Source organism: Coregonus lavaretus (assembly GCF_964263955.1).
Source record: "Coregonus lavaretus genome assembly, chromosome: 4".
Classification (NCBI taxonomy): Eukaryota; Metazoa; Chordata; class Actinopteri; order Salmoniformes; family Salmonidae; genus Coregonus; species Coregonus lavaretus.
This window is the reverse complement of record NC_139991.1, coordinates 17643973-17715029: the sequence shown is the minus strand read 5'-3', so window position 1 is coordinate 17715029 and position 71057 is coordinate 17643973. Positions and strand designations below refer to the sequence as shown.

Below are 71057 nucleotides of genomic sequence, written 5' to 3'. Positions count from 1 at the left end.
ATGAGATGCTGGAGGAAGCTTTGAAAATGTCAGCAGCCTACAGAGTAATATGAGAAGAATGCAATTGCTGAATTTAGGTAGACATAACTTTCAAATGTAGTAACAGGTCCATGTAGAATAAACAACCCTTTACATAATACCATAGAAGCAGTGTTCTGCTAGTATGATAATGTGAACTTTTCATCTTTCATTGTCATTCCCAGCCGATACAGACACTGTGCCTATCAGCATTTTGTCTGGTGGTAATGGGGCTACCTTGGCAAACATGTCAGAGTGGTCATACCTTCCTGTGTGGTGTCCTGTATACAACAGGAGTTCCCTGATCCTGGTGCAGAATACACAGGGTTTCTCCCTCCCCATATTGACTGATACCATTCAATTAAATAATAACAAAATACAATACAAGTAAAAGTTGTTTCTAGTAAAATTTTAATGCAGAGTGCAAGGTCTCTCTCCATTCAGATACATCAGTATCAGTATCTGTCAGTCTCCATGTGCTGGCTCCATACATATACACACATAGTCACTGTTCTATTACCAATGGCAGTTACGATAGGTAATATCTGACACACAAACAGGTACTATGTTGAAGTTTGAACAAGTCAAACTAAACCTAGCTAAATCTGCTCTCCCCATCGACGACCGTTGGTGAGCAGGCAAGAGGTGAGGCTGTAGGTGAGGTCTTTGCCATAGCCCCATTAACGGGCATAGCAGCGTAGATCAGCTCCTCGCCCCTAATCAAAGATACTAGTCGGTCATACACAAACACACAGAGCACTGATACATTATCAATGGTGGTTATGATTAGCCTGGTGGAACCAACCTGATCACTGTGTTCACCTTTCTATTTCACGTCAGATATCATAAAATGTGAAGTGAAATAGAATGGTGAACACAGTGATCAGGCTGGTTCCACCAGGCTAAGATATGCCCTGGACATTGTATGCATCTAAGAAGTAGAAAATAAGCAACAAATAATGTCGTTTTACATAAATTATGTTTCACAATTGGGTTATCAAATGTATCAAAGTAATGAAGTGGGTTACCTTCTGTATTTGTACAAATGATTAGCCTGTGAAAGCTGTTGCCGCTGACAGGTGAAGGTTTCTGGCCGGATACTTGCCAACACGTGGCTGACTGTTCTATTCACAGGAACGCTCACACCAAGGGAATGTCTGCATGATGCTGATAAGGGCCCCCTTGCCCGTCTTCTCTATGCTGGGATGGCCTGTGACAGGGTAATATAATAGACAGCCAAGTGGTAAATTGCATTTTGTTCTAAATAAATGACAAAGCTTTTTACTAATGCACTTAACAACCAAAAATACTCTCCTATTTGTATCTACTTCGCTAGGGAATTAGCCTACTATTTTATCAAGCCGGATATTTTGGAATACAACTTTTCACACTTTTCACATAGCACACATTACCTGTTGTTGTTGATGAAGCCATCTGCTTCCTCAGGGCAGTAACATGGGTCACTATCAGAGGCCTCATGATGGCGTGTCCATAGGAGTCAAGAGAGACTGGCAACAACGGAGGAGGTGTCACAAGGGTACTTGTGTCGCATCACACACTTATATTCTGTGGTTTTGCCTTACATGCTTGAAAATAGCAAGTGAACAGTGAATTAAAATATTTTTGGGGGTCGCTAAACCATTACAATCACATTGCTGGAGATGTTATGATACCCACCTTTGCGCCTTCTGGTAGGTCCTGGCATCCGTTCATGACCAGGGGGTCAGTCTGGCACCCAATTGTGCATTTTGTCTAACAGAAAAACAGGGTCAACAATTGTGATCATCCCTCAATTATAAACATAGCTTGAGAAATAACATAATCTCATTTGGAAACTAATACTTAACAGATGTAGACTGACTGACTCCAGATTGGATTAGATCCAGGCTGTTGACGCCATTACACTATGCAACCAACTCTGAAATGTTTTGCTATGGCCCTGGATTTCTTTGAGTTTGTTGCTGTTAGTTCGTACACTGTTGTAGTCAGACATGAGTTAGCTAGTACCACCAAAGCTGCATCCAATATCTATTTGTGCCCTAGACACTAATTTAGAGTGCATGGAAATACGATTACCTAGCTAAAGTAGCCAAATAATGAATAGGAAACAACTTTGCCATATTATGATGTCGTCAAATTTACTTTAGAGAGATGGCAATGTTGCCATTACTGTTACTAGCGAAGTTCGTCAAAAACAGCTAGCAATGCTAATGTTAGTTAGCTAAAATAAGGTGGTCCCCTCGATCTTAGTTAGCTGGCTAAAGTTGTACTGCATCTAAAGTCAATCTGGCAACATCACAATCATGACTAAAGGTTTGCCTACTAATTAAATTATTTGCCTTCTTTTGAAATGTTATCTTGTCTACATGCCAAATCTGAGTTTAGGTAGGCTAAAGTTAGCCAGCGATGAAAGTTATGATTATCAATATACATAACCAGACACACAACCAGCAGTCTATGGTCTAGCTACCGGTATACTCACCACCACTGGGGACCAACGAACTCCAACCACCTATTCCGCGTGATAGGGTCCTTCGGCAGGGCATGCAAACCATAGTTGTTGGCTGTGCATCCTGCTGGAGGCATGCATTGCATTGCATGGTCAATCCACCTTTCAGTCTCAAACGGCCGTGATCCTTTGAACATGTATGTTGGGGGGCGATGAAACAATGGAAGTGGGAAGCGAAGTGGGCAAAGGGAAGCGAAGTGGCAGAGGGCCGATTTGCACGTGGAGCTTGGCAAAAGGGGGCATTATTTGTTGACATAATTGTACTCCAAACCCAACCTTCTTTTACTCCGTTTTAGACGAGACTGACTTTATGACCAGAACTATCCTATTTACACTTTGCAGTCACTTTTGAAACTAGAATACATGTTGCTGATTCATATCAATGCCACATAGGCTGTTTTCAAAGGGATTAGTTGGTTTTTAGGGGCAGTTGCTCTTTAACTTTGCTGCCAATGCCATCTACTATACAGTATATCCATGGCAAGGACAGGGTAGCCTACCTGTTTTGGTGGTTGAAGGTCGACCCAGCAGTCTGCGTTGGACATCATGCCCACATCAACCAGCTTGAACCTCATAACGCCCAGGTTGGTGTTCTGGGAGAAGCGGTCACAACTGTGCAGGGAGAGAGCCACTTCGCCCTCCACCTCATACCCCCCTGGCAGGGAGAACACCATGCCTTCCTCCCAGCGGGTGTGGCTGGTCAGGCGTCGCGATGAGGTCTGGGCCTCCCTCTGTCCTGCTGCTGAGGTCAGGACTGCGGCCACATACCCCTCACAGCCCGACCCCACACTCAAATGCTTCGCTACAGAGGAAGACAGAGAGGGGAAGGAGGCAACAGAGAGAGGGGAGCAAACCCTTAGAATAGCAGTCTATTGATGTAGTTTTAATTAAATTTGTACATTTGACATTTTAGTCATTTAGCAGACGTTGTTATCCAGAGCGACTTAAAATTAATGCATTCATCTTAAGATCGCTTGGTGGGACAACCACATATCACAGTCATAGTTAATACATTTTTCCTCAATAAAGTAGCTATCAGAAAAGTCAGTGCTAGTAAGGGGGTGGGGGGGGGGGGGGGAGTAAAGTGGCTGTGGGATTATTTAAGATACTCTTAGAAGAGGTAGGGCTTCAAATGTTTTTGGAAGATGGGCAGGAACTCTGCTGTCCTAGCTTCAGGGGAAGCTGGTTCCACCATTGGGGTGCCAGGACAGAGAAGAGCTTAGACTGGGCTGACCGGAAGATGCCCTCACGTAGGGGTGGGAGGGCCAAGAGACCAGAGGTGGCAGAACGGAGTACTCGGGTTGGGGTGTAGGGTCTGAGCATAGCCTGAAGGTAGGGAGGGGAAGTTCCTCTTGCTGCTCCGTAGGCAAGTACCATGGTCTTGTAGTGGATGCGAGCTTCGACTCGAAGCCAGTGGAGTGTGCGGAGGAGAGAATCTCATTAGCTATTCCCAATTCCTTTTTCTGAAATAAGGATAAATGACAAGGTCTGCGAAATATCTTATTATGTAGAATACACTGATGTTATAACTTTATAGGGTATGCATTTATAAGGAGAGTATGCGTATACCTAGTAGATGTGTTTATGACAAACAATGCAGAAGCACTTTGTAAACCCACACAGCATTTACCCCTTTGCACAATCAGTGCTCGACAACACCAGCATAGGTCTCTCCAACAGTTTCTCCAACAGCAAAGCATACTGTACTCCTTGAATAAAAATAGTAATTAGTGAAGCTAAGGGCTTGGATATAATGAGATATAATTGAGCACACGGCATGTGATAAACAAACCAAAGAGGCAGGACTCACAGACAGCTAGCCTGCAGAGAACCTGTGCCCCTTGTTAGCATATCTCAACAGGCGTATGATGCTGGTGTGAACAGTGTGGCAGCTTGCACCCCTACCCCACCACCAACTCAGTTTGACAGCTTGCACCCCTACCCCACCATCAACTAACACCCACCCACCCACCAGCCTGCCGCAAGGCAAAGTAGATGCATTGCTGACCTTTTCATTGGGTGACGCATCAGCATCTACAGTCGATAAGTGTCCACATATGGGGACCAGCCAGCAGAGTGCCAACACAAAAAAATGTCTGAGCCACTCAACCCCTTATCAAATCACCCACAGTCTTATGAAGGGGGGAGGCCGGAGGATTGCTTTGTCTCACCACAAATGAAATGAATTATTTTGTAGATGGAGGACGTAAAAGAAACAAGGCAGAATACTGAAATAGATGAAGCCAGGTTGACTGTGGCAGTGTTTGTGCGTCATCACTTTGCCACTCTATTAGCTTTCGGAAAATTGCTCCACAAGACACGATGCACTGAGGGGATTGGGTTGTGAGGTCTCCATTTACAATTTCCATCTATTTGTCACTCTTGATTGACTGTTGCCTCACATTTATTTATTATATTTGCAGACAACTGCCAATTAGTTTTTTTCCTTTATCCTTGTTTTCATTTGCAGAAGACATCTGCTTGTTTACCTCTTTTGATAATGTTAATAAATGAGGTTTGACAGAAAGAAATGCACTGTCAAGGAAGTACTTAAATATGTTTAATAGGTAAACTAGGGTCAACATGTTTAGTGATACCTCAACCTTCTTAATTTACATGAAGTTTACATACTTGCAGATGATACTGTTGAGATTGTTGCCTTACCTTCTATCACGGTGATGTGTAGCTCGCTCTGTTCGGTATAATAGGTGAGAGAGAAATGCAGCTTAGGGTGGAGGATGGAGCTGCTTGTTGTCATCCCATTGGTAAGATCCCTGGCACAGGGGGTTTCGTCCTTTGAGTCTGGGAAAGGAGGCTGGGTTAGGGCTGGGCAATTCCACGGCAACGGAATTGCACTGAGACTCAGAGACAAACAAAAATGATTGATTTCAAAGATTAACAAACCATACAACTCTATGCACAATAACTACTTTCAACAATTTACAGTGAACATTTTACTAAAACACATTTACTGGAAGAAATGTGCAGATGCAAAGTTTGGTAACAGAATTTCGGGAAAATCTCCCTGAGTTTTTTTATGTGTCCACGTTTTCCAAAAACTCTGTTAAATGTGCGCTCCTAATTAAGATTCAACGATGTCTGCAGAAAGAATGGGGTGTCAGCTATGACATGACACATTGACTTTGAAAATAAATGAATATATATTGGTTATTGAACTACAGTAAGTGAAGTAGATTTACACCCGGTAACGGAATTGTGTTAACAGAATTTATTCATGAGTCCCTGATCTGTACTACACAGAAATGCATAATTATGGATATGAATGTCATTCTCTTCCTGGTGATGTATCCTAAATAGGTACACACAGGTATAAATATGCAATATCCTCCTTTGCATATTTGGGTATTATTCTACACACTGGCTATTATTTTATTGAGCCCTGAATTGGTAGAGCATGGCGCTTGTAACGCCAGGGTAGTGGGTTCGATACCCGGGACCACCCATACGTAAAAGTGTATGCACACATGACTGTAAGTCGCTTTGGAAAAAAGCGTCTGCTAAATGGCATTTATATTATTATATTATAAACAAGACCACATTTGGTTGGTCCAGACCGGACCAAATCTGAACCAATCATAGACGTCTATGTTTCACAAGTTTGGACATCTTACATTTGTTATTTGTTTTTTTGTTTGTTATTTTTTTGAGAAATAATTAACACACAATAGTCAAGTGTGTGTGCTAATTGCTTTTCAAATAATAAATCCACCTATCCATGTATAGCCAAGTATAGCCAAACTGGCTGTTACTGTAAGGCAATTGCATTCAGGTGTAAGAAAGCACCAAGAATAGCAGTAGGAAGCTCTTAGCCCTCTGGGACCAGTCCTATCCATCATGCATTAGGTTCCATTGACTGGACACATCAATAACACTGAGTGGATGAGTGTAGGGACTAGGGAGGGAAGGAGGGAGAGTGGGGCAAAGCCTTTGATCACAATTCTCTGGCAGGAGGAGACGTGAGTTAAGTAACACAAACACAATTATCTAGACTGAGTGAGTGGTAACTCTAATACAATAGTAGGAAGTGATTAACTACAGTAATTACCAATAACATTTGTTACTGCCAATGAACTGCCAAGACATTTTTTTCCGATTTACAGATAAAAAGTCGTTGTAATATAGGTCCAAAAATCCATTTAAATTCCAAGTAAAATTTTACCTGAACATTTTTGAATCTAAACAACTGAAGAGTATTACACATTGTATAATGAAGGCACAGTAGCTACGAAAAGAAGAGGAAATGATAAAGGGATTTATTTGGTTTAAATCAGGGTGTTTGTTCTTGCTTGGGGTTTACCTTGTCTGAGGATCGTGAACGTGTCAGAGCTGTCCGTTGCTTGGTTACCAGCATCAGGCTCAGTCGAGGGTCCCTCGGGAGAGGGCTCGCCCCCCTTCTCTGAGGCATGATCAGGGTAGCTGATGACCTCAGATGAGGTCACAGACGGTTTGGGCTTGTATATTTTGGGAAATTTCAACAATGTCCTTGGTTGGATGGGCTCTGTTGATTTTTCCACACTGAACTAGAGGAGGAGGAAGATATGGTTCAAGACAGGCTAATAAAACTGTAATATGATACAAGGTGTGGTGAGAAATCACAGCTAGTTTGTAGACTGCTTTCATTAAGATATAGTGTTGGTGGTGCAGTTCAAAGACAGCAAGCCTGCTGTATGCAGAGGGGTTCATTACGGCCATAACAGTCCATTATCACTGCAGTCTGACAATTCACAGGAAAACATGGAACACCAATTTACAGTGAATGCACCTCTCTGACAGTCAGCTAAGTGTGGGCTATTCAGATGGGTGAGTTATGGTTACACTGATAAGAATTTCCATCCATTCTCCTGGGCTTGCATCATTCCTCTCCCAATCAAACTCTAAAACTGGTAACTGGTAGCTATTATATTAAAGTATAGAACTGTATTTATGCTTGTGGAATAAATTGCACATTGTTAAGTTCCATTACATAATGGGATATAAACATTTCAGAGGAGGACTAAAGAGTAAGGTTGTTATCTCTCCAACCAGCAAGTGTTCTTTCACCTCCTTAGCAGCACATTTGAAGTACTGCAAAAAGCAAGCTGACTGGAACATGGTGTCCCCCTGGAGCATGCATCATGTGTGAGGGCTTGTGTAAGCTGAGGAAAGGAAGGCTGTGTGCAGCCTGGTCTCATAGACTAGACGTAACATAGTCAATGTAAATCTGGGACGCTCAAATTAGTATGATATGTTATGTTTGGTATGGTTACATAAGACAAAAGGTTAGGAGATAGGTTAAAGGGTTATCGCAAACGTCTAGTAACCCAAAGGTTGCGTGTTTGAATCTCATCACGGATAACTTTAGCATTTTAGCTAATTAGCAACTACTTAGCATGTTAGCTTAACCTTAACCCTTTAACCTAACTCCTAACCCTAACCTTAACCCTGACAACCCTTTAACCTAACTCCTAACCCTAACCTTAACCCTAACCCCTAGCCTAGCTAAAGTTAACCACCTACCTAACATTAGCATTAGCCACCTAGCTAACGTTAGCCACAACAAATTAGAATTCGTAAGATATCATACGTTTTTACAATTTGTAACATATTGTACGAATTACAAATTTGTAAAATATTGTACGAATTGCAAATCATAACATATCATACGAATTGTAATTCGTAACATATCATACGAAATGGATGATGGACATCCACAAATGAATACATACCAAACGAAACTTAACATATCATACTAACTGGAGTGTCCCAAATTTACATTTACTATATTAAGTCTACCCCTGAGTCCAGGTTGTAGCGTGAGCTGCAGGGGTATCCTGCTCCTCCCCAAATTACACTGACACAGATGTGCAGGGAACCTATGCATTCATTATTAGGCTAGTTCTAGCAGTTTCTTTCCGCTCTAAAAGATTCTGAATCACTCATCACCTAGTCCCAAACTCATCGGATGGGTGGGTGCAAACATGTGCATGTCTTTTTTTTATTTTAACACCATTATTTAGCCATCTTCAAATGAGACCCATATGCAGGAGCACTAGACAGCCCATAAGGCCATAGGAATTTCAAATAAACATACTGTAGTTCTTCAAAGTGGTTGCTGAGGTGTTAAGTCTGCTTCAAAGCTGTGGTATCTCACTCTATGACTAATCAGTCAAGGTCAAATGTGGACATACGTACGACACCTTTTGCTTGGCTCAGAGAGAGGATGGGTGGGTTCACTCTAAAGGGGACTGCAACAGACAATCAATCTTTCCCCAAGAAAGGACACGGTTTGTGAGCAGAACTTTGATACAATGCCACAAGTCAAGTCACAGGTTAAGCCTCCTGCAGCCCATAGGAACATGAATACAGTGCTCTACTAACTGTACTCCAGTGCCCATAACAGTAAAAAGACAACAAATTGTCATTAGAGGAGCCAATTGGAGGGCCCTATCTTACCGCAGTCCATTATTGTAATGTAACCCCTATCTGATGTTTTTTTACTGCTGCATTTCCTGTGTTACAATCTATATATCAGTTAAGGGAGATATCAAAGGCTGTCATAAGCAGATATGTGGAATCGTCTTAGCCTACCAACTTCTCTGTTCAAAAATCAAAAGACTAGTTGTTATGTCAGTGTATTAACCAACTGTAGTTAGCTATATTATTTACCAGGATTTCATGCCACACAGAGAAACTGTAGTTACTCAAATCAAACAGACAGGACAAAGCTTTCTGCACTACAATTATAGATCACCTATGAGATAAAAACAGCTCTACACGTGACATGACATTTAGTCAATGTTATCACTCAATAACCATGGCATTCACGCCAGTCCCACGTCACATAAACCTAGTCACACAGATTCCCCAAGCTGGTAATTACCCTCCCAGGAAAGTAAGTTCTCTAAGATCTGAGTCCATGTGCAAGTACTGTAGTAGGGCAGCTCACCTGCTCTGAGGAGTGCAGAACACTGGGTTTAGCCTTCTCTGGGTCTGCATCTTCACCACTTTCCAGCTTGCCTTTCTTACAGGACCTGCAGATCAGTGAGAGCCCAAAGAGAGTGAGGATGCCTGACGCAGTGCCCAGCGTGGCACCAAGGACAGCAGCTGTGGTGAAAATCATGCTGGTCAACAAGGGCAACACAGGAAAAAATAAAGAGGAAGAAGAAAGGAAGCTAAAAATGTCCAAGTTACTCTTCAGGCAGCATTACAAATAAAGATGCTGAGATGCTGATTGGTTAGTCTGCAGCAAATGTCCCTCAAAAATAGGAAGATTTTTCAGGAGACAGGCTGCACTTCATTCGGGTCCCAGCAGTTGGTTGCAAGCACTTTCAGTATGCAGTTCCCTCATCCAGAGACAGAGGGAGAATGTTCCTGTCTGCAGAAGAGAACAGTGTGAGAGAGAGGCAGTCTACTTGCATAGATTCAGTGAGAGGAGGGATGGGGTAAGGACAAAGGGAGAGAAAGGAGTGGGAGGGTACAGGCTGGCTGGCTGGCTGGCTAGCTGGTTAGGACAGAATATGTCTGTTTCATTGATGCTTCCCTTCCCAGTCTCTCTTTTGCTCTTTATCTCTAAGTTTCTCTCTCTTCCTTCCTTCTCTTCCCCACTGCCACTTTCCTGTTGCCGTCAGACACATCCATGTCTGACATCTGAATGACGTCAGAGATAAAAATCCTGCTCCCCAGAATAACCTTTTTTTACGGAAAGTAAAAAAAAACTGGCTGATCTCATTCCTTTCTCTCAATGCACTATCCCAATTATGCTGTTCAGCCAGGAGAATGTGCACCACCACAATATTACTGTTTATTCCTCATGGTTAGGCACAGGATACCTCTCTGAATTGAACATCTCTCTCAATCTGAAATTGCTAGAGTAAGAAGACATTTAATTTAGCCACATGAACAGTAAAAAAAAATATATTCTCGCTGTGGGGGAAAATCTCTCATCAAATTCTATATTTGGTCCACCAACTTTGGCATTAATATCCAGTTTCCATGGAAACAACATAACCCATACTACAAACAGACCCCCCAAAACCTGTGAACATCTTGGGGCAAAGCACTGTTCTTAGCACTGCCGTAACCAAAAGTACAGTACTTGAACATGACAAATGAAAAGGCTCATTTACTAACAACAGTAGCTGACTGCAAGTAGTTTCACTTTTCAAGCTCTTCTGGAAATATGCTGTATAATGAAAGCAATCATCATGGCTGTCTGGATAACTTAATAACACTTCAGTCTTCTTTTACATTCTATCCCCATGTCTAGATGAATCACATCCTGACATTTCCCTCAGGGCACTGGCCGTCTCTCCAAACTGTGTGATGAGGTATGACTTATGATGCCTCAGTTTGGTTTTCCTGACCACTTTCATTCAGATGGCAATACTGGTTCATAACTCTCATTTTTAACACAGCTCATCTATACATTTGAAACAAAAAGATAGCATTCTATAGGTTTAAATGTATCCAGTAATCTACATCCATTGTTACATTATTATCATTTCAGACAGTGAGGGAAGTCCCTTTTAAGACAATACTCATTCATGGATGTGAATTGAACATGCAAGAGCACAATATGTGAATTGAAGGACAACCCAATGTAGAATGTAGGCCTAATCTTTGATGCCACCTTGTGGATGTAAGAGAAAGTAAAAAAATAAAATAAAAAAGGCCTACATTGTAAGCAGTTTAAAGGGGCAATCTGTAGTTGCTACATTCATTTTTGGATGTATAACTTAATGATATGTACCCATTGATTCTTGAAGAATACAATTTATAAATGCCTCATGAGCTTAGTTCAACTGTCGTACCCAATCAGAACCCAAATTATAAGATTGTTTTACTCCAATGTTTGTAAACAAAGTAAATGTAAACAAACACTATATAGCCTCAAAACATGGTAAAAATTATAATTGATATCATGGCTTGTCAGTCCTTGCATCCATAGCTCTGTCTATGGATGCAACTGCTGATTCCTAATTTAACAGGTGGCTTGAACAATCAATCATACATAGCATGAACACTGCACTACCAGCTATAATTATATTTGGTACTATACACAAGGATATAATGTTCCTATCATTTTATGTGCCATATAGGCCTATCAACCATGCTTGGCCAGAAGACCGGTCTCAAATACAGGGAAGCTACTACACAGTATGTTACTACAATCGAGAGTGCACACAATAACCGTAGGTGCACACATGGCCTATAACTGGAAATTCCCTAAATAGGGCATACGGTTGATGAAAATATGTTATGATTATTTATATCAACCACCCACCTGACCATCCTATTAGTTTGAAGTAATCTGTTGTGTAAATATTTACACAAGAAGCTGAGATAGCTGAGAACAACTTGACCACATTTTTTATATAAACTTCTCCCTAGTCCCACTCCCCATGTGCGAACTATTTGATAACAAGAAACCATGCGGAAACGACCTCTGTCACAATAGATGGGGCAGGACTTGAAGCAAAACTCCAGGTTCTAAAATGGCAGCGTCCATGGAGCTAAGCTTGAACAATTTACCCTCCGATCCTTTGCTGTTAATGTTATCATTTCTTGACTTTAGAGATTTGATCAGGTATGTATAAGACACTTCAGATGGATAAATGCCTGTGCAAAAAATGCCATACGAGTTTATGTTGTGTAATAGAGCTATGCTTAGCCACAGACGCTAGCTATAACGTTCTCAAGAAGCTGTTGGCTAGCAAGCTAAGCAAATAATTAACTTTTGTTTACTAGCTAGCTTACTATTGCATGACAGTTTGTTGTCTTTCTTGGTTGTTTTGTCATGGTCTTATTCAATATGACAGTTTCAGGAATAGTTATTGCATAACATTTAACTTTCAATTAGCCGTGGGCTAATTTAGCATCGCTAGTTAGAGTTGGCGTAACAGCTAATGCTGCGTTGATAACCAAGTGGGAAAGTGGTATTTAGTAGTTTGATAACGACTCCACTTTAACGCCCCTCCAACTTGTAATTACTAGTGGGAAACGTGTATATATCATCCATGTTCTCCGACATCTCCCACATGCTGACCTCTGACATCACCTACTAAGAAATGACCTCGATAACAGCATTTACGGCAGTAACATGTATTGTTTATAAAATATAAATAGCTTTATTCATATGGTTTTTTAACACTTATTTGTTTACAAGCATGATAGCGCTACTTTAAGTTGATGGTTGATGCAGCTTGTTGGACATTCATTTACATTTTAGTCATTTAGCAGATGCTAAGAGAGACTTAAAGTTAGTGAGTGCATACATTTTTTTTTCATACTACATCAGACAATCATTGTTTCTCAACGAGTTCAAAGTACTTGAATGCAGCCAACTGGTAAAGTATGAAAAATGTATGCACTGGATAAGAGCGTCTGCTAAATGACTCAAATGTAAAACATGTAAAATGTATATACGTCTCCACAACTAGTAATTACCACCTTCCCACTTGGATATGAACGCAGCATAATGGTTTGTTTTGCTTTCAGATGCCTTGTTGTTGTAGCTAGCTAACGTTACTTATCCGGTATCCCATTCAAATTAGACGGTAAATGTTATTAAACATTATACCGCGTCTATTCACAAAGCTGTCTGCCGCCTGAGGAGATTTTGCAGACGCTCCGACGCTGTCCACAAATGCTCTTTCTAAACACAAGAGCCCAGCACAAGATACAATTTTCGAAAGATTTGGAACTTAAAGGTGCAATATGCAGAAATCGCTCCGCCATTTCCTGGTTGCAAAAATTCTAATAGTTCGCCAAATGTTAGTTTATGTGACAAAACAAGCAATGCGTAGTGTTGAGAATCACTGTGCAATCTAAACCGCTGTGAAATATATTTTCAATAACCAAAAATATTGTGTTTTCATCTGTTTGAACCTGCTGTACAAAACCAAAAGTAAAAGACTCAAAAACGAAATTTAGGATGGGGAAGCATAGAAATAGCACGTATAGAACATATCTACTGTTTCTTATACTTGCTTTAATGACAGCATGTCAGATCTATAACTCACTATTCTATGGAATTTGGTCATAGCCCAAAAAGTAACATATTGCAGCTTTAACTTTTAATATTAACAATAAATACTTTTTCAAATACAAAATATACACTTACTGTATGCAGTTTATGAAAGTTGTACCTGGCTGTATTTTGAGAAACAGAAAATGTGGAATGGAATGGTCCAATGGAAATGTGCGTGCAAGGTGAGAGGGTGTGTTGTAGGGAGGCAGCATGTGAAAAACAGCCGGTTGCAGCTTTGCTAAACTGCGCACCTTTAGTGTATCTTTTGTATTTGAAAGATTATTTCTCGCTAGTATGAAAGTTAAGTTCCAAAAGTTTCCAAAACCTTATCGCAAGTGATGGCGCCGGAGAAGATGGCTGCCATTTTACAGCACTCTAACCAATTGTATTACCTCGACTAACTGGTACCCCCTGTATATGAAATAACATTACATTTGATTTGCATTTAGACAGAGCGTCGGTGTTAAACAGAGTGTAGGGATTATAGTTCATGAGGGAGTCAGCTGTGATCAGTACCATGAGCTGAGAACCCAAGGGTGGACAGGCTGTAAACTGTGTATACCCAAAGAGGAAGAGAGAGGCCCAACTCGGCTGAAAATCTGTCTCCCTCCAGCAGGTGGTGTTTTGTTGTTGTTTCGCCCATCAAGCAAGGAGTTTTTGTATGGCGGTCAATAAGAGAGTGTTGAATTTGGTCAACAAATATATGAATGGCTTATTTGCTACGTGAGGTTTATTTGATTTAATAGAAGTTTCAAAATGCTTATGTTACGGTGTGTACTGGTATAATAAGTAAGACATTTACAGTGAGGGAAAAAAGTATTTGATCCCCTGCTGATTTTGTACGTTTTCCCACTGACAAAGACATGATCAGTCTATAATTTTAATGGTAGATTTATTTGAACTTTGAGAGACAGAATAACAACAACAAAATCCAGAAAAACATATCTCATAAATGTTATAAATTGATTTGCATTTTAATGAGGGAAATAAGTATTTGACCCCTCTGCAAAACATGACTTAGTACTTGGTGGCAAAACCCTTGTTGGCAATCACAGAGGTCAGACGTTTCTTGTAGTTGGCAACCAGGTTTGCACACATCTCAGGAGGGATTTTGTCCCACTCCTCTTTGCAGATCTTCTCTAAGTCATTAAGGTTTCGAGGCTGACGTTTGGCAACTCAAACCTTCAGCTCCCTCCACATATTTTCTATGGGATTAAGGTCTGGAGACTGGCTAGGCCACTCCAGGACCTTAATGTGCTTCTTCTTGAGCCACTCCTTTGTTGCCTTGGCCGTGTGTTTTGGGTCATTGTCATGCTGGAATACCCATCCACGACCCATTTTCAATGCCCTGGCTGAGGGAAGGAGGTTCTCACCCAAGATTTGACAGTACATGGCCCCGTCCATCGTCCTTATGATGCGGTGAAGTTGTCATGTCCCCTTAGCAGAAAAACACCCCCAAAGCATATTGTTTCCACCTCCATGTTTGACGGTGGGGATGGTGTTCTTGGGGTCATAGGCAGCATTCCTCCTCCTCCAAACACGGTGAGTTGAGTTGATGCCAAAGAGCTCGATTTTGGTCTCATCTGACCACAACACTTTCACCCAGTTCTCCTCTGAATCAGTCAGATGTTCATTGGCAAACTTCAGACGGCCTGTATATGTGCTTTCTTGAGCAGGGGGACCTTACGGGCGCTGCAGGATTTCAGTCCTTCACGGCGTAGTGTGTTACCAATTGTTTTCTTGGTGACTATGGTCCCAGCTGCCTTGAGATCATTGACAAGATCCTCCCATGTAGTTCTGGGCTGATTCCTCACCATTCTCATGATCAGGTAGCTTAGTGGTTAAGAGTGTAGTGCCAGTAACCGAAAGGTCGCTGGTTCTAATCCCCGAGCCGACTAGGTGAAAAATCTGTCGATGTGCCCTTGAGCAAGGCACTTAACCCTAATTGCTCTTGTAAGTCGCTCTGGATAAGAGCGTCTGCTAAATGACTAAAATTTAAAAAATTTAATCATTGCAACGCCACGAGGTGAGATCTTGCATGAAGCCCCAGGCCGAAGGAGTTTCTTCCATTTGCGAATAATCGCACCAACTGTTGTCACCTTCTCACCAAGCTGCTTGGCGATGGTCTTGTAGCCCATTCCAGCCTTGTGCAGGTCTACAATCTTGTCCCTGACATCCTTGGAGAGCTCTTTGGTCTTGGCCATGGTGGAGAGTTTGGAATCTGATTGATTGATTGCTTCTGTGGACAGGTGTCTTTTTTATACAGGTAACAAACTGAGATTAGGAGCACTCCCTTTAAGAGTGTGCTCCTAATCTCAGTTTGTTACCTGTATAAAAGACAACTGGGAGCCAAAAATCTTTCTGATTGAGAGGGGGTAAAATACTTATTTCCCTAATTTAAAATTCAAATCAATTTATAACATTTTTGACATGCGTTTTTCTGGATTTTTTTGTTGTTTTTCTGTCTCTTACTGTTTAAATAAACCTACCATTAAAATTATAGACTGATCATTTCTTTGTCAGTGGGCAAACGTACAAAATCAGCAGGAGATCAAATACTTTTTTCCCTCACTGTACATCCCGGCAACTTTGAGATAAAACACTTTATATCGGAGTTGTCTCGAAATGGCTATGCTTATTCATGTTATGAGGCTCGTAGTATAGCATCTCTCTCCATTGAATATAGGCGGAAACAATAGGTGGGAGCAAGACAGCCCGCCGTGCCGCTTTGCAGACATTGTTAGGGCGGAGAGACATGTATCTTGACAGGATATCCATAATCTTTGGTATACCCCTTGTGTTCTTCAGAGCTACTTATTTGCCAGATTATTAGCATCCTAGCTAGCTAATGCTAACCTGGTTCTGTTATTTTATAAGCCTCAAATGATTCTCCCCTGTATGAAGTGTGATTTCAAGAGAAATTGGCTAGCTAAAAGAAATAGCAAGCTAGCTTTGCATTCCTAGCTAGATGTCAGCTGATTGAATTTCTACAGGTATCGCACCATCACGTCCTGATATGCAGAGTCTGGGCAAAACACTGAAATTCATGCAAAGAACCTGCTAACTAGCAATAACTTTTTTTTATTTTCTATCCTTAGTTGCAGTTTTGTGAGTAGACGACTCAACGAGCTTTCCAGTCACAACCCATTATGGAAAGGCCTCTGTCTCAAACATTGGCTCTTAACCGAGTAAGTGTGTTGATAAACAACGAAAAACATGGATTTCATCAGCCTATGGACAGTTCAAAGCCCGTGTATGAGAATCTTGTCTGTAGCAAAGAGTAGAGTTGTAGTTAACTTCCTGTGGATTGTGATGAAGAGTAACAGCAAAACATTCACATAAAAACGTTTCAAACTGAAAAGGATTCAAAATGGCTTGTACCAACATTATTTTGATCTCTTATTTGATGTATTAATCAGGAATGTTTGTACTGATTACTGAATATGTGTTTATTTTGCAAACTGAATAGTACTGAGTAGTTTTATTTAGCAAAATATTTTGTTGTTGTTGAGCAGGTCAGACAAAATCCAGAAGGCTCAAACCTGGAAGGAACTCTTCCGAGAGTTCTATACTGACTTGGGACACTACATTGATCACTATGGCACCCTAAAGAGAGCCTGGGATGACCTGAAGAGATACCTTGACCAGCGGTGCCCCAGGATGATTGCCTCTCTCAAAGGTAAGCCTCCACAAGGAATACACTCTGCCACTTTAAGTGATTTGATAGCTGTGAGATGGTTCAATGGAACCATTAGGCCTTATTATCATAAAATCCTCAACCAATGTGTTGATGGATTTCCAAATGTATTGGATAGAAAATCCATACCTTTTTTATTTATTTGTCATTTATGTTTGCCTAATTCATTTTTATGATTTCCCCTGAGCAGAAGGAGCGAAGGAGGAAGAGCTGGATAGCATTGAGGCCCAGATTGGTTGCAAGCTTTCAAATGACTACCGGTGCTCGTACCGAATACACAATGGGCAGAAGCTGGTCGTTCCTGGGTATGCGAGTACTTGAATCCAAATATTTGTTTGTCTATTTGTTTTTGTGCTACTGAGCTGAATAAGATGAATTTACATGAAAAAATTGACATGAAAAGTATACTTATGGTAAAAATGATCTACCCCTATTTTCTTCCAGGTTAATGGGAAGCATGGCCCTGTCTAACCACTACCGCTCAGAGGACCTGCTGGATATTGAAACGGCAGCAGGTGGCTTTCAGCAGCGCAAGGGCATGAGGCAGTGTTTGCCCCTCACCTTCTGCTTCCACACAGGCCTCAGCCAATACATGGCCCTGGAGGGCACTGAGGGCCGCAGCCACAGCGAGATCTTCTACCACTGCCCGGTCAGTTTCCATATGAGACCCCGGCCCCCTCCCCCATTACAACAGGGAGACAGACTTTTATTCTCACACACAGGATAGGGTTGAAAAGAAGAAGAAAGTGGGTAGCATTGCTTAGTAATGATAAACAACTCCTTAATTTGAGTATTTAGGTTTCATATGTTATTTGGGACAGATGCAACTCATTGCAACTGGGGTAGCCATTTTCTAGTTATGTCACCAAGTCGGTTGCAAACAGCTTCCAGTGTTTACATATCATAAATTGTCTGGGGCAAGGAAAACTCTTTGCCACTGGGGGCAGCCTATTTCTAGCTATGTGATCTCACCACAGGCAGGAGATAATGTTGAATAATGGAAATTAACTAATGGCAGGGGTGGAAAAATTACCCAATTTTCATACTTGAGTAAAAGTAAAGATATCTTAATAGAAAATGACTCAAGTACTTGAGTGAAAGTATAAAAGTATTTGGTTTAAAATATATTTAAGGATCAAAAGTAAAGGTATAAATAATTTCACATTCCTTATATTAAGCAAACAGACGGCACGATTTTCTATTTAAATTTTTTAATTTACGGATAGCCAGGGGCACACTCCAACACTCAGACATCATTTACAAACAAAGCATTTGTGTTTAGTGAGTCTGCCATATCAGAGGCAGTAGGGATGACCAGGGATGTTCTCTTGATAAGTGTGTGAATTTTACCATTTGCCTGTCCTGCTAAATTCGAAATTTAACGAGTACTTTTGGGTGTCAGGGAAAATGTATGGAGTAAAAAGTACATTATTTTATTTAGGAATGTAGTGGAGTAAAAGTAGTCAAAAATATAAATAGTAAAGTACAGATACCCCCAAAAACGACTTAAGTAGTACTTTAAAGTATTTTTACTTAAGTACTAATGGATGACTAATAGGATTGTTCTACATTTTTCTATTATAGGATCAAATGGCACAAGATCCATCTGCAATTGACATGTTCATCACAGGTATGATGAGCTATTAGTTTGTTACATATATTATAACAATATTTCAGTTATGTTGTGTGAAAATGTTGCAATGCTCAACTTGCAGTGAGATGTTGCAATGAAACATTATTACGCAAATCTAGGAAGTGTTCAAGGTACAGAGGTTGCGGCGCCCCGTTAATCTCTCCCCAATCAGACTTAAACTGGAAGGCACTGCTCCTATTCTTGAGATTGTGGACTAACTGCATGATAGGAGATGTGAAATATAAACTGTTGTATTGCAACATAGCACTACATGAATGGAATAAAACATGGATTGTTTGCTTGCAAAATTAATATTTATTGATATTCAATGTGTTAGTTCCTCAACATAAATGGCCCTGTGTAGCTCAGTTGGTAGAGCATGGCGCTTACAACGCCAGGGTTGTGGGTTCAATTCCCACGGGGGGCCAGTATGAAAAATGTATGCACTCACTAAAAACTGTAAGTCGCTCTGGATAAGAGTGTCTGCTAAATGACTAAAATGTTAAATAAATGGGTTTGAACTGCTTATGCAGTGTCTCACACTTACTCATTATTTTGCTTCCTCTCACGGTAATTTCTCACCTTAGGGTCCAGCTTTACTGAGTGGTTTACCTCGTACGTCCGTAATGTGGTAACAGGAGAATACCCAATCATCCGGGATCAGATCTTCAGGTAACCTCCATTGACTTTCCCATTCTTGAATACCTAACTGGTACAGGCAGGGAGGTCGTAGTTTCTGTGTCATGATGGCAATACTTTTACTCGATTGGTCGATAGGCTGTTGGTCGACCGAGATTTCTTTAGTCGAGCAGTAGCAAAATAAAATATTTAAAAAATAAAATATATATATATATCATGGTGTACAAGACAGCTGTCTGATTCGCGCCTGTCTGAGTGGACTGATCCATTGTGGAGGCCGTGGGGATGGCACAGTCCATCACTTTAAGAGATGTGCTACTGAAATTGTATATGGTTATATTACATAAGAACAATGGTGCAACACTAATCAAAATAATATTTTATAACAAATGCGCTTTCTCCCGCGTTGGATAGTGGTCGCTGTCCGCGGTTCTGAAACACATCAGTGCGCTTTTGAATTGGTGCCTTTTCCTAGACCATGTTGCTATGTGCATAATAGCAAAGTTAAATAGCTTATTGGTGTTGAGAACAATGCGGCGGAGGCAGCAGCAGTATGAGGAGATGAGAAAACAGCCCATGCCTTATTGTCTAAGAAAAGTGAGGAGAGAGGAAACCCCAACTTAATTAGGTCTATAATCAATAGCCTAACTGTTAAATGTGCCTGGCTTTATAAATCATCAATATATCTACAGAAATAAGACAGATCCTGCTTCTGTTGCCTGTTTGAGTGTTCATTTAATAGCCTACTGATTCCGTGAGCACCAAGCGTCACGCAATGACATGTCAAGTAAACAATTTCACAAATTCGGCAGTTTTTAATCTTTGCTTTGCTGTAATAAAGGCTTTACACTTTTTTCTGTAAGAACAGCCTCTGGTATTATTTATAATTAATTTAGTGTTTACACTGTTCCAAATTGTCCGAAAAATAATATTTATAATAATAATAACGCTCCTTTTTCTTGATCTTGATCTCGTTGTTGTTGTTATTATTATTATTATTATGATCATAAGTAATGTCATTATCATTAGTAGGCTTAGTATAGCAGCCTTGTATAACCACAATTGAGCTGTAGGCCTAAGAGCACATCCTGTTTAGTCTTAATTACTTATATTTCAATACTTATAAAGGCTACTGTATCAATCATTAATTCGTTCATGTCATCACACAGCATATGAGTCATTCATGATTTGAAATCCAATCAAGAATGTTAATTTTTTTAAATAATAAAGCGAACATTGAATAATTAGCTTAAACAATAAATAAACCGTTCCATTTCGGAAATTGCATTCACGAATGAATGCGACAGTTTTTAGTTTTTGCTGGAATAAATACTTAACAACAAAATGTTACAACAGACTCTCTGGTACGCTTATAATTTATTTAGTGTTGTTTACATTGTTCCAATTTTATTGTAATCTAACAGCACCTGTTTGGCACACATAAGATGCATGCAGCGCTTGCTCCTTACCTTATTTTTCTAGATCTCCAGTATTTTCCACAACTAGTCAAATTTATTCCACACATCTGACTTCCCCTTTACCTCATGAGCAACCAGTAGCCTAAACATTCCACCATTTCGAGTTTGTCACGTCCTCTGCATCCATTTTGCTGTTACGGTGTTCAGAGTTTGTTCTAACCAATTTATTGATGTGATTATGATATGCTATAGGTCAGGCCCTATTGGTCACGTGCATGTGATGCATACATGTGTCACGTAAAGAGAGCGAGGGTTGAGGGAATAGGGAATTTTTTCCACAACTTTTCAGTCAGAAATGCCTGTAATTATGTTGCAGCTTCAGCAACACGGACAGCGCGATAAACACTGTGGCGGTCGCTGCAGCAGGGAGGAGAGCGAGACAACGGGTGCTAGTCACACAGTCACTTGCTGTCTTTTTTTTTAACACAGCACAGCTAGTCTGCACAATCAAATCAATTGTTGGTCAGACTCTAGTCATTTGTGTGTCTTTTTTTTGGGGGGGGTGGGGGCGGGGAGTCTTAATTATTTAATCAAACAGTGTGCTTAAAGCATCAGACAAGCTCAGTGAATATAGTTGATTTGATTAAAACATATAGGATGTGTCTGTATATGGAAAAATACACGTTTAAAAATGTCGTCCAATCGATTGGTCGAAAGAACAGACAACTCTTGTTCGACCAATATTTTTTGGGGTCAGGGACAGCCCTAATATGTAGTTAACAAACATTTAAATCAAGGCTTCCAAAGGATTTTGAAGGTTTAAGCTTTATCACTATTCACAGGTACGTCCATGATAAGCAGTGTGTTGCCACCACGGGGGATATTACTGTTTCAGTGTCTACCTCATTCTTACCGGAGCTCAGCTCAGTGCATCCTCCACATTTCTTCTTCACCTATCGGATCAGGTACCACTATTTCCCCTACTGATTTCAGCTCCTGATAATGATTAAAAAGATACATGTGTAAATGGATCATAATACAACTGTCATAACTCCCCTAACCTTATACGTTAAATTCTACCCTCAGGATTGAAATGGCAAAGGATGCTCTCCCTGAGAATGCTTGCCAACTGGACAGTCGTTATTGGAAGATCACCAATGCTAATGGTAACGTGGAGGAGGTCCGTGGGCCAGGTGTTGTCGGTAGGTGACTAGACTAGAGAGGATTCTGTGGACTTACCATAATGTTTCATTTTGCATTGTCTCCATTTGGTAGCAGTGGACAAAAACCTGTTAAGATCTAAGAATGATTTACAGCTAACAGATTACTAATGTAATTTTCGTGTTATATATATTAATTAAATAAGTTAAAACATTTCATGAATAATTAATGCAAGAGAGATACCAACCACATGACATTGTCTGCAGGAGAGTTCCCGGTGATGACTCCGGGTAAAGTACATGAGTACGCCAGCTGCACGACCTTCTCTACTACCTCTGAGTACATGGAAGGCCACTACACCTTCCACCGCCTCAAGAACAAAGAGGAGATCTTCAACGTCTGCATCCCCCGCTTTCACATGGTTTGCCCTCCGTTCCGTGAGTCAACGGTACGGTCGGTAAGTGTTTATGGTGTATGAGAAGGAGAAGGACATGAGTAATAATTGGATTCAGTTTTAAGAAACTTGGTAAATCAATGATCAGGGCCAACTTTTAGGTTAGGGTTATTCAATTAAAAGGTTTTGATGGTCATTTTATTTTTCTCACTTTTTGGGAATACAACAAATGGTAAAGTTTTGAAACAAGAACTTGGTTTAATATTTGCTCCCCCCCATCAGCAGGGATCGGCAAGGGATGTTTCCAGTGCATCTTTTAACGAAGAAAACTCATCAGACACCGATGACCATAATGAGGGTGAGCTTCGTGGCATTAACATGGCAGGCCCAGGGGGACGATGTCCACGCCACATCTGACACACTTTTCTCACCACAGGACTCAATTAGGAAAGGGGCTGGGAAGGACATTCACAATTACTTAAGAGTAAAGTTTGTTTTTATTATTTGTAAAGCTGTATTTACCATTGGCTGATAGTCATTGCCCTATGTGAACCTTTCTACCCCAGCTCAATGAGATACGACCACACCCTCTGCAATATGCCCTCCCATGCAAATCCCAGATCGCTCCATTGTTTTCTTTTTTTTCAACAATGGAGCGATCTGGAACTGGACATTGACGATTGAGAGCAGGGTTGTCACCTCTTTTTCAATAGTAACATTGTTCATTCTCTAGCTGGCTGCCTAGTGCCTAGAGCTAAAGTGCAGATTGTGTTCTATCTAAATCCTAAGTATTCCCTTTTCTCCTTGGCATATGTAGTGTGTGTAGTCATATTCCTTATATAAAATCCCACACCATCTCTACAGGTCCACTGTAGGTATATTGTTAATGCATCATCAAAAATGACATTTATTTGACATTGCAGCTGTTTCTGCAGCAGTGTTAAACATTTATAACTATGATGATCTTAATCAGAGATGGTCACTGCCAGTGGTTTTCAAACCAACAAAAACCCCAAGGAATTATATGGAAACACACAACTCATAAAAGCTTGGATGTTTGGATATGCTAACAACAGTGACAAAGAGAAGCCCACATCGAAGCTGTTGAGCTACATTGGATGCTGTCTGTATATGTAATAGATATTCAGGAACATTTTAATGTGGGCTTGCCTCTGTCATGCATTAATGCATTTCATGGATCAGTGTCTTATTAATTGCAATGTGATTATGACTATGATTCTTTGAAAGTCTGCAGAAACAAACAACTGTTTAGTAAAGCAGCCAATCAGTGTGCAGTTTCTCATAGAAATCTGAATGTTTGAACAATGAGCTACAGCGTCACACCCCTCCGTATTTATTTGGACAGTGAAGCTAAAATGAGTACATTTGGCTCTATACTCCAGCATTTTGAATTTGAGATCCAATGTTTTATATGAGGCGAGAGTACAGAATGTCACCTTTTTATTTCAGGGTATTTTCATACATATCTGTTTTACCGTTTACAAATTAATACACTTTAAAAATGAGTGCCTTCAGAAAGTATTCATACCCATTGACTTTTTCCACATTTTGTGTTACAGCCTGAATTTAAAATGGATTCATTTGAGATGTTGTGTCCCTGGCCTACACATAATACCACATATTTTCAAAGTTTAATTATGTTTTTAGAAATGTTTACAAGTTAATTAAAAATGAAAAGCTGAAATGTATTGAGTCAAGTATTCAACCTTTTTGTTATGGCAAGCCTAAATAGGTTCAGGAGTAAATGTGTAAGTAATTTGCTTAAGAAGTCACATAAGTTGCATGGACTCACTCTGTGTGCAATAATAGTGTTTAACATGATTTTGGAATAACTACCTCATCTCTGTACCCCACACATACTATTATTTGTAAGGTCCCTCGTTCGAGCAGTGAATGTCAAACAAAGATTCAACCACAAAGACCAGGGAGGTTTTCCAATGCCTCGCAAAGAAGGGCACCTATTGGTAGATGGGTATAAAAAAAAGCAGACATTGAATATCCCTTTGAGCATGGTGAAGTTATTAATTACACTTTGGATGGTGTATCAATACACCCAGTCACTACAAAGATACAGGCGTCCTTCCTTACTCAGTTGCCGGAGAGGAAGGAAACCACTCAGGGATTTCACCATGAGGCCAATGGTGACTTTAAAACAGTTACAGAGTTTAATGACTGTGATAGGAGAAAACTGAGGATGGATCAACAAGATAGTGTATTGAACAAAAATATAAATGCAACATGTAACAATTTAAGCGATTTTACTGAGTTACAGTTCTTATAAGGAAATCTCATTAGGCCCTAATCTATGGATTTCACATGACTGGGCAGGGGCGCAGCAATGGGTGGGCCTGGGAGGGCATAGGTCCACCCACTGGGGAGCCAGACCCAGCCAATCAGTATTAGTTTTTCCCCAAAAAAGGGCTTTATTACAGACAGAAATAGTCCTCCGTTTCATCAGCTGTCCTGGTGGCTGGTCTTAGATGATCCCGCAGGTGAAGAAGCCGGATGTGGAGGTCCTGGGCTGGCGTGGTTACACGAGATCTGCGGGTGTGAGGCCGGTTGGATGTACTGCCAAATTCTCTAAAACAACGTTGGAGGCGGCTTATGGTAGAGAAATTAACATTACATTCTCTGGCAACAGCTCTGGCGGACATACCTGCAGTCATCATGCCAATTGCATGCTCCCTCAACTTGAGACATTGAGTTGTGTGACAAAACTGCACATTTTAGAGTGGCCTTTTATTGTCCCCAGCACAAGGTGCCACTGTGTAATGATCATGCTTCTTGATATGCTACACCTGTCAGGTGGATGGATTATCTTGGCTAAGGAGAAATGCTCACTAACAGGGATGTAACACATTTGTGCACACATTTCAAGAGAAATAAGCTTTTTGTGCATATGGAACATTTCTGGGATCTTTGATTTCAGCTCATGTTGAGTTTATATTTTTGTTCAGTATAGTTACTCCACAATACCAACCTAATTGACAGAGTGAAAAGAAGGAAGCTTGTACAGAATAACAAATATTCCAAAACATGTATCCTGTTTGCAATAAGGCACTAAAGTAAAACTGCAAAAAATGTGACAAAGATGAAATTTTATGTGCTGAATACAAAGCGTTATGTTTGGGACAAACAACACATCACTGAGTACCACTCTCATATTTTCAAGCATAGTGGTGGCTGCATCATGTTTTGGGTGTGCTTGTCATCGGCAAGGACTAGGACGTTTTTTAGGATAAAAAGAAATGGCATAAAGCTAAGCACAGGCAAAATCCTAGAGGAAAACCTTGTTCAGTCTGCTTTCCAACACACTAAGAGACAAATTCACCTTTCAGCAGGACAATAACCTAAAACACAAGACCAAATATACACTGGAGTTGCTTACCAAGATAACGTTGAATGTTCCTGACTTAAATAGTTACAGCTTTGACTTAAATAGGCTTGAAAATCTATGGCAAGACTTGAAAATGGCTGTCTAGCAATGATCAACAACCAATTTGACAGAGCATGAAGATAATTGTTTTTTATTTAATCAATTTTGAATTCAGGCTGTAACACAACAAAATGTGGAATAAGTCCAGGGGTATGAATAATTTCTGAAGACTTTGTATCTAGTCCCCTCATTTGTCTTTGGACAAATTCAAAGAATTTACAGAGGAAGTTAGAGGAGAAAGAGAAAATTACAGAGGAACAAAGATCAAACCCCCCCAAAACATGCTCCCCTCTCACAATTACCATTAACAGAGGAGGTTAGCATTTTTTTGGGGGGTGTGATCTTTGTTCTTCTGTAACTTTCGCAGTCTTTATTATTCACGATTCATTCATGATTATCCATAATCATGGTAGCATGATTTACAATAAAGGTGACTCCAAAATGACACAATACATTATTCACTATTCAGTTCCTATTGGGTGAAACATCATCTGAAACACAACCAAAACGAACTGCAAATGCATCCAACAAGTATGTAGTCACAAGCTTGATGTATTCATTGCATGCTAGGAATATGGGACCAAATACTAAACATTTGACTACTTTTTAATACAATATAAGTGAATTTGTCCAAATAGTTACGAAGGGAAAAAAACAGATACATAAGGTTCTTTAATTTCTAAACGGTACAACAGATATGTATGAAAATACCCTCAAGTAAATGGTGACATTTTGTGCTGTCGCCTCATATGAAACGAGTATAGAGCCACATTTAAAAAGTAAATATTGAGGGAAGTGTATATTGTCTGGGTTATATTTCTTTCTGGTGCAATTTCAGGTCATTAAAGGGACATTATCTCAGCGTTGAGCACACGTGTATCACTCATCTCAGCACGTATGTAACTGGACATGAAAATACCCTGGCTCAGCAGAGCAAATTCAGTTTTTCCAAGGAGATGTTTTACCTTTGATAATGTTGCCAGGAAGATGTGTGCTGTTATGTATTATTTGAAAATAATTTTCTCTAAATATGGAATTAAGGCATTTGCCTTCTGTTCTTCTTGCCTGTGAATGGCAAGACATATTTTGTGGGTAATAACTGATTATTTTAATCCTGTTTTCCCCTTGTACTTAACTAAGCTGTGCAATAGTATCTGGATATTCTCTATGATAATTTCAAACCTCATTTGATTTGCATTTAGGTGTTTGTTCAGTATCATAGTTTTCTACTTCATAAATGTGTGTTTTTTGTTTTTCTATGTTTGGGGTAAATAAACACTAAATGCTGAATGTGTAAGCACATTGATTTTTGTTCATGAATTGCTGTGATGGATTTATTTCATTGATATCATTTGTGTTTTTATGTGCAATTACCTGAGGCTACTGAGAAATAGATTCATAAGAATAAAAAGATCAGTTAGAAATGGGACGCGATCAACGTTTTTAAGACTATTTTTGGTAGAGAAAAAGTGTGCATACAGTACATTACACAATCTCTACAGAAGTAAAAGTTGAAAAGTTGAACTAAGATGCCTATTGAAGAACATTGTACAAAATGTTTCTTAATAGGCCGATCTCAGTTCAACTTTTCAACTTTCACTTATGCAGAGATTGTCAGATTAAAAGCACAATTCACAAAGAAATTCATCAAATTGTTTCATTAAAACAATGTTGATCCCACACATGGCATACTGAGACAAGCTCACAATTGTCTATTGTTTGTTTTGGAATTTGTCTTGATGTTGCCAGATATTCCTCAAGTGGCCTCTGTTGTGGCCCGACCAATGTTCCATTGTTCAGCTGTTGATTTGTGTTGGCCTACTGGTGTAAACCAATAGCCTCATTTCACCCATTCATGTCATGAATGTAAAGTAGGGTGCAATAAGTTGGTCTTTCTTATGACTCGCATTCAGTCTGATATGACAACTGTATTACAGTTCTCAGTTCAGTTCATTTAGTCCTCTATTCCAATGAATATAGCACATTCCAAGGATGCATTATAAAACCCAGCTGTTACATTTTGCCCTGATATTCATTTTCTGAAACAGACTGGTGTATACAGTTGTGGGGTAATCAGTTAGTCTACCAGAAGATAAGAGTTTCAGTCCAAATAGTTGGCCATTTTCAAATGCAGTTCAACCTCGAGTTTGGTATGGCTCATGTCATGTGTAGATTAATAAGGTATTAATCAGTCATTAAATTACTAATGCTTGGTTATACAGTATTAGGAAATTGAAATGGTTTTATCCTGAATATAACATCACACCTTGAATAATACAGAATGTATTTAATAGGTTGGTGTGTCACAACCAATCTGGATCAAATAAGGTCACCACCTAACCACGCTCCCCAGTAGTGGGGAGTTTCTTATTCTGAAGGGGAAGGGCCATAGCTATAATTTCAGAGTCCGAAGCATAACAGCACATTTTGTTTTCGTTGTTGTTCGAGCAAGCAGGGTAAGTAAATACCTGTTTAGTTAAAAATTTCCAGCTTCATAATCATTACTTAACAATAACAATAGGTGTATTTGAACCGAAAATATGAACTAACGTAACTATTTTAGAGTTAATGTGGTGTGGTTGGCTATCTAGCATAGCTTTAGCTACACAGCTAATTCTAGCTACACAGCTAATGTTAGCTCCTGTAGCTAACGTAACCTTTGTCCTGCCAGCTGATCAAGTCTGGACTTTTTAAATATTCAACCGGTGTTGAGCATACATAAATTCATCAGTTTTTCTGCGCTCTGGCACACTCAGACGAGAGTGCTCTGAAATCGGAGTAGATGGCCATTGTCACACTACTTAGCCGGTGCCGATACGATATATATTACGATTCGATGTTTCAAACATATCTCACCATATGTCTACTGCCGAGGGACAAGAGAGCCATGATAACTAGTTTTGATCAGTCAGGGAAATGAAACTTCTGAAAACCAATTGGCACCCTATTTAAAAAGATGGAAAACAAACTATGAAGGAAAAATACTGGAGTTTTGGTGCAGGTACAGCCAACTAGCGCAAAATGTATATTGCGATATTGTCAAAATTATATGATATTATCATCAAACATTTTATCCCGATATGTAACTGTATATATTTTTACCCCATCACTCGTTAAATCCAGTTCTTAATTGAAACAATAACAAATCAGGCACCACGCCCCTGTTTTGGTAAAAAGCTGAGGGATGGGCCTGGAGAAATGTAACCACTCTGAAATTCACAAACCACTATCAAAATGATAGTTTTAACCATGTTTTGAGGCTATACCGTGTTTGTTTAGATTTACATTGTTTACACACATTAGATTAAAACAAGCTTATATTTTGGGCTCTGGTGGGATACAACATTTGAACTAAGCTTATGAGGCATTTATAAGTTATTTTTCAAGAGTTAATGGGTATATATAATTAATTGATAAGTCCAAAAATTGATGTAGCAGCTAAGGATTCTAGCTTTAAATGATTCTTGTCTCTTTTTTTTTTCTCCAGAAGTGACAGTCAGCAGAAATCAAAATCATGAACAATTATCCTGGGATATGCTTAGTGTTCTGTTTTGCAATATTTGGATTGGGTAAGCCATCATTTTTTTTGTCTTCACGCTCTGCCATTGAAGTTGGTTCTTTGATACTGTTGAGTCTCACCTAGCTCTCAAGAACTGAAGGCCATACAGCCATAGGGTTTGCATTTACAATGCTCTGTCTAACTGTTAATAATCACTGCATGCAATACGGTTATGCAATATGGAAACCTCAAACTGTACTTTTATATCACCCTCAAATAATTGTACAAATACAAAATATGCATTTACTGTGTGCCGTTTTAACAGATTCCCACAGAGGTGTTTTGCATTGCACTTCCTGAGCTAATGGAAACTCAGGAGGAAACAAAAGCTTGAAGCTGTGTTAGACAAAAAACATCAGTTGAAATTTGTGGTAAAACAGTATGTTTTGTATTTGTAAAGTTATTTTTGGATGATAATCAAGTTGTGTTCAAGTTTTCCAAAACTATAACGCAATCTAGGTGGAGCATTTCACATTTGACCAAATCACATCAGCTAATCAAAAGGGATGTGGAATGACTCGAGTCAGGAGAACGGCTAAGTGTCTCACCTTGTTTTCTCAGGCTCTGCCATCCGCTGTGTCAAATGCCAGGATTACACAGGGAGCTGCACAAAAACACAGGACTGCAGTTATGAGGATGCCTGCCTGACACTGACTGAGAGAGGTGCAGTAAAATGTGTAATCTGAAACAAATTATGAAAGTACTCCATGTTTCTGCATTATCCTATGTTCTTTGGCACAGGGGGACAGACATATCGGCAGTGCATCAAGTACTCTGACTGCGACTTCAATCGACTGGCCCAGACGTTCCCAGCTGTACCAAACTTCAACTTCAAGTGCTGCACCAGTGACCTATGCAATGGAGCCACATCCATTGGCACTGGCAAGCCCTTGCTGGGCCTTCTGGCCTCATTGGCAGTGATGTGGTGGTGTATGCACTAACCTCTCCCCACACTTACGCCTTAGAAGCTCTAATGCTGCCTTTCTACTCAACATAAGCCGCTGATGGAATGGCAAGCAGGAAGATATGGGCCAATGGCTCATGCTGAAAATATGCCCTATTAGTATTTGCCTGACTTACTGTTGATCATTTGTAATGTATAATATTTAATTTGACTCTTTGCACTTAATTTATTTTTTAAAGCTTTCTATGATAACCTATTTGTTGATTACCAATGCTTTGTGCTTCAGCCCAAGGGCTGAAAATAGGAAACGTGCTCATGAGTTTGGAAAAGGTATATCATTCAAACAATCCGCTTTTGAGGCTTGTAAAATGGACTTTGGCACTTAACAATTTCCATCTAAGGCGGTTTGCTCAGAATTATGACAGGTATTGCTCCATTAGGTTGTCTATAGTTTGCTGACCAAAGTTACTGTAATGTGCTTAAATGTAAGGGATAATTTGAGAAATGTTTGAGTTGTTGTATGTCTGTGATTGAGTGAATTGAAAATGCAAATTCTGTAAAATTCATGATGTGGAATTTGGAACTAAAGGTCATTTTGGGTGATACATTTGTTCACACGCAATGCCTTCACTGCTCTTGTAATGCGTAGCGGCATACCCTGTTAGAGAACATAACTTTGCCTGTTTTATAGGAGTCTATTAAACCAACCTGTCTTTTTTTAAAGGGCACTGTATAGACCTTTTTGGATTAAATATTTCACATGGATGGTGTTATCTTTTTTTCATTTTAATCTCTGGCCAATAAATAAGATATTGCCAAAAAAGCCATATTTATTTGTCAGAAGGGTGCCTTCATGTTTATTCTATTTACCTTCATGTTTTGATTCAGAGGAATTCATAGCGTCGTTTGACAGTGGACTACAGCAATCTTAGTCTTAGTATTGAAGAAAGAATGGAGTTTGTTTTGTAAAAGTTCTCCACATCTTTGGTTAGAAAGAGTAGCTAGAAGAGTAGTGCAGACTGGCATACTTATTAATTTGCCACTAGTCTACAACATGAGCCAAGGAATCCCTCTAGTGGTTAACTAATGGTGTATCTTATAAGTGAAAATGGCATGTTCTTGAGTGTGATTGGAAATGTGTTTCAAAATGCATGCTAATATCTCAGCAAAATGATTGTTGATTATAGATTTTTATGAACAAGGCAGGATCTCAAAACATGTTTTGAATACACTCTATTACTTTTAGTTTGTTAGAGTTAAACTCTGAGCAAGCATTGAGAAAAGCATCATACAGAACATTTGCAGAGTGGTTTAATTTGATCCAGTCTGGGAGACTGACTGTTTGAAGTTAGTGCATGTAATCCGTGATGCTTAATTTCCCCATTTCCTTTTACACTCATACTGATACGTTCTGTTGTGGGGGAGTTTGTCACAGAGGAGTTGGCTTTTCTGATCAACACTGCAGCCAAATCCAAGGTCCTTAACTATGACAACATCCATGGCTTATCATTTAAAACCTAGTAGAGAGATGCCAGAGGCCATATTCCCCTGTACACTACCGTTTGACCCCGTGCCCTTCATAAATGTCATCCTGTTTGGACAGCTGGATGAGCCAAATAGCATAGAACAAGAAAGGAAGTAAGTGAGAGAGCAATAGCAAATAGAAGTAAAAAGGATGCACAGTGGTAGGAACTTGAGATAGTTTTGGTGCATTGTTAAGAGGTTACAAGTTAGTATGGCTTGAGTGGGCACTATCAAACAGCTTTTACTTGGTGTCTTGATGCCTGACTTTTATACATAGCATGAACAATAGCCATTAATAAAGTAACCCATGATACAGAGCACAGCAAGAAAGTGCATTATGGCCCTTGGCCTGTGTCAAGTAGAATTTGTCAAATGTGATTTTCAAAACTCGGACGTGAGATTAAATGTTGTATATCAATCTGAGCAACCTAATTTGCCTGAATAGGCCTAAATCACAGTGTTTCAGATAGAGTTGCTGAGATTAACCATTCTGGGGACAAGAACCTGTTGTTCTTTCACACATTTGAGAGGAGAAAGTGGTGTTTCAATATTTACACAGTGTCACTGTGACATCCAATAAACCATTGGCCCATTGGTTATGCTAACGACATGCCACAGTCTTAACTCAAAGGTACTCATCCTCTATTGACGTTGTCTTTTCACTCTCCAGACCACAGACATAGGGCCCAGTGTTGTGTAAGATGCCTCAATGTTTGTGCTATTTACTGTTAAATTAAAAGAATGTGGGATGCTCTGGCAACAGATGTGTGCCATCACAACAAGCAAATCAAATTGTAACCCTTCGGGTCAAATCATGATGCTGACCAAGCCCGTAGAGACACATTATTACGGGAATTAACTGTTAGTCAGTTTCCAGGACATGACCGAATGGGAACCACTGAAGGCTGTACAGTATGACACAATTACGTATATGTCCATATTGACAATAGTAGCAATAGTAGGATTCGTGTTAACTTTGTGTTATTAACATTTCTTTAATTTGTGCTGAAGCACTTATTGGATCAATTTCTTTATCAAAATGCCCAAAAATGTGCTGGCACAGTAAGTCACTAGTCTAAAACAGGATACACAGCCATCCTGACCTTGGAGATAACATGAATAACTTTTCCCCAGAATTCTAATGGTAGTACTCCCCTGAGTATCATCAAGACAACAGCACAGGCTTATATTGTATGTGCCCCACATGTTCTGTATGTATTTGCCCTGGTGAGCATCTATTAACAGACTGTTTATTGTTTGCAACTCTTATTGTCTTTTATGCTTCAATGTGACTGGCATTGTTCCGACAGTGTGCAAAGGAGAGTGTTGGTATGTATACATTGTGTGTATTTTGTAATATTTGTGCACAGTTTGTGTGTACTGTGGGACAGGGAGAATGAGGTCTGTTTGCAGGTCTCACAAAGCTTCTCTGGGGTGGTCTGAGAAGAGGAGAGCAGGGGAGTGGGTGGGGCTGAGAGACAGGGCGATCTACTATATCTGGAGCAGGGGGATTCACAGAGCACTAGTGAGACACACCTCCAAGCCTGGACAAAAAGGACCTGAGACAGGAGAAGAGTAGTTTCAGTGGAATATGGGAACACGCTATCATCACTGAAGTCAGTTTTCAATAAGTTCAGAAGAAGAATACCCTGATCTTCAGGTGTTGAGGTAAGCCTTGTAATAATTTACATAAATATTGTTATTTGATGTACATAGTATTCTTGTCAAACACTAGATTCTTATTTGCTTGACCGATGGTGATTCCGTCAACCCCCTGAGTCCTAGGTTCCTGTTATATGGCATACAATAGGAGTCTATATATTTTTTTTTATGAATTCATTTTTTTTTCAGATGCTGTGTACAAGACTCAACACAGAAGTTGCCATGAAAGCAGAGACATTGACCTGGAGACATTGAAAACAAGAGAAAAAATATAAATTTCTTAACCCTGCAACAGGAGACAGTGGCTGGTCACAGACTCTCACATTTATCCCCTCTGCCCATCACATTTATGTCGGACTCTGAGCTGCTGCCCTCAGCATCCACCTCTCCGCCCCCGTTTCACCAGTGTGACTACAGAGAATGGAGACCCACATGGGTAATCATACCCTCAGTCTATCTCCTGGTATTTGTTTTGGGCTCCTTTGGAAATGGGCTTGTCCTCTGGGCATACCTTGATCAACCTGAGGGTAAACCAGCCGGCATGGGGACCTGCACCAAGCGGCGTCTTCAGCAACCTGGAAGGAGCTCTACCCCCAAGTTGCCGGACTCCTCTCGTTCCCTTACTGACTCACTCATTGCCAGCCTGGCAGCAGCAGACCTGGCTTTTGTGATAACCCTGCCCTTATGGGCAGCCCACACAGCACTAGACTACCACTGGCCCTTTGGCAAGCCTCTTTGCCAAGTCAGCAGCTATTTAGTGGCCCTCAACATGTATGCCAGTGTGTTCTCCCTCACGGTCCTGAGCATGGAGCGTTACTGGGTTATTGCTGGCCGACGGCGGTCCAGTAGGGCCCAGGGGAGTGGCGTCTGCCGAGCAGCTTGGGTAGTGGGGAGCGTTTGGGTGGTGGCAGGTATCCTTGCTCTGCCTGCGCTACTACTGAGGACTGTAAGGGAGGTGGATGTAGGGGGTGAGTATGAAGAAGACTGGCAGACAACTGAAGAAGAGGAACACTCAGTTCATGATCACATGCCCATGTTCATCTCCTCCTGTATGATGGACTACTCTGGTCTGATCTCAGCAGAGCTGGAGGAAGATGACAGGGAGCAGGCAGAGCTACTGTGGATGGCGGCTCTAGGACTTAAATCCACCTTGGTTGGCTTTCTGTTGCCTCTGATCATCTTACTGATCTGTTACTGCTCCCTAGGCCGCCTCCTCAGCCGCCATTTTGGACAGGGTCCTCACCCCGACCGCCGACGCCAACGCCGCCTTTTGCGAGTCATCGTCACCTTAGTGCTAGCCTTCTTCCTCTGCTGGCTTCCCCTTCATGCCAACAAGACACTTTCCATGCTCATGGAGTTAGAGCTGCTGCCCTACTCCTGCCCATTTGACCGGACGCTGGTTGCAGCTCACCCCTACGCCACCTGTCTAGGGTATGTCAATAGTTGCCTCAACCCCCTTCTGTATGCTTGTTGTGATGTGGCCTTTCGGAAGCGTTGCCGGGCCTTACTGCAGTGGTTGTGGTGCAGGGGTAGGTGTGGGAGTCCAGTGACAGTAGATGAGGAGGAGAATAAGGAACAGGCCAGCCGGAGTTCTGCAATTCCTTCTGGAACACGAGACGGGAAATGGAATTGAGGGGCAGGATGACGTGAGGCATGGCAGAGGCTGAGAGGATGGTTGGAGTGCTGTGGCGCCTCAGTCGGAAGAGGATACTAATAAACAGAGACGGATATCCTGGGAAATGTGCAACCCTTAGTGTATTCACGTAACCCCTCAGGAGATACACAAACTCAATAAATACCACTTTATCTTCCAAGGAGATAAAAAGGAGACCTTCTAGAAAGACACTTGCAACAAAGAAAATGTATATTATGTGCTACCAAGCCAACAGATGGGTTTTCTGTATATCTTTTTTGATATAGCTACATAACAATATGTATGAAATACGCATTCAATTTCAATACTAAGAATTGTGAATCGAATATCCCTGTTTTTCTAAATGAATGCTTCTCTGTTAAGGACAGTGATGTTCACACAAGCTTTCTCCAGTCCATGAGAATCATGTGACCCGCTGAGGTGGAGGCGGCAGAAATGTTGTTACCAAATGAAATCCTTTAGCCATGGAACTGGTACAGTTCATAGTTTCCCACGGAGGCACATGGCACTCTCCCTGACACACACACACACACCCACACACACACACACACACACACAGACACCCACACACAAAGCGAGAGGGAGCTTTTCAGTTTATAAGGATGTGAATTATGTATTCCTTTGTGACTCATAAGATTGCATTAATACAGAATCTTTAGTGCCAAACTTTCATTGAGGAAGCTTGACTACATGTGGCACTGGATGCAACCTGGTCTCAGAGCATTTCGTATTATTCTGTATGTAAATCCGAAACGCTCCATTTAGTATATGTTACGTTTAATATGTTATGTATTAATTTGTGGATGTCCATCATCCATTTCGTATGATATGTTACGAATTACAATTCGTTTGATATGTTACGAATTTGCTAAATGTACAATATGTTACAAATTTGCAAAAATGATGATATGTTACGAATTCCAATTTGTTGTGGCTAACGTTAGCTAGGTGGCTAGGTGACTGACGCTAATGTTAGCTAGCTGGCTAACGTTAGCTAGGCTAGGGGTTAAGGTTAGGGGTTAGGGTTAAGGTTAGGAGTTAGGTTAAAGGGTTAGGGTTACGGGAAGGGTTAGCAAAAAGGGTTAAGGTTAGGGTTAGGGCAAGGGTTAGCTAACATACTAAGTAGTTGCAAAGTAGTTAAAAATAAGTAAGTTGTTGAAAAGTTGCTAATTAGCTAAAATGCTAAAGTTGTCCGTGATGAGATTTGAACACGCGTTATATGTCCATCCACCCTGACCAACCATCCTCCTTTCGTTTTTGCCTTAAGTAACCTCTGTCTTGTGTAACCATGACAAACGTAACATATCATACTAATCTGAGTGTCCCGGATTTACATTAACTATGTTACATCTAGTCTATGAGACCAGGTGGTGAGAAGAGTGGAAGATGGGAACAATGTTGAATAAACCATGGTAGGTGGATTAGACACCATTAAATGTTCCTCGCCAACAGGATCCTGACATGTTGCATGTTAAAAAGGTGGACTTTGTATCATTTATTGCATTGGTTATAAACTGCACAGCGCAAACAAAGAGGAAATCTGAGAAAATAGGCATCTTTGTGAGTGTGGCTGAAATTTTTTTGGGACTCAGGGATTTTACAGCAAAGGCATTACAATCAAATAAATGTTAATAAAAAGTTATTTGTCACATGCTTCGTAAACAGCATGTGTAGAATAACAGTGAAATGCTTACTTACGGGTCCTTTTCCAACAATGCAGAGTTAAAAGTAGGAGGAATAAATAAGTAGGCCTAAAAATAACATGGCTATATACAGGGAGAACCAGTACAGAGTAGATGTGCAGGAATACAAGGTAATTGAGGTAGCTATGTACATATGGCAAGGGTAAAGTGACTAGGCAACAGGATAGATAATAGACAGTGGCAGCAGCGTACTGTATGTAGTGTGAGTGTGTGTGTGTGTGTGTGTGTGTGTGTGTGTGTGTGTGTGTGTGTGTGTGTGTGTGTGTGTGTGACCGACCAGTATCTTTGATGAGGGGCCAGGAGCTGATCTACACTGCCCATCAAAGGGGCTCTGGCAAAGACCTCACCTCCAGCCTTACCTCTTGCCTGCTCACCAACGGTTGTTGAGTGAGTGTGGCGTCAGTATGCATGTGTGCGCGTGTTATGTGTGTGTGGGCATATGCAGTGTGTGTGTGTGTTGGGGTGTCAGTGTAAGCACAGGTATGTGTGAGTGTGTGGATAGAGTCCAGTGTACATAGAGTCAGTGCAAGAGATTTGCTGCTGCAAAAGTATATGTGTGAGTTGGGTTTCAGTGTAAATATGTGTGCGTGTGTGAGTAGAGTCCAGTGTGTGTTCAAAGAATCAGTGCAAGAGAGTTAGTGCAAAAAAGGGACAATGCAGGTAGTCCGTGTAGCCATTTGATTAGCTATTTAGCAGTCTTGTTTAGCAGTTTTATGGTTTGGGGGTAAAGGCTGTTCAGGGTCCTGTTGGTTCCGCTTGCCGTGCAGTAGCAGAGAGAACAGTCTATAGCTTGGGTGGCTGGAGTCTTTGACAATTTTTTGGGCCTTCCTTTGACACCACCTGGAATAGAGGTCCTGGAAGGATGATGTACTGGGCCGTACTCACCACCCTCTGTTGAGTTTTGCGGTCGGGTGCCTTGCCAAGCGGTGATGCAGCCAGTCAAGATGCTCTCAATGGTGTAGCTGTATACATTTTTTAAGGATCTGAGGGCCCATGCCAAATCTTTTCAGCCTCCTGAGGGGGAAGAGGCGCTGTCATGCCCTCTTCACAACTGTGTGGGTGTGTGTGGACCATGTTAATTCCTTAGAGATGTGGACACAGAGGAACTTGAAGCTCTCGACCCGCTCCACTGCAGCCCCGTCGATGTGGATGGGGGCATGCTTGCTTCTCTGTTTCCTGTAGTCCACGATCAGCTCCTTTGACTTGCTGATGTTGAGGGAGAGGTTGTTGTCCTGGCACCACACTGCCAGGTCTCTGACCTCCTCCCTATAGGCTGCCTCTGTAATAGTGTTGCTTCCGTCCCTCTCCTCGCCCCAATCTGGGCTTGAACCAGGGACCCTCTGCCAGTGGTGTAAAGTACTTAAGCAAAAATACTTGAAAGTACTACTTAAGTAGTTTTTTGGGGTATCTGTACTTTACTTTACTATTTACATTTTTGACAACTTTTCCTTTTACTTCACTACATTCCTAAATAAAATGATATACTTTTTACTCCATACATTTTCCCTGATACCCAAAAGTACTCGTTACATTTTGAATGCTTAGCAGGACAGGAAAATTGTGTAATTCACACACTTATCAAGAGATCATCCCTGTTCATCCCTACTGCCTCTGATCTGGCGGACTCACTGAACACATGCTTTTTTTTGTAAAAGATGTCTGAGCGTTGGAGCGTGCCCCTTGCTATCCGTAAATTTAAAAAACAAGAAAATGGTGCTTAATATAAGGAATTCGAAATGATTTATACTTTGACTTTTGATACTTAAGTATATTTTAGCAATTACATTTACTTTTGATACTTAAGTATATTTAAAACCAAATACTTTTAGACTTTTACTCAAGTAGGATTTTACTGGGTGACTTTCACTTTTACTTTAGTCATTTTCTATTAAGATATCTTTACTTTTACTCAAGTATGAAAATGGGGTACTTTTTTCACCACTGCCCTCTGCACACATTGATAACTGTCACCCTCGAAGCATCGTTACCTATCGCTCCACAAAAGCCCTGGCCCTTGCAGATCAAGGGAAACAACTACTTCATGGTCTCGGAGCGAGTGACGTCACCTATAGAAATTCCACTAGCGAGCACCGCTAACAACCCAGTCTCTCATTAACTATGTACTAAATGTACAAATAAGCACAATGTTTTTATGTACAATTAGCACAAACTCATGGCGCATCAAACTCAATCAATACCAGAGACCTCTGATGCTACGCCCCTTCTGAATCCCTTTAAACTCGATGCGCTCTGTGTTTGTGCTATTAGTACAATTAAACATAACTGCTTATTTGGATGCTGCTAGCTAGCTATTTTACAGTAAGAACGTGACGTAAGTTATCGGACAAGAAATGACAAATAATCTAGTATGTTCTGTATTTGGCCCGCATAATTCTAACTCGTATTTTATTTCATTCAGTTACGTATATTGGTAGGAGTGAGTGTAACCTCCCGAGTGGCGCAGTGGTCTAAACTGTTCGAATCCAGGCTCTGTCGTATGCAGGCCGCGACTGGGAGACCCATGGGGCGGCGCACAATTGGCCCAGCGTCGTCTAGGGGAGCCTGCAGGGATGTAGCTCAGTTGGTAGAGCATGGCGTTTGCAACGCTAGGGTTGTGGGTTTGATTCCCACGGGGGGCCAGTATGAAAAAAATAATAATGTATGCACTCACTAACTGTAAGTCGCTCTGGATAAGAGCGTCTGCTAAATGACGTAAATGTATTTAAACAGTGGATAAGGTTGGGGTTAAAGGTGTAGTGTTAGGATATTTCTTTGCTTTTGTTTATTTTATTTTTCAAGGATGGGGCGGCGCACAATTGGCCCAGCGTCGTGCAGGGTAGGGGAGGGAATGGCCGGCAGGGATGTAGAGCATGGCGTTGTGGGTTCAATTCCCACGGGGGGCCAGTATGAAAAATAAAACGATAATGTAAGTCGCTCTGGATAAGAGCGTCTGCTAAAATGACTAAAATGTAAAATGTAAGGAAAGATAAGGGAGTTGAACTCCAGTCTAGTAGGTGGCGGTAATGCAACAAATTGGATGCCAACCGCCGTTAAACCTCATTGAAGAAGAAGAAGAAGAAGTACCCGTACAGTAGGTGGCGGCAATACACCTTATCGGTTGTAATCTGCTGATAAATATCAAAGAAGAAGAAGAAGAAGAAGAAGAGCCCACCAAGAAGTAGACAAGAGAAAAGATGGCGTCGCTGAATGACAGATCAGTTTGGGATGAGGTGGAGGTTTGTTCCTTGAATTAATGGGTTTGCATGTGTTTATCAATTTATTTTGATTAAAACATGTATTATTTGAATAAATATATGTGATCGTAATTAGGAAGTCAACATGTATCCGATCAACGAAAGAGCTTATTATTATGCCAGCTAGCATAGCTACAACTACAAGTTAACGTTAGCTAGCCTGTTTAAATTGATGGGAGAGTGACACAGGTAATTTGCAAGTTTTCTTAATGTTAGCCTGGTCACATAACACGAATATTTGGCTTGGTATTTAGCCTATTAATGTAGTCAACTAGTTATCAAGTTTCTGGTCACTTAATATCTGACGTTTACTATCTACTTTGTTAGCTAGTAACTAACGTTACACACACTGAGATTCGTAAACCTATCTGCAAGTTGTTAGCTAACTTGGCAAGCTAACGTTAGCCTGGCTATTTTGCTTGTCTTATAGCCGCTAGCTAGCTATCTAGGCTAGTTAGCTTATAGTTAGGTATCATGATTGGCTAATTTTTTGATCAATGTGTTTCTTCAATGGCTTGCTAAGTTAACGTTAGCTAGCTGGTCGGCTAGCTAGCTAGTAACGTTAACTCACAAACGTCGTCATACATTAGTACAGTAACGGTTAGCTAGATGTTAGTGTATACCCTTAACGGTAGCAGCTAGCTACGTTATATCATAACATTACAATTTTGTTTGTCTAGGATGGGATCGGCGAAGAAGTCCTCAAAATGTCGACTGAAGAGATCGTTCAGCGGACACGTCTTCTGGACAGTGAAATAAAGGTAGATGGCTAGCTAGTCATTTTAGCTGCTATTGGTGTATCGGATGGCCCACATTTTTTTTTTTTTTTACTTCATATTTGTTGTGTCCACCTTATACTTTACCCCAACATTTTTTAAATGACGATATGAAAAGTGTGAATATGTTGTGCCTAGGTCTATACATTCAATTGGACTCTTATGTTGTAGATCATGAAGAGTGAGGTGTTGAGGGTAACCCATGAGCTGCAGGCCATGAAGGACAAAATCAAAGAAAACACAGAGAAGATCAAAGTGAACAAGACCCTGCCATACCTGGTCTCCAATGTCATCGAGGTAGGAGCATGTACGCTTTTGTCTCAATGTCACATTAAAATGTTTGATGTCTTATTGTATTGAACAGTTTAGTATCAAAAGCTCAATTATTGTGAAGCTGTGTTGAAGCTAATTGTCAGTTAATGACCATGCAACATTTTACATTTACGTCATTTAGCAGACGCTCTTATCCAGAGCGACTTACAAATTGGTGCATTCACCTTATAGCCAGTGGGATAACTACTTTACAAAGTTTTCTTTTTTTCTTTTCTTTTTTTTGGGGTGGGTGGGTGGGGTAATGGGGGGTAGAAGGATTACTTTATCCTATCCCAGGTATTCCTTAAAGAGGTGGGGTTTCAAATGTCTCCGGAAGGTGGTGAGTGACTCCGCTGTCCTGGCGTCGTGAGGGAGCTTGTTCCACCATTGGGGTGCCAGAGCAGCGAACAGTTTTGACTGGGCTGAGCGGGAACTGTGCTTCCGCAGAGGTAGGGGAGCCAGCAGGCCAGAGGTGGATGAACGCAATGCCCTCGTTTGGGTGTAGGGACTGATCAGAGCCTGAAGGTACGGAGGTGCCGTTCCCCTCACAGCTCCGTAGGCAAGCACCATGGTCTTGTAGCAGATGCGAGCTTCAACTGGAAGCCAGCGGGGTGACGTGAGAGAACTTGGGAAGGTTGAACACCAGACTTGTGTCTGGATCAACGCAGGTTGGGTTTGAGATGTCTTAAAACTGTCTTGCAGCTTCTGGATGTGGACCCAAATGACCAGGAGGAGGATGGAGCAAACATTGATCTAGACTCCCAGAGGAAGGGCAAATGTGCTGTCATCAAAACATCTACAAGACAGGTAAGTAACAACTAGGAATATGTCCAATCCAGTGTTTTCTGAAGCAGTCATTTAGCTGTGGTGCTGCGCCACGGCAAAATCATTGCCGCCACGGCAAAAGAAATATAGAACATGAAAAAATATTTATTCCGAGGCACTCTTTGAAGATGCTGGAACAGTCCACATTTACGTTTCCTCTGCAAACAAAACTAGTAATGAATAGAAAAATCTGACAACCCCATAATAGAATAGTTTATCCATTTATCTAGTCTGCTTATTTTGTGTTCTTTGCAAAATTAATATTCCTCTTGAGGTGCATTCGAGTTACGAGTGCCTTAGGGAGGGAATTCCCTGAATTGAATATAGGCTGTAAAAATAGGCTACATCTATTTAGGCTACTCAAACTTTTACCAGCCGCACCGTTTTACACTTTATATGGCCTGCGTATGGTCTAATGAACGAACGCCTGAATTAATGTGATAATGAACTGAATTATCAAAAACAAATAGGCTTACCTGCTTGAACTTTGTGTAGGATGTGTATCCATCTACGGTGTTGTTGTCCTTCTAAACTAGGGATGTCACTCGTGCAGCACCGGTTTCCACGATGGTGTTGTAGCCTATTCCCTTATCATAATTTTTATTTTAATTTCTCCGGTTAGGCCTACGTTAGCCATTTTCACGTGAGCTAGGCTATAGTAAAGTTTCGTATTATCACGTGTGAAGAGGGAACATAAGCTCTGTGCGTCGACAAATTTGAACGTTTTAGCACCACACAATGCGTGCGTGGCTAGTAGCCTTATGTCTGCCTCGCCACTCACAGAATGGAATTCGCAACACAACAAAATCCTGGGTTAAAAAAAAAGTGTCTTATCTTGATTTTAAATGTTTCCGACCATCATGTAATGGTTTTGAACCGCAAGCCGACCACGGGTTGAAAGAATGTTTTAATTCCACCCGCCAGCTGATTTTTTTGCAGCTCACCCACGGGGCACCGTGGGTATCCGACCCGATGCAGGACTCTGCTAGGATTAGCCCAATAGGGTAAATGCAGATAGGCAACCCCATGCTTCAGCATACAGTGGGGAAAAAAGTATTTAGTCAGCCACCAATTATTTTCCACCATAATTTTCAAATAAATTCATAAAAAATCCTACAATGTGATTTTCTGGATTTTATTTTCTCATTTTGTCTGTCATAGTTGACGTGTACCTATGATGAAAATTACAGGCCTCTCTCATCTTTTTAAGTGGGAGAACTTGCACAATTGGTGGCTGACTAAATACTTTTTTCCCCCACTGTATTTATTTATAGCCACTATGCTGCATCAGTTGGGCTACAGGTGAAAATGCTTATTGTTAATTGCATACCTGATAATATGCTATTAACAATATGTACAAAATAATTGTAACAAATAATTTAACAATGTTATTTTGCTCATTTCTGGAGGTGGAAATTATATTTTAGATGGTGTCAGCATAATTGTATTTTCATTAATTTTTGAGTAAAATGGCCTTTTAAAAAGTCACCAGAACAAAATAAAATAAATCAGCCCCTGCGACCTTTTGCCCCCACTGCTACTAATGTTTCCAGAGGAAACACTGGTCCGATCTATACTCCCAAGTTCAACTGCATTTCAATCAGTACCGTTCCTGTGTCCTCCTTAGTAAACTAAAACAGTTATTAATAGGAGTTATTCAGTAGTGGTAGTTGACATCGGCTGCCCCTTTTGTGCTCTTGCAGACATACTTCCTCCCAGTCATTGGCTTGGTGGATGCAGAGAAACTGAAGCCGGGAGACCTTGTGGTAAGCCCTTACGTGATCACTTGAGTCCTTGAGTAGCAGCTCCCTCTGCTCAACAAGCAATGGATGTATTTTTTGGTTATGCTTGAGTGTCACATGTACTTTTTCTCTTTCCCTGTGGTGATAACCAGGGGGTAAACAAGGACTCATACCTGATCTTGGAGACCCTGCCCACAGAGTACGACTCCAGAGTCAAAGCCATGGAGGTGGACGAGCGCCCCACTGAACAGTACAGTGACATTGGTGGATTAGACAAACAGATCCAGGAGGTCCGATATTATCATTTTAATCTTATCTCTTTAGACACTCATGTGAATGTAATTGCAGTTTTAGTAACATGTGATGCTATTCTTTCGACTTACAGCTGGTGGAAGCAATCGTTCTGCCCATGAACCACAAGGAGAAGTTTGAGAACCTGGGTATTCAGCCACCTAAGGGGGTTTTGATGTATGGCCCCCCAGGCACAGGGAAAACCCTACTGGCTAGGGCCTGTGCTGCCCAGACCAAGGTAAAACAAAACACTGACTCTATGGCTTGCATTTTAGCAAGGGGTTGTTTGTTAGTGCGGAAGTGTCAACTCCTCTTCTGCTTTAGGTAAAATGGTGTAGACAGGTGGAGTTTGATTTACCTTTCATCCTACTACAGGCCACATTCCTCAAGCTGGCTGGCCCACAGCTGGTCCAGATGTTCATTGGTGACGGTGCCAAGCTGGTCCGAGACGCCTTTGCCCTGGCCAAGGAGAAGGCCCCCTCTATCATCTTCATAGATGAGCTGGACGCCATTGGAACGAAACGGTGAGTGGTGCAGTTAAACTATGAGTCCTATACACTGTAAACCAGCTACCGAAAATAAGTTTCACAGTTGCTTTCCATAGCTGTTGAATAGCATCGACACAAACCTCTGATCCCTTTGATTTCTCCAGGTTTGACAGTGAGAAAGCAGGTGACAGAGAGGTCCAGAGAACTATGCTTGAGCTCCTCAACCAGCTGGATGGGTTCCAGCCCAACATGCAAGTTAAGGTATTACTCAGTTAACTTTTTTTTCTTAATCAGCTGTATTTGAGGTATCCAAGAGACCTGGTACCTAAGGAGACCTGACTGTTTCACTATGCTATGAGGAGGCCCTATAGTGTTAGCCTGGCTCACGTGACTCAGAAGGCAGGGAGAGCTGTGACACACTGGTCTGGATAGGAGGCTGTTGTAAATGCATTATTGATTGGTTCTCTTCGCATAATCTTTTTGTGCAGTGTGAACACTCCAAAGGAACTCGGACCCCTCGAAAGAGCCCCCGAAGAGAACCGAACTGAGACCATCTCGAGAGGTGGTCTTAGTTCTGTTTGCTTGAATTCCGCGGTCCGGTTCCCTTTTTTAGGGCAATGTGAACACAAAGCACCGTTTCCCCTGCAATAACCCCTCACATTGGTGCCACAAAAGAAAGAAGATGATGATGTGCAGGTTCTTGGAAAAAACATGTGCTGTTTTTGGATATTGATTAGCGATTGTCAAGGATGCACCGACATTACAAAATATGTGTTTTGTACTGACATGATGTTCAGATTATTTGTTTGCAATATGTGATCTTTAGACTAGAGAACTTCACGGGTCCAACAGACCTGAAATTCTAACTGACCCGAAACCCAGAGCGGGTTAGGGTCCTAAATTCTGACTTGTCTCGGATCTGTATTTACCAACTGGACCCGATTGGACCTGACCTCTGTTAATTTATTGTTTGTGTGTTGAGAACTGCGCGAGCTTGTTATGTCAGCCAATTGTAACTCAATAAAACAAATAGTTTATGTCCAGCTGAAACTGGTCCAGCTGCTCACCTCATGAGCTCCTGCTGCTGAGGAGAGAGAGAGAGAGTAAAAGGGGCCTTGGACTAGGCTACTGTTGATTGTGAAGATGGAGAAAGAGTATAGTGAAACGAAGCCGACAAAAAAGTTTTTATATTGTAGTGGACAAATATTAGAAGAACGTTGGCGCTGCCAAATGGACTGTGTGCAACTCACTATTCAGGTTTGATACAATTTTATACCTTCCATTTATTTATTTTGGAATGTATTATTAATTGTTTAGTCATTAATAATAATAATGATAAGCTTGTTGTAAAATAAATAACATTAGCCTATTGCTGTCATTTGTTTGGTAGGCCTACGGTAGGTAATCGCCTTTGTTGGTATTAGCTGCAATATAGGCCGAGCCTGTTAAACCTTTTTGAAGATTTCATGCTGTTGAGCCATTTTCATTAGCCAAATTAAGTTCCAGCTGTAATGTTTGCCGCAATATAACGTTAATAGAATTACCGGTAGGCCTATGCTACTCGCACTCAAACCATGAAAAGGATCAACCAAAGAGGGCAAGATGCAAAACGTAATTTAATGCCACAATATAATAACCTGTTCTTATAAACAATGACTTGACTTACTTTTATTACCCTTATAAAGTTAAGCAACTTTTGTTTGGTGTGGTATGGTTATTATTAGGCTTAGCTACTGCAGGCCTATGAAGGCAGTGCGAACTGGCACTCCGACAGTTGAACTTGAGGAGAGAAATAATGTTTAATGCCTACCAGAGTTACTCCTTTTAATCGAACAATATAATATTCGGATAGAAAATTAACGAATTTGCCTCCTTCTGTACGCCTATATCTGTACTGCAGTAGTAGCCTATCTGACTAGTGTAAAGAAGTCGATGTCTGGAACATGGCGCCGGCTTATCTCTATCTTTCTCTCTAGGACTAGGCCTAAGCTTGTCTCCCTTAATATTAACAAATAATATGTATGAATATCATACAGTGGACGCCTATGCCGATATGCATGCAATGCCCTGATGCATTTAGCTCTCAAATCTCTGACAGCTAAACCGTGAGGTAGACAATTCTTGTTTTAGTAAACGATAGACTAAAGTTTTTAACATTTTTTTTTTTTTTTTTTTTTTTAACATGGTACACATCGAAACACGAATCGTTTTTTAGTCATTTGTTATTGGCAGTTTATAAGGATACGTAACTGGATCATTTGGCCAATACGACTTGTTTATTGATGACGTTGGCAGCGACCAATTTTAGGTTTCTTTCTCTCCCTCTGTCTACTCTTGGATCTGAATGGGCCTCTTAGATCCGAACCAGCAGTTGTCTGTTTGCCATGGGCCTTTTCTGAACGGGTAAGACTGTCCTCGGGTCCATTCGGGAACGGGTCTCCGTTTTTTGAAGAAGTATTTATGCATATCGGGTCGGGTGGGAAAGACACAAATCAATTTCAGAACGGGTCCAACTTTTTGTACCCGTGAAGACCTCTACTTTAGACTAAGAGTTTCATAAGCTGTTTATTCGATTGCGGGGTTTGAATAGTGAGAAGACAACATATTTGGTCACAGGGTACAAAGTCTATGCTAGTTATTTTAGGGGCAGTAGCCTACAGTGGGTGTACAATTTTGAATTATAGCATTATTTAATCTGCAGTTATTATTCTGCTATTTATTCTGTTACCAATCATATTTACATGTTAATATTATCTTCAGATTATAATTGTCTCATCTTTTAACTAAACGCAATCTAGCTTCCAAAATGTGAGTAGGTATATCTAGCTGTACGATAACACGTTCTGATGGAATGGCTGGTCCTGCACTTTGTAAAAACCCAGAGTGCATTGAGTGAATGTTGGGAAAAGATCTTGGTTCCTTTCTAAACATAGCAATGTGAATACAAAGAGTACTCAGGACCACAAAATAGGTGACGTGAACTGGCAAAAGAGTTGAGTCCTCATTCAAAGGCAAGGGCAGTGTGAATACAAACAAGTTATTTTGCTATTTTTTTACCACAGAGTTCACTTTTAAAGAGGGCTGAGAACGGTTATTTTAAACACCCTCAAATGTTTTATCTTTCCTGGGGGGGTTGAGACCTCTCGTTGTTTGGATTTGAAAATCCAACAGTTGTAATGAAAGGTGGTGGCGATCAGGGACTGTGTGTGGGTGTTTGAGTGAGAGAGAAAGACACGGAGGAGAAACGATCAGTAAAACCACAGCCCCCTTCATTATCGACGCATCGTGCCGACAACATCAAAACAGTCTTTCCAGACTGAGGTCAGGAGGACTTGGAGTTAGGTGTTAGCCAGACTACTATTTTGTACGCTGACACCTTGACTTTCTGATCCTCTTTTGCCAGGTTATCGCTGCCACTAACAGGGTGGATATCCTAGATCCCGCACTGCTGCGTTCTGGACGTCTGGACCGTAAGATTGAGTTCCCAATGCCCAATGAGGAAGCACGAGCCCGCATCATGCAGATTCACTCACGCAAGATGAACGTCAGGTTTGGACCAATCCACTATGCTTCATCCTACATTAGCCAAATTGATATGCATGTTATGGTTTATAATTAAGTGAACTCTAGCTCGGAAGATCTAAGTTATACACTTGTTTGTCATGTATTATTCAGAATCTGATTGGTATCCCCTCCACTGCTTTGTTCCCACAGCCCTGATGTCAACTACGAGGAGCTGGCCAGGTGCACTGATGACTTCAACGGTGCCCAGTGCAAAGCAGTGTGTGTGGAGGCGGTGAGTAGTACCTTTTATAAACATGCACAAAGCAGCCCTATTAACTAAAGTACAGTTATGTTGTTTCCTTTCCCTTGGTGAAAGTTTTATCAGTGACCTGCGTGTCAAGGTTTTGATTGTAAGACTTAATTTGCAATTTTTTCCCCTTTACATTTTTTTATCACAGCTATATTGACCTGGATGCATTTAGCAACGACAAGAACAAACAAGGATTTTACTTTCTTTCCCTTAATCTTTTCTCTTCCAGGGTATGATCGCCCTTCGCAGGGGGGCAACTGAGCTCAATCATGAGGACTACATGGAAGGCATCTTGGAAGTACAGGCCAAGAAGAAGGCCAACCTGCAGTACTATGCCTAAGGGCCTGGCTCTTCAGGGGAAGGATGTGTGTGTGTGTCCAAAACATGAACCAATCTCTGTACTATAATGCAGCCATAATAGATTGTCCCCATTAGTGTGCAACATTAACACTAATAGCCACTTCTCTCTCTTTGGGTTTGATTGGTTCATTGCGGCTTCGATAGTTAAGTTGTGAGGCAGGGACTGGAGACACGTTTTGGCTTCTTACAGTATCTATGGTCCATGAAAGAATAAAAAGCCTTTTTCCATTAATACATTTGCCCTTCTTTGGCTGGATGAAAACAAGCTGTGGCATAGAAATGTTTATTTACATAAATATTATGAAAGGGGCACTTCGTCACCATATTCATTCTATCTAGCACCATACTAGTGAAGAGGAATTTTGCCACCATATTTGGGTATTTCCGATGGAGATGATTGTCCGACAAACATATTTTGACAGATGCTACTCGTCCGGAAATAGTTCACTGGAGAAAAACATGATTTAATCGGTGTTCATGCATCCGTCTCTGGCCTCATCTCTAGCACCATACACATTAACTGTCCCAGGTCGGACCCAGACACCTGAATTCTCCCTCTGACTAAAGGTACATTTGGGAAACTAATCACCTATTGTCATTCTATTTGGTTTGTGTAGCAAATATTCATTTTCAGTTCAGGGTGTAACTTGACTGAAATGACTCGTTTTGAATCAAGGTTTTAGGGGACCGCTACACACTTCCGCAAACTAAAATGAGCATGAAATCAAAAGCTTATAAAACCCAATGCTATAAGAGAAAGCAAGAAGTCAAAAAAGCATCTTTATTTGGATCAGTCAAAATGAGTTAATACAAGCACCTGACTGCGTCGACAAGGCGATAGACATTTGTCAACTCAAACTACTTTCCATAGCTCAGTGTGGCCCCATTTTACCTTAACAGCACATATCCATTTCTTATCACATGGACCCTTTGAAGTTGTAGCATGATTATACACATCAATACAACACATTGACACAGGGTCCCAATAACTTCTGAATTAAACATTACATGCAGATTTTCGCTGAAAACGGCCATCTTAAACTCGTATCAACAAGGAGATCACGGGGAGAGCCTCCACTCTACACAATGCCAGCCAGATATACAGGGTATTCTGAAAGTTTGTATATATTGGCAATAGGTGACATATGATTCAGTCTGCCATCACAGAAAGAGGTGAAAATGGGCACTATTGCGATCTTGTTTGTTCCTGGATTTAGGTGAAACGGCTCCATTTTATTATCCTGCAGTACAGTTTTATATTAAAATAAAGCAGCACATTGCTGTAAACAACACAGTTTTATCTTTACTTGATGGCAGACAGGTTGTTAAAAAAAAGTATAATCGTAAACAAGTGCATACAAAGGATTAGATGCCAGCGATCCACCCCCATTCAGGCAATGTCAATTTATTACAATGTGATTCTATGCAGGTAGTTCGACTTAAAAAAATCTCTTCTGGTCGATTGCATAAGTCTTCCCCACAGGCAGCTTCCGGAAAAATAAACTGTTGCCTCTGCTCATGTTTCCCTATAAATAGAGATGGAATACAAAGACAAAACAGGAACATCTTAAATGGCACATTCATTATCCATAATAATTCACCAATTTAGAAAATGTTGAAACACTTGTTAACCAATGTGAATAACCAAGGATCTTATCCTGGTGGCAAGCCGTGTCTGTTACACATGTGTTTTTGTGTAGCATTAACGTTTTGAAAGCAGCAACCTACCTCTAGGCTCAGGTGCCTCCAGCAGTCCACCCAGGTTGGATATATTGAAGCATAGGGAGGGAGGCCGCCAGCCAGCCTGTAAAAGACAGGAGTGCTTAGGTGGAAAGCCAGCCTTAGACAAACCACACACTACAGGGAAACTTTAAAAAGGTCTAATGCAGCCATTTATTCTATCAAATAATTTCTGAGTAACAAGTATCTTACTGTGATTGTTTTTAATTAAAATGGTCAATGGTCTCAAGCAAGAATTTTGCCATGGCTGTCAAGAGTGAGGGACCTATTTGGACGAGCCTAATGCGAGGGATATGTAACCTGAAAACTAGACGTCATTGGCAGAGGTTTGAAACTAGGGATGGGTGATATGGCCTAAAAATCATTCCTATTTAAAAAAAATAATATATATATATACAGTGGGGAAAAATGTATTTAGTCAGCCACCAATTGTGCAAGTTCTCCCACTTAAAAAGATGAGGCCTGTAATTTTCATCATAGGTACACGTCAACTATGACAGACAAAATGAGGGGAAAAAATCCAGAAAATCACATTTTAGGATTTTTAATGAATTTATTTGCAAATTATGGTGGAAAATAAGTTTTTGGTCAATAACAAAAGTTTCTCAATACTTTGTTATATACCCTTTGTTGGCAATGACACAGGTCAAACGTTTTCTGTAAGTCTTCACAAGGTTCACACACACTGTTGCTGGTATTTTGGCCCATTCCTCCATGCAGATCTCCTCTAGAGCAGTGATGTTTTGGGGCTGTCGCTGGGCAACACAGACTTTCAACTCCCTCCAAAGATTTTCTATGGGGTTGAGATCTGGAGACTGGCTAGGCCACTCCAGGACCTTGAAATGCTTCTTACGAAGCCACTCCTTCGTTGCCCGGGCGGTGTGTTTGGGATCATTGTCATGCTGAAAGACCCAGCCACGTTTCATCTTCAATGCCCTTGCTGATGGAAGGAGGTTTTCACTCAAAATCTCACGATACATGGCCCCATTCATTATTTCCTTTACACGGATCAGTCGTCCTGGTCCCTTTGCAGAAAAACAGCCCCAAAGCATGATGTTTCCACCCCCATGCTTCACAGTAGGTATGGTGTTCTTTGGATGCAACTCAGCATTCTTTGTCCTCCAAACACGACGAGTTGAGTTTTTACCAAAAAGTTATATTTTGGTTTCATCTGACCATATGACATTCTCCCAATCCTCTTTTGGATCATCCAAATGCACTCTATCAATCTTCAGACGGGCCTGGACATGTACTGGCTTAAGCAGGGGGACACATCTGGCACTGCAGGATTTGATTCCCTGGCGGCGTAGTGTGTTACTGATGGTAGGCTTTGTTACTTTGGTCCCAGCTCTCTGCAGGTCATTCACTAGGTCCCACTGTGTGGTTCTGGGATTTTTGCTCACCGTTCTTGTGATCATTTTGACCCCACGGGGTGAGATCTTGCGTGAGATTATCAGTGGTTTTGTATGTCTTCCATTTCCTAATAATTGCTCCCACAGTTGATTTCTTCAAACCAAGCTGCTTACCTATTGCAGATTCAGTCTTCCCAGCCTGGTGCAGGTCTACAATTTTGTTTCTGGTGTCCTTTGACAGCTCTTTGGTCTTGGCCATAGTGGAGTTTGGAGTGTGACTGTTTGAGGTTGTGGACAGGTGTCTTTTATACTGATAACAAGTTCAAACAGGTGCCATTAATACAGGTAACGAGTGGAGGACAGAGGAGCCTCTTAAAGAAGAAGTTACAGGTTTGTGAGAGCCAGAAATCTTGCTTGTTTGTAGGTGACCAAATACTTATTTTCCACCATAATTTGCAAATAAATTCATTAAAAATCCTACAATGTGATTTTCTGGAAAAAAATGCTCAATTTGTCTGTCATGGTTGACGTTTACCTATGATGAAAATTACAGGCCTCTCTCATCTTTTTAAATGGGAGAACTTGCACAATTGGTGGCTGACTAAATACTTTTTTTCCCCACTGTGTGTGTGTGTGTGTGTATATATATATTATATATATATATATACACATACACACACACTTAATAAAAAAAATAAGTTATCAAAATAAGCTTTGTTGTACAATTAAAGGTCAAATACACTGCATTTCAAACAGTAAGCAATAATTAATGAATTCAGGGCTTGTGAAATTATACATTTTAGAAAATTAACACAGGTCTCTTAATCTCTCAAGTCCACGTGCTAGTGAGTAGCCAGCTAATCTTCAAATTTCAAGTTTAGCCAATCTTGATCTATTTGCTAGCTAACAAGGCAGAACAGTTTAATTGTTGTGAACATACTTCTGTCCTTCAACTGTTTGAACAGCATGCTAGCCTGTACACTTTGTTCAGATGTTGAAATCAAGTGAGCTACCTTATGCTTACTGCACATTCACAAAACATACTAGACAGATAGTATAACAGTCTTTGGCTAAAATGCTGCTAGCGGTACTGCAATGCGATCATACATTTTCCAGAATCAATGTTCATTGATATTTCCAGTTTAGTAGTCTGCTCTGGGCGCAATTTGAGGAGTGGAGACATAAAAAGGGTATCGTTCGAAAGGTTAACTTCTCTACTAAAGTAAAATAATGTTTCGATGTCCATATGACCGATTTTGTTGGACCAAACCTCAAATGCAAATAGCGAGTTGAATCCGCTTGTCAGAGAGGAAGAAGTGATCTCTCATCTTTGTTGTTGTGAGTGGCAGGGGGAGGGGCTTGGTGTGTGTGTAAACAGAGAGGGAGTTGCAAAGCGAGAGGTTTCACTCTCGCCAAAATATGTCCAAAATAAGCCCAATGCGTTTCTATGGGTTTATTTTGGACCTTAGCTTGTCACCTGCCTTCGTGCATGTGGGACAATGACTCCCATTGTTGGGGCGGAGACATGAGCATCTCGTCATTATATATACGCTTCTCTGGTGTAAATGGGAAGGTGTACAAAGCACAGAAGGATCGAAGGAGATGAGACCAAAACAACAAGATGAGAACAAGCGGACATAAACGCTGTTAAAAACAACAAATAAACTTGATTCTTGCGATACAGGCAGGTATTTGGAATATCGTGTAAAAACAAATTCTAATTAACTCGATATATCGCCCAGACCTATTTGAAACGCTTTGTGTTATTGGTCTATTAATTTACTCCACCTGGTGATATCGCCAGGCAGGCCAAAACTCAATCCCACCAAAACAGGTTGAAATTTCAGGTGTTCTTTTCAAACAGCTCTTACACTAAAGGGGCATTATAATTTTCAACCTCAATGTGGAAAAATATATAAAGCACTGGGCCTTTAAACCAGTAATGTTTTGCTTAAGGCATTTTATCTTAACCTGTGTACCTGCACAGAACTAGTTATTTCAGGCAAAACAATTAGGAAATAAAGGCTTCCTCAAATGTCATGAAAACCGCTGATCCCAACCCACGCATTGCAACTTGACAGCTTTCAAAGCTTTCTACATTTGGTAAATAACCTAAAAGCAAAAGATTAAAAAAACATAAAAATGCATCAACTTACCCGCAGTCATTGACAGCCATGAGGTTTGACACCAAAACAAAGGGGTATGTGAGCATACTGGCGAAGAACTGGAACACAAGAGGGAGATACAAATTACAGAACTAAAACAGTCCAACAAATTGACAGAACATGAGCAACCAAAGCAATACATTGACATTTTAGTCATTTAGCAGACACTCTTATAAAGAGCAACTTACATTAGTGAGTGCATACATTTATTTTATGTACTAGTCCCCCGTGGGAATTTAACCCACAACCCTGGCGTTGCAAGCGCCATGCTCTACCAACTGAGCCACACTGGACCCCAATAAAAATCACATCTGTATGGTAATAATAGTTGCCTGTGTTATGACCTTACATTGACAAACTATAGATTTAAACAAATGTTTTACACTTACCCCAGTCACAGCCTGAGAGCAGTTCTTTATTTCTCCTGTGTGACTCATCTGTGCGGAAAGGATTAAAAATCAAATAATGTCATAATTCACTTACCCATGCATTCTACACTGACATACAATGTACTTCAGTACAGGGTCTTTTTTTGATGTGAGGTCCACATCTACTTTAAAAGGCCCAGTGCAGTCAAAAAACGTGATTTTCCTTGTTTAAAAAAAATATACATAGAATACCACACAATGAGGTTGGAATAATACTGTGAAAATGATGATGCCCTTTTAGTATAAGAGCAGTTTGAAAAGGCCGCCTGAATGTTCAGCCTCTTTTGGTGGGATGGAGTTTTGGCCTGCCTGGTGACATCACCAGGTGGTAAATTAGTCAGACCAATAAGGAGTTCCAAACCTCTCTTACAGATAGTTTTCAGTTTCCCCCTCCCCACTCAAACCACACCCAGACAGTCCTAGCAAAACTGTTGCTTGAGAAAAGGCTCTTTGCTAAGAAGCTATTTTTGTTTCTTTTTTTACCATTTTAATTGAAAACAAATCACAGTAAGGTACTTAATTGTTACCCAGAAATGATTTGATACGGAGATAAAGACGGCTGCATTGGACCTTTAAACAATTGTCAAAATCCCAAATCCATCTGACTTACGGAGTCATCAATGGCGTATGTGTTGATGAGGTGGGCAAGCATGTTGCAGATCCACAGAGACAGCACGTCACCCAGCAGACGAGGAATAAGGCCCCTGCATGACAGCACAGCTATTAGTCGGTTAGGTTAAGATGTCAGGGAAAAAGGTCATGGTACAGACATCCAGAGGAAACAGCATCCAGAAAATAACAATATATTTGCAAGATTCAGGAGCAAGCATAAACCTACTTTAAAAATAACAACTTCAAAATGATTGACTGAATTTACTGAGGTCAAATGTATTCTAGTAATTTAGCAGGTCAAGAGTAAAGGATGCCCTTGATGAAACATTGGTAATGTAGCCAAAGGCAGATCATACTTACGCAAAGAATCCCAGAACTCCTTCATTCTTGTAGACAGTGACGATTGAATCAAACACTCCACTGCAAGAAAACAAGAAACATTTGTAATATTCAGTATTATATGGCTATAAATTGTATAAACCCATATTGAACTTAGGTTAAGAGAAACTCACCTGTACTTGGTTTCTCTACCGATAAACTGGACCATGCATCTCAAGGTGATCACTTTGGAACAAACAGAAAATAACCATCCAATAACTAAGAACCCAGTATCCATGCAGTAGTCATTATCCTACAAGAACACAATATTTAGGGCAAAGGATGACATGACAAAAAGGTGCTAGACACAAACAGTACACTTACCATGGAAGGGGTGCGTGACGATCGTGGCACAGGAGCGGGCTATCATCTCTTTGGTTGTCTGATGTAAAAGAAAAACAGAAAGAATGGTGATGCAGAATTTGGGAGGAAACATGAATCCAGTTTGGACAGCTTTAGTTGGGGATAATTCCCCTTACGCCAAGGACCATCTCCACCCCAGATATTAACTTGCTCACAGTGAAAAAACACAGCCAAGCGATAGACATGCTCAGATGATGTCCACAGCAATAAAGAAAGCACAACTACATTTATAGATGAAGGTCTGTTCAAACCACGTCTAACAGAACTGTGAAACAAATCTGAATATTTCAGTTGATCTTGGTTGTGTCAACTTTGTTCCAAAGACAATAACATGCTAAAAAAAACAAAAATCTGTCAAACCATCTGCTTTACTGGACAAATTAATTAATACCTCATTCACAACATGCTGTAAGGATCCCTCTTCAGCTTTCTGACTGGTTCCAGAGACCTAAAAAGGATTGAAAAATGACCATCAATATCCACAGCCTGCATTTAAAAGATAGTTACCTTTAATTTAATAAAATAAATAAGAGTCAATTATACATTAACCCATAACCAGGCCAAAATATTTACCTCATATTTGCCTGCATCCTGGCATCTCTGTAAAAGACAACAGTGATTAGTTCAACGGAGATCCATTTTCATAATGGTGTGTTGACACATTGCCATCCAGAGCATTTATGTCAGTTTATGAATTTAGAAACGAATAGCATGTCACACTCACCATCATAAGAAAGTGAAAGGCCAATCCAGTTCAAGTCACAGAGTCAATGCCCAAGCCAGTATGTAGCTTATTCTCTGACAAGCATGACTTTCCATACAGAATGTGATCACATTTCCCATTCATTTAGGATTGAGGCTAGACTACTGCTGAGGTCTGAAAATATCAGCGAACATTTATTTAGTAAATTAGATTAAGCCAGCTTGTTAGTTAGACCCACCTGCAAGACTCTGCTGTGTACAAGGGTGCCGATGGTCCCTGCACAGAGCCTGGGGGCTAGGCCATTAAAGAGACCTGCCTTGCCGTCAATCTTTATGATGTGCTTTGCTAAAAGACAGAAATTACAGGATCAAAGAACAAACACATGGAAAATACAGCAAACAAAATCAACATGTTCATTAGTAAGACTGTATGGTATGGACAGGCCAGTCTTATTACCGGTAGCCTACTAGTTGGTGTTTAACATCAAGATCCCCTGTAGCTCAGTTGGTAGAGCATGGCGCTTGCAACGCCAGGGTTGTGGGCTCGTTTTCCACGGGGGGCCAGTATGAAAAATGTATGCACTCACTAACTGTAAGTCGCTCTGGATAAGAGCGTCTGCTAAAATGAAAAAAAAAAATATATATGTCTAGTTTAAATCCATCACTAGTAGTAATGCGCAGGTTGACTCATAACCCACGGGGTGGGCTGGTTTAGGGTCATGAAATATTGTGTGGATGAAGGGCAGGTTAAATAAAGAGAAAACAATACCTTTAAAAAAAACACAAATGTATCATTCTTGTGCAATTTATATCTACAGGCAAAAAAAAAAAGTTCTGTCATTAATTTAGGCTATCTGGCATTAGTGCGTAAGCCTATAAAGCTTTAGGGCCTAACTGTACACACGCCAAATTGACTACACGTCAATCGCCAAATGCTATTGGGAACGGGCAGAAAGAGTTAACATTGATCCACGGAGGCAAAAAGGACAATGTCGGAATTTCATTCAATAAGAGAAAAGTGGCGAAAAGGAGAGTTGAAAATAAAGAGAATCAAAGGCCAGAAAAGTAATGTTTGGGAAAGATTTGGTGAAGTGGTAAAAGAGGATGATAGCAGTGCCGGCGGCTATGTTGCGTGTGATGATTGTGAGGTGCTATACAAATTCGACAGTCACAAGACAGCGACTTCAAATAGGCCTATGGTACATCAAGGGAACTGTAGCCTACTGTTCAGATGGGTGAAATGGAAACTGAAATCTGGACACTGACTGTAGGTCTAAAACCTCTCACATAGCCGTAATATTAACTCCTGCAGAATTAAGCATTTCTTGCAGTAAAATGATAGACCAAATGTAGGATACATTTTGACTCGGGAACAGGAGTGGAGAAATATGATTTCTTTCGCATGCTCTCAAGATGCTGAAAGAATGTTACGGCTATGTCTGTAGAGATGCTATCTTTATCAGCATCATAAAAGCTGATAGTATTGAAAAAAACAATGTATGCACTCACTAACTGTAAGTCGCTCTGGATAAGAGCGTCTGCTAAATGACTAAAATGTAAAAATGTATTTCAACCACATAAAATATGCATCCAAGCCAAACTGAAATCTTATTAGAAACATGTTGGGTCATTTTCACAGCTTTCTATTTCCTTACAACCGGTCAAACTAATGTCATTTGGAAATTTAGCAAAATCTTTCCCGTTTTTTTATTTATTGCAATTTTTTCCCAGTCCCTAAATGTCTTTGCTCCACGAAAGAAGCAGAGATGACAGAAAACTTTACCAATGTCAACAAGATTGAAGCATTCATTCTATCGATGTATGTCATTCTGGTGAGCAAGGGCTTATTTAGTCTTCTAGGACAACATAATGACAGAAGATAAGCTGCATGTATATAATTATAGACAAGTTGACTAACTAATAGCCTACCAAAATGTCAGAAATTATAAGCACCAACATATCTTAAAATCAGGCAAAATAAATATCCTGCACCCAGTCATTTTTTTTGTTGCCATATCTGACTGTAGTCTTCAGCGTATTTTCTATATTATGCTTGATCCGAAAATGTGCAATTGCGGAGCCTCCGGAGGCATGCAGAGGCCAAATTGAGCTCCGTGCCGCATTGCTGTGCGCCTCCCAAATTTTGTAACAAGGCGGAGGGCTCTGTATAGCTCCGCATTGACATGATTGGTTGACGGTAGATGGGGGCGGGAGGTCATGTATAAACACAAACTCACTTCCTTCACAACAGCTCTGTGCTGCTCCGCGAAGCGCAAGTACACTACATGACCAAAAGTATGTGGACACCTGCCAGTCGAACATCTCATTCCAAAATCATGTGCATTAATATGGAGTTGGTCCCCCCTTTGCTGCTATAACAGCTTCCACTCTTCTGGGAAGGCTTTCCACTAGATGTTGGAACATTACTGTGGGGACTTGCATCCATTCAGCCACAAGAGCATTAGTGAGGTCGGGCACTGATGTGGGGCGATTAGGCCTGGCTCACAGTCGGCGTTCCAATTCATCCCAAAGGTGTTCAATGGGGTTGAGGTCAGAGCTCTGTGCAGGCCAGTCAAGTTCTTCCACACCAATCTCAACAAACCAGTTCTATATGGACCTCGCTTTGTGCAGGGGGCATTGTCATGCTGAAACAGGAAAGGGCCTTCCCAAAACTGATGCCACAAAGTTGGAAGCACCAAATCGCCTAGAATGTCATTGTATGCCGTAGCTTTAAGATTTCCCTTTACTGGAACTAACATGAACAACAGCCTCAGACCATTATTCCTGCTCCACCAAACTTTACAGTTGGCACTGCATTGGGGCAGGTAGCGCTCTCCTGGCATCCGCCAAACCCAGATTTGTCAGCCGGACTGCCATATGGTGAAGCGTGATTCATCACTCTAGAGAAGGCGTTTCCACTGCTCCAGAGTCCAATGGCAGCAAGCTTTACACCACTCCAACCGACGCTTGGCATTGCGCATGGTGATCTTAGGCTTGTGTGCGGTAGATCTGCCATGGAAACCCATTTCATGAAGCTCCCGACTAACAGTTATTGTGTTGACGTTGCTTCCAGAGGCAGTTTGGAACTCGGTAGTGAGTGTTGCAACCGAGGACAGATGATTTTTACGCTCTTCAGCACTTGGCGGTCCCGTTCTGTGAGCTTGTGTGGCCTACCACTAGACGTTTCCACTTCACAATAACAGCACTTACAGTTGACCGGGGCAGCTCTAGCAGAGCATAAACTTAACGAACTGACTTGTTGGAAAGGTGGCATCCTATGACGGTGCCACGCTGAAAGTCACTGAAATCTTCAGTAATACCATTCTACTGCCAATGTTTGTCTATGGAGATTGCATGGCGGTGTGCTCAATTTTATACACCTGTCAGCAATGGGTGTGGCTAAAATAGTCGAATCCACTAATTTGAAGGGGTGTCCACATACTTTTGTATATATAGTGTATGAATGACCTGACTTCTGCAGAGGCAGTATCCCCGATGCAGACATCAGATTGACCATGCAGCGCCTTTTAGGGCCTCAGATTTTCATTTTATCACATATAGTTGGTTTGGTTGGGCTATTAGCAATTGCAGGCGGGTGCGGGTGAACAAACAGCTGACCGGCGCACCACTAATCACTAGTACCATTAAGGAACAGGGGCTGATTGCACCAGTCGGACATAAAAATTGGTCTTAAATGCTAGGTCGGCGTAGTTACATCTGACTTTGGGATCAGAATTTACACCTGCTGCACCAACCAAAAATAAGACTAGTTGTAGCTAAGCCAGGCGTAAGCAATGCACGTTCATGAGATTTTATGCTTCATAATGACGGCTGCTAGGCAGCGCCCTTTACTAGGCTATTACCATCCTCGTGGAAGTTCTAAACTTTGCAAAGCCCACCACTATGCATGCACGTTTTCTTAACCACAACTGGATGGATCAATCAATAAATACTTCAGAAATTAATATCACTGAATGATGAAACTACTGGAATAAAGTAGTCTAATGCCATTCATTTGCTCTTCACTTGCGTAGTAGCCTAGGCTATATCCCAACTAAAAGCCCTGGACTTGTCTGAAACAAAATCACATTGATTCATTATCATTTAACTGAATCTCAGTATGTATAATTTGTTATTTGATCTCTGGCTGGCAAATAAGTGGAGGTAGCAGCTCATCTATTAGTTTGCTAATGTATGCTCAGACACATTTAGCATGCTATAATGTAGCATGCTATAATGTAGCATAAATCAAGTGTATTATCACAGTTTCTAAACCCAGAGGCTCAACATCACGAGACTTCTGGTAACGTTTGTGAAACAGACCAGGCCAGGATTTGGGGTTTGAGAAGTCAGAGAGAAGTGAAAAATGATTCCTTAGTTGTTCATTTTCTCAAAATATAAAGACAACCTAGATTCGAGAAAATGTCTTAAGTAGTTGAACATGTTATTACTCCAAACCCCATGTGAAAGTGACAAACTGACACGTTATCATTTGTCAAAAACAACTTTATATGGAAGGGGTGCCTTTGATTTGACGTTTTACACATGCGCAGTTTGGCGCGAGACGACCGTTAGACCTGATGACATGAGCTTAGCTAGCCAACATCGCCTACAAGTGTGATTAAGGATTTCTATTGGAGAAGCAGTTTTAACCTAGGGCTGGGCGGTATACCATATTTTACGATATACCGGTACTGACACATGGACCGGTTTGGGTTTTTACTTTACCTTTTACAATGGTATTTGCATGTTTGGTTTGTTAAAATGTGATACGCCGTGTGTAACGTCCATTTTTATAGTTTACTTCGCTACTTGAGTCATCTCTCTGCGCTCTCTCTAAATGCCGCTTTCCACACAGACCTAGCCCCAACCGTCACTCAAGGAGCGCATTTGTTGTTCCTCTACAGTGAGACAATTGCGTTCTGTCTCTGCATGGTTAATGCAGAACATGAAACAATGTTGTTCTTAATATAAATCCACTAGCGTTCTATAATTACACTTTTAGTTTGTGTTTCTTACATCTGCAAACTGCTAGTTTGTCTTTTCTTAGTAAGTTGGGCCTAAATCTTGTTAGCCGCTAATGCTAATCGCTAATAAATGTACTGAGTCAGAGCAAACCTAACTAGCTATACAGCCTAACAATATGGTGGTGTAGACCTACATCTGCATGTTTTTTGTGCAACAGTATCTTCTAAATCAATGAGGAATACGCGAAGCAACAATATGTTAGCTAAATTAAGTAGTTAAGAGAAAACATCCAATGTAGCCAAAGATTATAAGGGTTCCCTAGGAAACACTTTGGTTCCTACCCTGTCACAATAACTCCTCCCTGGCATTTTCATTTGTCATCATATCAAACACTGTATTCAAACTGCCCACTATTATATTCTAACTATAGAATTTGAATAATCATTCTATTCCCATGATTCCAACAGTTCACCCAAGTGCTTTGCTCTAAATCACAAGTCAAATCGCAATTGTAACATTTGGTTAAAAATAAGGCCTAGATTGTTTGCACATATCCTGCAGCCCTACGTGGCAGTGTGAAAATGATCTCAAATGAGTGCAGGAAATGCAAACATTTATGAAAATTATTTTTGGTTGAAGTTGAGTTGAACAGTATAAAACCATCAGAATAGAGAAAGACCCATTGAAATCACTTAGAATGTATGTGTTGCCAACATAGGGTCGGGTCACACACTACTCATAAAGCACATTTTGAACTTGTATTATTCAAAAAACATCAAATACCGTCATTTCTTTGTTTTTAAATACTCTGATATTATATTTTGACCATATCGCCCTGCCCTATTTTAGCCTATATTCATACTGTACTGTCTTTGGTATTATTTTGCTATTGACTCGCGCATAGGCAACTCGAAAAGCGGTTGTGAAATATGAACATGAGACTCACATCCTATTGAAAATATAAATTGCTATTATTTTCTGTACATATCATGAAATATATTCCCAATTTCCTGCTCCCTACTAGGCGTAGAATCTAGGGTCAGGCGTAGCTCATAGAAGGGCTTAAGCCCAGGTGGTGTAACAGGTATCATTTTCAGGTCCGGCGTTAAGCACATTTCACGTTGGACGTGGACTTACGACCCACTTACAACTAACTGGTGCAACCGGCCCGATGCTAATAGAAAACTAGCTAATCATTTTGCAAGTGGGTAGACTGAAATTCAGGTCTCACCATAAGCAAACAGTCCTGGCAGCTGGTACACTTGTCTACCAAACACGTTTCTTCCAAGGGAGGGAGGGAGAGGTTCATGTCCAACCTGAAAAGGAGTAATGACATAATACATTGCAATGAATGTCAGTGTACAAGTGTCAGTTATAGCTAGGGCTAGCTAAATTAACAATATGCCAAATTGATTTTACTTTCTTTGCAGAAATTTGACACAGTACAATTATGATAACTGCGCACATAATGCATTAATGATCCAGCGAACTACCCTGTCGTGTTATAACCTTACCTAGCTCGCGTTACTCGGTGAGTGGGCCAAAGGGCGCCCAATCTGTCCTGAACGTTTTGAATGAGGATTTAGCTAGTTACGTTAGCCAGTCGTTATTGTCATGGTATTGATAATGTCGCATTCGTTAACATAATAGCTGGCTAGATAGGGTAATGTCTAGATGGGATACTGTTAACTAACCCTAACCTTAAATCTTTTCCCAACCTTACTTTCATTCACATAACCTGCTACTTAGTCAATTTTGACCAAAAGTTCCATCCCTTCTAGACAAAACCGCTAGATATAAATCATTTTATCACAAGGTCATTATTTATCTGCGACCAAACCGTCGAAACCCACTTAGTTCGCTAGCTAGCGTAGTTTAGCTCTTTGACCTTTTCGTGACGTCAACCCCGTAGGTACTAATTCTAGCTAGCTAGCTAGCTAGCTAGCTATAGAAACACACGGATTGAAACAATAAATTAACTGCCGTTTAGGTCATATTTTTTTTCATGAGATCAGCTTGAAGCGATCGGCTGTGTGGAGTATGTAAAGTTCAACACCGGAATATAACGTTAGTTCTAGTTAGCCAGCTAGTCGTTACGGCTGTTGTTGCAGCTAGCTACAGTAGCCTGTCAGTTACAGAACCAACCTCGCCTCGACGTAAAGCTAGCTGGATCAAAACATTTTTGTCAGTTATGTTTGTTTAATCTCTATATATCTTACCTGAACTAGAACTTTGATGTACATGAGGGGGTGGGAAAGGACAGTTAATCCAGACCCCAGAAGTACTTGGCCACACGTGTCCGCCATTATGGAGCAAACTGACAGGATTCTTCTCCTCCCACCAGCCGGGAAGAGAGGAAGGAAGCTTCAGTAGGTAAGCAACTCAACTCACATGACACAGAAGAGACCGCCCCGGACCGCACAGGCCGCAGACTCTTCAGATGACTTTGGCCAAGACTTCATAGGACCCTACTGTGCTGGAGTATAGACGTTTGAAATAATTTGTTTTCATCCTCTCTGAAAGATTAGTGGCTATATGAATTTTGTGCATACACATACATTTTTAGTAGGCCTACACCCCTGTAGGAATAGTGTTTTGCTTTTAACACGTTGAGGTGAAAAGAAGACCATGAAGATCAAAGTAAGGGCACCCACTGTCAGCCCTGCAGCTCGGCAGTATCCATACTCACATTCGATGGCCACTGGCACGCTGGAGAAGTGTGCTCTTCACGGATGAATCCCGGTTTCAACTGTACTGGGCAGATGGCAGACAGTTTGTATGGCGTCATGTGGGCGAGCGTTTTGCTGATGGTTATGGTATGGCCAGGCATAAGCTACGGACAACAAACACAATTGCATTTTATCGATGGCAATTTTAATGCACAGCGATACCGTGACGAGATCCTGAGGCTCATTGTCGTGCCATTCATCCGCCGCCATCACCTCATGTTTCAGCATGATAATGCACAGCCCCATGTTGCAAGGATCTGTACACAATTCCTGGAAGCTGAAAATGTCCCAGTTCTTCCATTTCCTGCATACTCACCAGACATGTCACCCATTGAGCATGTTTGGGATGCTCTGAATCGACGTGTACGACAGCGTGTTCCAGTTCTCGCCAATATCGCTTTGACAACAACAACATCGAGCCGGGTGTGAGGGCCATCACCGACCCAGAGGACTGGGTGATCTTGCTCTCCGAGGCCGACTTGAGAAGGGTCTTTAATCAGGTCAACACCCGCAAGGCTGCGGGCCCCCAACTGTACTCCAGGGCACATTCTCAGAGCTGGCAGGCATATTCACAGTAATTTTCAACCTCTCCTTGTCCCACATGATTATTTGTACCCCTTTTTCTCCCCAATTTCGTGATATCCAATTGGTAGTTACAGTAGCTGCAACTCCCGTACGGACTCGGGAGAGGCGAAGGTCGAGAGCCATGCGTCCTCCGAAAAGCGACCCCACCAAGCCGCACTGCTTCTTGATACACCTGCCCAGCCGGCCGCCACAAGGAGTCGCTAGAGTGCGATGGGACAAGGACATCCCAGGCGGTCAAACCCTTCTCTAACCCAGACGAAGCTGGGCCAATTGTGCGCTGCCTCATGAGTCTCCCGGTCACGGCCGGCTGCGACACAGCCTGGGATCGAACCCGGATCTGTAGTGAAGCCTCTAGCACTGCTATGCAGTGCCTTAGACTGCTGCACCACTCGGGAGGAAATCCCCACACGTTTTAAGTTGACCACAATCATTCCTGTTCCTAAGAACTCTAAGTCTTCATGCAACAATGATTACCGCCCTGTAACACTCACTTCTGTAATCATGAAGCGCTTTGAGAGGCTGGTTATGGCACACATTAACTCCACCATCCCAGCCACCTTAGACCCATTCCAATTTGCATACCACTCCAACAGATCCAGAGGCGATGCAATCTCAATTGCTATCCACCCTGCCCTCACCCACCTAGATAAGAGGAATACCTATGTGAGAATGCTGTTCATTGACTACAACTCAGCGTTCGACACCATTATCCCCTCCAAGCTTGTCACCAAGCTTAGGACTCTGGGTCTGAACACCTCCCTCTGCAACTGGATCCTGGACTTCCTGACGGACCGACCCCAGGTGGTGAGGGTAGGCAACATCACCTTCACCACGCTGACCCTTAACACGGGGGCCCCACAAGGGTGTTTGCATAGTCCCATCCTGTACTCCCTGTTCACCCACGACTGTGTGGACACACGCGACTCCAACACCATTATCAAGTTCGCTGACGTAACGACGGTGATAGGCCTGATCACCGGCGACGATGAGTCAGCCTACAAGGAGGAGGTCAGAGACCTGGCAGTGTGGTGCCGGAGCAACAACCTCTCCGTCAACGTCAGAAAGACCAAGGAACTGATGGTGGACTACAGGAAATGGGGGGGGTGAGCACTCTCCCATCCACATCGACGGCACGGCAGTGGAGCAGGTAGACAGCTTCAAGTTCCTCGGTGTCCAAATCACTAAAGACTTAAAATGGTCCAAACACACACAGACAGTCGTGAAGAAGGCGCGACAGTACCTCTTCCCCCTCAGGAGGTTGAAAACGTTTGGCATGGGCCCTCAAATCCTGAAAGGGTTCTACAGCTGTACCATTGAGAGCATATTGACTGGCTGCATCACTGCTTGGTATGGCAATAGCACCGCCCTCGATCGCATGGCACTACAGAGGCTTGTGCGGACAGCCCAGTACATCACTGGGGCCGAGCTCCCTGCCACCAGGACCTCTATATCAGGTGATGTGAAAAGAAGGCCCAGAAAATTGTCAAAGACCCAGACCACCCAAGCCATAGACTATTTTCTCTGTTGCCGCACGGCAAGAGGTACCGGTCTATCAAGTCTGACACCAACAGGCTCTTAAACAGCTTCTATCCCCAAGCAATACGATTGATAAATAGCTAACAAAATAGCTACACAGACTGAGTTTACCTTGTATCTTTATTGACCTTTTATTTAAATATTTGCACGGTCTCTATGCACACCACAGGAGGCTGTTGAGGGGAGAACGGCTCATAAAAATGGCCGGAACGGAGCTAATGGAATGTCATGAAACACATGGAAACGATGTCTTTGATGTGTTTGATACTATTCCTCTCCAGCCATTACCACGAGCCCGTCCTCCCCAATTAAGGTGCCACCAACCTCCTGTGATGCACACTCACAGGGCCCTACACACTCACACACACTGTCACTCCAACACACACACAAACACTCACTCCATCATTTGCTCATCAGTGGAGGCTGCTGAAGGGAGGACGGCTCATAATAATGGCTGGAACGGAGCAAATGGAATGGCTTCAAACACATGGAAAGAATGTGTTTGATGTATTTGATACCATTCCATTTATTCCGCTCCATCCATTACCACAAGCCCGTCCTCCCAAATTAAGGTGCCACCAACCTCCTGTGATGCACATACAATTTATACTGACTCTACACACCCGCACACCCACTCGCATGCAAGCTGCTGCTACTCTGTTTATCTTATATCCTGTTGCCTAGTCCCCTTACCCCTATACATATCTACCTCCATCCCTCCAGTATCCCTGCACATGTACATTTGGTATTGGAACTTACTTTTTAAATACTTCCTGTATATAGTATGCTTGCTTTTATATTTCCTATTCTTATTTCTTGTGTGTTTTTTCTAATAATACATTATTATTGATTAATGCATTGTAGGGTTTTGAGTTTGCAAGAAAGGCATTTCACTGTACTTGTGCATGTGACATTAAAACTTATCCAGCAACTTCACACAGCCATTGAAGAGGAGTGGGACAATATTCCACAGGCCACAATCAACAGTCTGATCAACTCTATGTGAAGGAGATGTGTCGCGCTTCATGAGACAAATGGTGGTCACACCAGATACTGACTGGTTTTCTAATCCAGGCCCCTATTTTTTTTTAAGGTATCTGTGACCAACAGCTGCATATCTGTATTCCCAGTCATGTGAAATCCATAGATTAGGGCCTATGGAATTTATTTCAATTGACTGATTTCCATATATGAACTGTAACTCAGTAAAATCATTGAAATTGTTGCATGTTGCGTTAACATTTTTGTTCAGTGTTTGTGGATGAATTTACTTCTGCCAGATGCCTTTTATAAACAATTTGCGCTGAAGACCATTGCGCTACGTTTTTACCCATTGAATACCATCCAAAAAGCCTTCAAATGTTCAAAAACTACAAGGCTACTTCCTAGAAAACGACGAGCCACTTTCATATGGTATAGTGCCTGATATGGTTTCCAGTTATGGGGCCCAATGTGGAAGAAAATGTGACTTTGGGATGTTTGAGATTAGTGTGGGAAACGCTCGGCTAATGATATGAGGGCCATCTCCGCAGATGAGAGTAAAGTACAAAAGCAATACAATTATGTTGGGCCGCCTGCTACAGAATAGTGCTTCGTTATTGGACAAATTCATTATCCCCCCATTTCACACCGTTTCAAAACGTTTTTTCAATACTGAACACAACCCTGTTCTCAATTGGTCCAGTAGGTAGTGTTCACCTAACTGTGATGACAAGGTTTGATCATAAATCTACGGGTGGAATCCCCAGTTGGGAGACAGGATTTTCTCAGGGCATTTTTTCTTAACCCTCAATAGTTATTATTATACTGTACTCTATTCTAGCTTTTCTGCTACTACACTGTAGGCTACATTTAATTTATAGGCTACAATGACTCTACACATCTTATGTTCCATAATCCAATCTGGACAGTAGCCTCAGCAAGCACTGTAAACACTTAATTAACAGAACTAACAGGACTAAATTACTTGGTGTTACCTTAGATTGTAAACTGTCATGGTCAAAACATAGATTCAATGGTTGTAAAGATTTGGAGAGCTTTATCTATAATAAAGAGATGCTCTGCTTTTTTGACACCACACTCCACAAAGCAAGTCCTGCAGGCTCTAGTTTGATCTTATCTTGATTATTGTCCAGTCATATGGTCAAGTGCTGCAAAGAAAGACCTAGTTAAGCTGCAGCTGGCCCAGAACAGAGCGGCACGTCTGATTGTAGGCAGAGAGCTAATATTAATACTATGCATGCCAGTCTCTCATTGCTAAGAGTTGAGAAAAGACTGACTGCGTCACTTCTTGTTTTTATGGTTTTTTAATGTTTTTATGGAACTGCGGAAGCACAGTTCCCGCTCAGCCCAGTCAAAACTGTTCGCTGCTCTGGCACCCCAATGGTGGAACAAGCTCCCTCACGACGCTAGGACAGCGGAGTCACTCACCACCTTCCGGAGACACTTGAAACCCCACCTCTTTAAGGAATACCTGGGATAGGATAAAGTAATCCTTCTACCCCCCCTTACCCCACCCCACCCACCCCAAAAAAAGCTGCCGTTTTACGGGCTCCTAACCAATTGTGCTATTATGTGTGTTTTTCGGGTTATTTGTAACTTATTTTGTACATAATGTTTCTGCCACCGTCTCTTCTGACCGAAAAGAGCTTCTGGATATCAGGACAGCGATTACTCACCTCGTACTGGACGAAGATTTGATCTTTAACAAGTCGGACGCGAAGGATTTACTACAGACATCCGACAAGGCCCAAATCCCCATCATTCGCATGAGAAAGAGACAAAGATATCGGGGACGTAGGTCTGGGTGCCATGTAAGGATCCAACAGCGAGTGGGTAATCTGCCACTACCATTAGTCCTATTAGCCAACGTACAATCATTGGATAACAAAATAGACGAACTACGATCAAGGATATCCTACCAACGGGACATTAAAAACTGTAATATCTTATGTTTCACCGAGGCGTGGCTGAACGACGACATGGATAACATACAGCTGGCGGGATATACGCTGCATCGGCAAGATTGAACAGCTGCCTCCGGTAAGACAAGGGGTGGCGGTCTGTATATATTTATAAACAACAGCTGGTGCAATAAATCCAATATTAAGAAAATCTCTAGGTTTTGCTCGCCTGAGGTAGAGTATCTCATGATAAGTTGTAGACCACACTATTTACCAAGAGAGTTTTCATCTATATTTTTTGTAGCTGTCTATTTACCACCACAAACCGATGCTGGCACTAAGACCGCACTTAATGAGCTGTATAAGGCCATAAGCAAACAGGAAAACGTTCATCCAGAGGCGGCTCTCCTAGTGGCCGGGGACTTTAATGCAGGGAAACTTAAATCCGTTTTACCAAATTTCTACCAGCATGTTAAATGTGCAACCAGAGGAAAAAAACTCTAGACCACCTTTACTCCACACACAGAGACGCGTACAAAGCTCTCCCTCGCCCTCCATTTGGCAAATCTGACCATAATTCTATCCTCCAGATTCCTACTTACAAGCAAAAACTAAACCAATAAAGAAGTGGTCAGGTGAAGCAGATGGTAAACTACAGGACTGTTTTGCTAGCATAGACTGGAATATGTTCCGGGATTCTTCCGATGGCATTGAGGAGTACACCACATCAGTCACTGGCTTCATCAATAAGTGCATCGATGACGTTGTCCCCACAGTGACCGTACGTACATACCCCAACCAGAAGCCATGGATTACAGGCAACATCCACACTAAAAAGGGTAGAGCTGCCGCTTTCAAGGAGCGGGATTCTAACCCGGATGCTTATAAGAAATCCCGCTATGCCCTCCAACGAACCATCAAACAGGCAAAGCGTCAATACAGAACTAAGATTGAATCGTACTACACCTGCTCCGACGCTCGTCGGATGTGGCAGAGCTTGCAAACTATTACAGACTACAAAGGGAAGCACAGCCGCGAGCTGCCAAGTGACACAAGCCTACCAGATAAGCTAAATTACTTCTATGCTCGCTTCGAGGCAAGCAACACTGAAGCATGCATGAGAGCATCAGCTGTTCCGGACGACTGTGTGATCACGGTCTCCGTAGCTGATGTGAGTAAGACCTTTATACAGGTCAACATTCACAAGACCGCAGGGCCAGACGGATTACCAGGACGTGTACTCCGAGCATGCACTGACCAACTGGCAAGTGTCTTCACTGACATTTTCAACCTGTCCCTGACTGAGTCTGTAATACCAACATGTTTCAAGCAGACCACCATAGTCCCTGTGCCCAAGAACACTAAGGTAACGTGCCTAAATGACTACCGACCCATAGCACTCATGTCTGTAGCCATGAAGTGCTTTGAAAGGCTGGTCATGGCTCACATCAACACCAAACCCTAGAACCACTCAAATTTGCATACCGCCCCAACAGATCCACAGATGACGCAATCTCTATTGCACTCCACACTGCCCTTTCCCACCTGGACAAAAGGAACACCTACGTGAGAATACTATTTATTGACTACAGCTCAGCGTTCAACACCATAGTGCCCTCAAAGCTCATCACTAAGCTAAGGACCCTGGGACTAAACACCTCCCTCTGCAACTGGATCCTGGACTACCTGAAGGGTAGGTAACAACACATCTGCCACGCTGATCCTCAACACGGGGGCCCCTCAGGGGTGCGTGCTCAGTCCCCTCCTGTACTC

At 41.4% G+C, this 71057-nt stretch overlaps 6 protein-coding genes and 1 long non-coding RNA gene across 10 annotated transcripts in view; 4 read left to right on the top strand and 3 right to left on the bottom strand.

The window, feature by feature from the left end:
- LOC311127611 (synaptotagmin-13-like) overlaps positions 1-9647 on the bottom strand; it is a gene marked incomplete at both ends in the record, with an annotated part of 13024 nt that extends 3377 nt beyond the window's left edge. The window contains 4 exons of the mRNA XM_084159436.1: positions 3028-3329; positions 5192-5329; positions 6846-7068; positions 9474-9647. Coding sequence (XP_084015562.1) covers positions 3028-3329; positions 5192-5329; positions 6846-7068; positions 9474-9647 — 837 coding nt within the window. The remainder of the gene's footprint in view (positions 1-3027; positions 3330-5191; positions 5330-6845; positions 7069-9473) is intronic.
- LOC311127698 lies at positions 419-2589 on the bottom strand. Its single transcript, XR_014613137.1, has 5 exons — positions 2501-2589; positions 1696-1770; positions 1431-1526; positions 1047-1228; positions 419-734 (listed from the first exon to the last, which is right to left on the bottom strand). It is a non-coding gene; the product is annotated as an uncharacterized lncRNA (long non-coding RNA).
- A 2327-nt stretch (positions 9648-11974) lies between the features above and the next one.
- LOC311128146 (F-box only protein 3-like) lies at positions 11975-24207 on the top strand. Of its 3 annotated transcripts, none has more exons than XM_084160129.1 (11): positions 11975-12113; positions 16655-16744; positions 17072-17235; positions 17444-17558; positions 17698-17902; positions 18838-18883; positions 19474-19558; positions 21786-21908; positions 22030-22145; positions 22371-22552; positions 22784-24207. In XM_084160129.1, exons 1-11 carry the CDS (start codon positions 12022-12024, stop codon positions 22913-22915), a joined length of 1350 nt encoding a protein of 449 aa, XP_084016255.1. In that variant the 5' UTR covers positions 11975-12021; the 3' UTR covers positions 22916-24207. The 3 variants fall into 3 exon arrangements, with proteins under 3 accessions (XP_084016255.1, XP_084016254.1, XP_084016253.1); XM_084160128.1 differs by having other exon boundaries at positions 22371-22561; XM_084160127.1 differs by having other exon boundaries at positions 22371-22561; positions 22781-24207.
- A 4102-nt stretch (positions 24208-28309) lies between these two features.
- LOC311127244 (CD59 glycoprotein-like) lies at positions 28310-31183 on the top strand. The gene is made up of 4 exons (XM_084159045.1): positions 28310-28411; positions 29443-29524; positions 30076-30177; positions 30256-31183. The coding sequence occupies exons 2-4, from the start codon at positions 29470-29472 to the stop codon at positions 30453-30455; spliced, it is 357 nt and encodes a 118-aa protein (XP_084015171.1). The 5' UTR covers positions 28310-28411; positions 29443-29469; the 3' UTR covers positions 30456-31183.
- Positions 31184-33953: 2770 nt separating this feature from the next.
- On the top strand, positions 33954-35237 carry LOC311127085 (apelin receptor B-like; the record flags this gene model as incomplete). The annotated part of the gene is made up of 1 exon (XM_084158851.1): positions 33954-35237. One exon carries the CDS (start codon positions 33954-33956, stop codon positions 35235-35237), a length of 1284 nt encoding a protein of 427 aa, XP_084014977.1.
- Positions 35238-40049: 4812 nt separating this feature from the next.
- Positions 40050-49057, top strand: LOC311127343 (26S proteasome regulatory subunit 6A-B). 2 transcript variants are annotated; one of them, XM_084159170.1, is made up of 12 exons: positions 40050-40197; positions 40896-40976; positions 41163-41288; positions 42006-42110; positions 43832-43894; positions 44023-44160; positions 44256-44399; positions 44537-44685; positions 44814-44910; positions 48053-48198; positions 48364-48445; positions 48693-49057. In XM_084159170.1, the coding sequence occupies exons 1-12, from the start codon at positions 40156-40158 to the stop codon at positions 48801-48803; spliced, it is 1284 nt and encodes a 427-aa protein (XP_084015296.1). In that variant the 5' UTR covers positions 40050-40155; the 3' UTR covers positions 48804-49057. The 2 variants fall into 2 exon arrangements, with proteins under 2 accessions (XP_084015296.1, XP_084015297.1); XM_084159171.1 differs by having other exon boundaries at positions 40094-40191.
- Positions 49058-49590: 533 nt separating this feature from the next.
- Positions 49591-63883, bottom strand: LOC311127344 (mitochondrial carrier homolog 2-like). Its single transcript, XM_084159172.1, has 13 exons — positions 63751-63883; positions 62763-62847; positions 56803-56909; positions 56435-56461; positions 56253-56309; positions 55823-55880; positions 55633-55684; positions 55481-55540; positions 55119-55212; positions 54470-54517; positions 54072-54139; positions 50552-50627; positions 49591-50349 (listed from the first exon to the last, which is right to left on the bottom strand). Exons 1-13 carry the CDS (start codon positions 63835-63837, stop codon positions 50263-50265), a joined length of 906 nt encoding a protein of 301 aa, XP_084015298.1. The 5' UTR covers positions 63838-63883; the 3' UTR covers positions 49591-50262.
- Between the last annotated feature and the right edge of the window lie 7174 nt (positions 63884-71057).

Coding starts and splice junctions, on each gene's coding strand:
- LOC311127344 (XM_084159172.1), bottom strand. CDS start 63,837: ATGGCGGACACGTGTGGCCAAGTACTTCTGGGGTCTGGATTAACTGTC. Junction 50,628..54,071: donor ATGGCTGTCAATGACTGCGG/GTAAGTTGATGC, acceptor TGTCTTTTACAG/GCTGGCTGGCGGCCTCCCTC. Junction 50,350..50,551: donor GGAGGCACCTGAGCCTAGAG/GTAGGTTGCTGC, acceptor CTCTATTTATAG/GGAAACATGAGCAGAGGCAA.
- LOC311128146 (XM_084160127.1), top strand. CDS start 12,022: ATGGCAGCGTCCATGGAGCTAAGCTTGAACAATTTACCCTCCGATCCT. Junction 22,146..22,370: donor CCGTGGGCCAGGTGTTGTCG/GTAGGTGACTAG, acceptor CATTGTCTGCAG/GAGAGTTCCCGGTGATGACT. Junction 22,562..22,780: donor GTGAGTCAACGGTACGGTCG/GTAAGTGTTTAT, acceptor CCCCCCCATCAG/CAGGGATCGGCAAGGGATGT.
- LOC311127244 (XM_084159045.1), top strand. CDS start 29,470: ATGAACAATTATCCTGGGATATGCTTAGTGTTCTGTTTTGCAATATTT. Junction 29,525..30,075: donor TTTTGCAATATTTGGATTGG/GTAAGCCATCAT, acceptor TTGTTTTCTCAG/GCTCTGCCATCCGCTGTGTC. Junction 30,178..30,255: donor CCTGACACTGACTGAGAGAG/GTGCAGTAAAAT, acceptor TCTTTGGCACAG/GGGGACAGACATATCGGCAG.
- LOC311127343 (XM_084159170.1), top strand. CDS start 40,156: ATGGCGTCGCTGAATGACAGATCAGTTTGGGATGAGGTGGAG. Junction 44,161..44,255: donor TAGACAAACAGATCCAGGAG/GTCCGATATTAT, acceptor TTCGACTTACAG/CTGGTGGAAGCAATCGTTCT. Junction 44,686..44,813: donor GACGCCATTGGAACGAAACG/GTGAGTGGTGCA, acceptor TGATTTCTCCAG/GTTTGACAGTGAGAAAGCAG.